The sequence below is a fragment of the Schistocerca cancellata genome, chromosome 3, assembly GCF_023864275.1.
Source record: "Schistocerca cancellata isolate TAMUIC-IGC-003103 chromosome 3, iqSchCanc2.1, whole genome shotgun sequence".
Classification (NCBI taxonomy): Eukaryota; Metazoa; Arthropoda; class Insecta; order Orthoptera; family Acrididae; genus Schistocerca; species Schistocerca cancellata.
This window is the reverse complement of record NC_064628.1, coordinates 28212297-28284385: the sequence shown is the minus strand read 5'-3', so window position 1 is coordinate 28284385 and position 72089 is coordinate 28212297.

Below are 72089 nucleotides of genomic sequence, written 5' to 3'. Positions count from 1 at the left end.
TAAACTGGAGTTTTGCGTTGGATGGGTCGGCCACTTCTACCACCATAACTTTCGGTAAAGTCTGCCGGTCAGGGCCAGAACTTTCCGTTACTACTTCAACATCTAACTCCTGCGGGACGAAACACGACGAATCTTGCTCGTGCTCCCCATTAACATCAACTGTTTCTGGTAAAGTCTGCCGGTTAGGGCCAGAACTTTCTATCACTTCACAAACAGTATCTTCCTGCGGGACGAGACGCGGCAAATCCTGCCCGCGCTCCCCATAAGCACTTCTCCCATACAGACCCCTATAATCTCTTAGTTCGTCGTATAAGCGACCGAACTGCCTTAACCAGACCTCATCCCTCTCTGCATACCCTCGCTCAATGACGGACGTTTTATCCGACATCTGATCTTCTCTCAACACTTGTGAATCATTATTAAACTCAATCTCCAGTTCTGCTGTGGGTATTACAGCTGCCACTTTATAATCGATTTCCGGAACACTACTTAAATTGTTCTCACTGACAGTGAATGTATTTTCTACTGCCGTGTATACAGCTGATCTACTTCTTGTGGGCGCACTCCTTTCTCGTAACACTGGCACACTCTCCCGCCGTTGATTATTCCATACGGAATTTTCATAACGGCGACACCTGGGTTTTCTCTTGTTATTGGGCCTCCAAAATTTCTCCACACCCGGTCGGCCCCTCACCGGCGCGGCTAATAGTTTCCCTGTCTCGTCCCAGCAGATACGCTCCCCGGATGCTGCTGAGGCGGCTGATCACACCCTCTGGCGTTATTACTATTCTGTGAAGCCCGTATCACGCTAGTATGATACTGGTTTCCGTCATTCCTGTTATTATTTGCATTGTACCGATTGTCATTACGGCCCGAACCATTATTGTTATTGCTGCCATGGTTGCGGTATGCATTATTCCCATGGTTATCGTTGTTGTGGTTGCTGTGGTACCCGTTGTTGTTACCACGGCCTCTACCACTGTCGCGATTATTGCGCCAATAGTTCTCGTCCTCAACTCATTCCAGGATATCATTGATTGTGCTGTAATTGCTTCCCACGTAGCGTTTTGTATCATCTGGAAGCTTCTTGTAGAGTTCCCAGACTATTTCGGATTCCGTGCGGCGATCACGCAAATATTCCAACTTGCGGATCCAGCCCTCACAAAACTCCTTCATCGAGCCGCGCGAATTCGCATCGGAAGGCCTCGATACGACAAATTCGCGCCAGACACTTTGCTGTTTTTGCTCTGATCAGTATTCAGCCAGAAACAAATTTTTAAACTCGTCAAAAGTCAGATTCGTAATGTTGAGGTTTAAGCCCCAACGCTTGGCATCACCAGCCAACACATCAATAACCGAATTAATTTTTCTCTCATTAGTCCATGATGTGGGTAAAACTCTTTCACAATTTTTAGTGAAATCCGTCGCGTGTATACCGCCTTTTTTCAAGGGGTCGAACCGCTGCTCTTTCGTCAACAATTCCGAACTATGTGCACAGATTGGCACATAGCTCTGTTTTTCGTCAAGTTTCTTTTCTAATTCCGACACTCTCGTAATTACTTGACAAGTGGTTGTCGCAAGCGTTTCTACTTCCCTTTTTTTCTCTTCGCAGGTATTAGCCTGCATCGTCACTTTGGCATCTACTTCGGATACTAAAGCCTTTAAAGTTTCCACCTTCTTTTGATCCTCTTTTTCCACTAATTGAATCTGTTCCGTCACCTTATTCCCGATGATCGGAGCAACTGCTTCTCCTACACTTTTCTCGATTCTGCTAATTTCGGAATAAAAACGTGTATTTATGCTCGCAATTTGCGGCTGAACGCCTATTATTTCCTGTTTAAGATTACCGATTTTGGTATTAATCACAACAATATCTTCTTTGATTTTATCAACTTTTGTGTTAACAACTCCAACATTGTTGTTAACAACATTAATAGCTTTGTTCTGACTGTCTAGCTTTCGTTCAATTTTTTCAGACTGAGCTTCTTGCTTGGCAGCCTGAGCTTCTTGCTTGGCAGACAGAGCTTTAATTTCTGCCGAATGACTCTTGACTTCGTTAATCAAAACATTCAATAAATCAGTTAAATTCCCGGAAACTACCATTTTTACTTCCGTAGCGGCTTCCTCTTTAATTGTCCCCCCGTATTCGTCATCAAGGGATTCAGATTTGATTTTCACTTCCGATTCCGAAACATTTTCTAAAGTTTGGAATTCCATTTCTGCTCTTTGTTGCGTTTCGGCGGTCGCGTCTTTCATGCTAGCCGCCTGCCCATGAACAATGGGTACCGCGGTGCGCGTTTCCCACTGTTCGACCGATTGTTCCGTATCCAAGTCTACCAAATTTTGGCAATTGTTGCCTTCACTCGTTTTAATAATTTTCAGTATAAATGCCAAATCTCAAAGTTCCTTCCACTACTTATTCTCGCTCACGTAAAGACCTGTTCGTAACAAGTACTTTGTTACGAGATTTGCACAATGCAAAATTCGTGTCCAGAACAACCTCAAATCCGAAGATTGTCCTGTCACCAGGTCGCCACGTGTAACCTCCCCCTCACTTATCGACCTTAATGACAGTGAAAAATTAAACCACTTGTACCTAATGGGAATTTGGGAAAAGCAATCGTCACCGAAGTTAATTTGTCGGTAAAGAGGGAGGAAACGGTTACATCTAAATGAAAGGAAAAATGCTAATGAAACTAGTGGAAATTAATTTTGAAAAGGGGGAAAGTTAATAAAGAAGGTAAATGTGCGGCCGTTACGTTAACAATTAACTAGCAGTAATTAGATATTTTAGATTTGGGGGAAATTACGGTCGCCAGTCCTAAGGACAATTACTATAGTAACTGAAAAAGAAAGGTTATTACACATATAATTAGCACTAGAAGCGTGGCAACTGAAGGTTGACACGTGTAGTGTGAAAACTGAAAGTTTGTCAGAACTAATAAATTTCGCTACACTCTGACTTAATTTAGCAAAAGAATTAATAAAACTGGAAAATCGAAAGTTAATTTAGTGACTGAAGTTAATAGTGAGCTTTCTTTCTGAAGCACATCGAAATTCAGTAAAACACGGTTAGTCTTGGACTACCTCAACAATCATTTCAAAAGCTGCTTGAATCTATGCAATTTAGAAATAAGAGATTTAACTTTGAAAGATGAATTAAATGATTCTGAACAATTAACAATAGTAAAATTAGGTACGTACCAAGCTGTGTTGCAGTCACAGGTAAGCTAAAATACGGTAACAAAACTCGCACTCTTAATTTGTGCTTGTGTAATCTAAATATTGTAGCCAGCTACGAATACCTTAACTGAACTTTGAAATTAAAGCAATGAAATAGAATGATGCTGGCGTTTGAATTTCAACGACACTCGGGTTCATTCCGGAAAAGGAAGGGACCCTGCTTGGTAATGCAATTGGGACAATGAGCAACAAACGTTCATGCTAAGTTGCTGTAATTTTGTGATGCAACAATTTTAAAAGTTTGAAAAGCTGATGTCTGCCATACAGTTCTAAAGCTTTACGTGCTTCCAGTCTTCCTTGTTGGTTGATTGAAGGTTTGAAGCCATCGATCGAGGAGGTGGCGACAGTCACTCATTGTCGGCCATCGCTGTTGCGGAAGCTGGATGTTGGCGCGCCTTCTTCTCGACACGGTCACCAGACGAAACGGGCTCTTGATGTGCGCCAGCTAATGCTTCTCGTCCGCGACACCATGTCAGAAACTATCATCGCAAATCGAGCGCAATTACATGCTGCCAAACCCCGAAAGCGCGGCAACTCGCGGGAGCTTCACACAACACACCTGCTCCACTGCACCACCCCAGCCAGACTCCCTCTGCCCGCGCTCCACGCGACAGAGTTAACACTACCAAAGATCCTAAACAATCTGGTTCTCCACACGACCTATCGACGTATTCGTTCGATAGCATAGTTTTCCCTAGGCAAGACCCAGCGAAAAAATACAAATAATATTTACAAAACAACCAATTATACATCTACACACACACACACACACACACACACACACACACACATATATATATATATATATATATATATATATATATACAAACAGTAAGACAATTATAATATATAAAGAGACAGAAATGTCATATCTTGAGGTAACAAAACAAGGAAAAAGAATTATAGTACAATAGATGGAAATAGGAGGATATGCATTTCCGGCGTTACAAATGGATATCATGAACTGCTATATATATTATGACTTTTGAACACTATTAAGGTAAATACTTTGTTTGCTCTCTATCAAAATCTTTCATTTGCTAACTATGCCTATCAGTAGTTGGTGCCTTCAGTAGTTTGAATCTTTTATTTAGCTGTCAGTAGTGGCGCTCGCTGTGAGGTAAGTGATTTGTGAAAGGTATAGGTTAAAGTTAGTCAGGGCCATTCTTTTGTAGGGACTTTTGAAAGTCAGATTGCGTTGCGCTAAAAATATTGTGTGTCAGTTTAGTGTTGATCAGAACAGGGAAAGAGCGAAATGTCTGAGTACGTTAAAATAACGTAAGGGGTTAACCAGCACAGTAATTCAATAATTTTGCTAAGGGGACGTCTCAGCGTTGCATCACTACTCCTAGGAAAAGGAAGTCTGCGTTAGTTACGTCGGCACCTGTTCTTGATTCGAGTTCTGGAATATTTACTATTACTTCTTCTTTGGCGAAGAAATTTTGGAAGGCCATGATTTATTATTCTGCTTTTGTAGCATTGTCATCGATAGTATTTCCAGAGAAATGAAAGAGGAGTTTATGGACAGGGAGAGGGGGGAGAAGGAGTTGGGTTGAGAGACAGAGAGGAAGACATTGACAGAGAGGGGAAGGAGGAGATGGAATTAGGACAATATGGACATGAAGGAGTAAATGGGCAGAGGTTGAAGGAACAGATGGACAGAAAGAGGGAAAGTATCTTATACACAGAAAGAGAAGCGAAGGAGATGGAGGAGCGGGGAGTGGCCGCGCGGTTTGAGGCGCCATGTCACGGTCTGCGCGACCCCTCCCGCCGGAGGTTCGAGTCCTCCCTCGGGCATGTGTGTGTGTGTTGTTCTTAGCATAAGTTAGTTTAAGTAGTGTGTAAGTCTAGGGACCGATGACCTTAGCAGTTTTGTCCTTTAGAAGTTCCACACATTTGGACATTTTTAATTTAAAGGAGATGGATACAGGGTGGGATAAGGATAGGGTGGACTAATAGGTTGATTAAATACATACCTGGGCAAAGCCTTGTAGTAGGCTAGTCCAATAATAAATTCAATTAATCTACAATCCAGTCCATAAAAGCAGCACAACTAAACATAGAAATAAACGGTACATTGAGGCAGTTATGACAGTAAGAAGGTGTCCACATAAATGTAGGACAGTATAGTAATAGATTTACAGTGTAAATATTGTGTTTCAGAAGCAATTTTGATGGTTTTAAAAAATACAGAAGCGCACATCAAGTGGACACTACCATTTGAAAACAGAAAGAGAAAATAGAGTGATCTTCCATTTAAAGGCTGCTTAGAGGCAAAGCTCTGAAAAGTGTTCCAAGGTACAACACTCTTTCCTCGTGAACTAACTCATGCTATCCGATTAAAGCCCATTCAGAAGAAATATCGCAACTCAATGCAGTAAACCGAGGCTTTGATGTTTGAAGAGAGATGTAGGTTCTAAAGAGCTTTTTTTTATGTTTGGGAAGAACATATAGGTTGGACAAGTAACTAGAATATTAGGAATACAAACCTTAAGTTGCACCGTATGTACAGTGTAGTTTTCAGAAGTCGCACGGTAGTTTGCTCAAACGTAGACAGCTGCAGAAGCAGCCTACGTTCTGCCTGCTCCAGAGTAGAGATGGAAGATCCGCTCTTGAACTAATTCATAGATTTGAATCTTTCAAAGGAGTGAACAATCAGTGATTCAGGAAAAAAGAACAGTAGCTCCAAACGTTTCCCATGGCAGAGAGAGAGAGAGAGAGAGAGAGAGAGAGAGAGACGGAGCATATCAGCAGCGCCTCTGCTGGTCACAGCACAGTGCACGCCACACAACACAGCCAGTGCCAGCCTCTGCCCTGCTTCTACCTTGGCTGCCTGCATTGTGCAGTGCCCCATTGGATTTTGTGTTTCACATATGCCGTGGCGTCTCTGTGCGTCGTCTGCCACGTGCAGTGTCTGGCGCAGCTTAACTGCACATCGCACGTCCTGCCCTCTGGGCAGTTGATGCGAGCAACAGGACAGAGAGCCATCTAGCGGATAACATAGGAACTACTTGCAACAACCTGCTCGCAACGGAATGGACGATTTGTCTTGGAGCGGGTGAGTTCACCGCTCCCCCCACCCTCGGAACTCGCCCGCTCAACGCTCACCGCACCATTCTCGACTCTAGCCAGAGCGTTGAGCAAAGCAACTCAGGTGTCTCTCTGGTCTCTGCGGTCTTAGCTCACGCAGTAATATAGCTTGTGGCTCGATCTGCTCGACTCAGTGCTTCTGCATCGGAGTTCGTCTCTACTGGATATTGTTCTTGGTAGTAATACCGCTATGTATATTACATTATTATGTTATGTATACATCATTTGTTTTTATTTTATTTTTATTTGTTTAAACTGATCAGATTAGGTTCCTGACGACTCCTCTTACTATAGGATTTTTAAATGAAAGTTCACTGTTACCAGTCACCGTTTTATTTATTTCCACGACGCGTTTCGAAGGTTTAAACCTCCATCATCGGGTGGATTTACATTAGTAAGTATTACATTTGTGTGTGTGTTGTGTTACGATTTTTTTTTTTTTTTTGGAGGAACTTGTGGCACTGCCTAGTGGAGAAACGAAACGCTATTTCAGAATATGGTTTAGGATTACTTTTGACGAAAAATTAAACTGATATCTAATGGTAAACATTGAATAAATAAACTACAGTACCTTCAGTGATCACAGGTTCCTTTTGCTGTCGTAACACATCACATGTATACTGCCACATTTGTAAACAAATATGGCGTCTGGAATCAGCTGGGTGCAAGGTTCGTATAGCAGAAGTGAAGACATAATCGCAAAGTGCAAAGAATATACATCATAACAATATTATTACAGAATAATTGCTTTAAGCATTTAGCGGTGTTTGTTTACGTGTGTGTACTTCAGGTGGTATATAAATCCAATTCTGACAACTTAAAACAGCAAACATTCGTACTCGTTTATACAATCACGTGAAATGTTAAAATGGCTTAAACTTCATACTTATTGATAACAATTAGGTGAAATGTTACAGACTATAATTACAATGATCATATTGGCTACAACAGTAAAATCATACAAACATTACACTCTTTGATTGGGGTTAATAAACAGATGTGAAGTGAGGGGCTGGAGGCAGAAGGAGAGGTAGAGAGACAGAAAAAGTGTGTGTGTGTGTGTGTGTGTGTGTGTGTGTGTGTGTGTGTGTGTGTGTGTGTGTGTGTGAGTGAAAGGGAGAGGGAGAGAGATAGGGGGAGAGAGAGGGAGGGAGGAAAGAGTGATTATATGACAGGAAACATTTACATGGCATGCAAAGAATATACATCATAACAATATTATTACAGAATAATTGCTTTAAGCATTTAGCGGTGTTTGTTTACGTGTGTACTTCAGGTGGTATATAAATCCAATTCTGACAACTTAAAACAGCAAACATTCGTACTCGTTTATACAATCACGTGAAATGTTAAAATGGCTTAAACTTCATACTTATTGATAACAATTAGGTGAAATGTTACAGACTATAATTACAATTCACCTAATTGTTATCAATAAGTATGAAGTTTAAGCCATTTTAACATTTCACGTGATTGTATAAACGAGTACGAATGTTTGCTGTTTTAAGTTGTCAGAATTGGATTTATATACCACCTGAAGTACACACACGTAAACAAACACCGCTAAATGCTTAAAGCAATTATTCTGTAATAATATTGTTATGATGTATATTCTTTGCACTTTGCGATTATGTCTTCACTTCTGCTATACGAACCTTGCACCCAGCTGATTCCAGACACCATATTTGTTTACAAATGTGGCAGTATACATGTGATGTGTTACGACAGCAAAAGGAACCTGTGATCACTGAAGGTACTGTAGTTTATTTATTCAATGTTTACCATTAGATATCAGTTTAATTTTTCGTCAAAAGTAATCCTAAACCATATTCTGAAATAGCGTTTCGTTTCTCCACTAGGCAGTGCCACAAGTTCCTCCAAAAAAAAAAAAAAATCGTAACACAACACACACACAAATGTAATACTTACTAATGTAAATCCACCCGATGATGGAGGTTTAAACCTTCGAAACGCGTCGTGGAAATAAATAAAACGGTGACTGGTAACAGTGAACTTGTTGTTTCATTTAATGTCAGTAACAGTCACGGTAAAGCCTAACCTAAAAATGTTAGCATATAGGATTTTTATTATGGACACTCGAATTTACGCTTTAATTACGAGCGAACCGATAAACGTATCGCAAAATGTGATACACCAATATTTTCCTTGTTTTACTCTGCGTAAGGCTATATGCAGCACTTTCGTTTTACAGTCAAATTTATATATTTTTTTCTTATTCTGGTATGGATTTTGCGATTTTAGGCGTCTTCGGAAGGAAATGTTCACTTTAAAAATATATGGCCTGCGATGTATTTGTATGAGGTTAATGAAATTTTAATACATTATAGCCAAATATATTGTTAATGTAAATCTCAAGTTACAACATTTTCCGATCACCCAAAAAACCGCGATAGTGCAAAATAAATCAATAATCAAAAACTTTGTCATATCATGGAAATTTCAATAAACAATACAAAATTCTTACTCATTATCTGTGTTACTTCAAAATAGGATCAAATAAGATCAAAATACAGGTATAGTACTGGAATAAACCAAGTTTAAAGGGCAATGTGCCTTCCATTTATTTTCTATTGTAAATGAGTGGTGAGTCATGAAAAAGAGCTAATTCATTTCAGGGAGTGAACAGTTCTGATCCGATCTCTGAAAAGAACAGTTTTGCCCATATCTACTCCAGAGACGGTCGGAATTCTGCAATTGCGGACGCTGGAATATTTGCATACTGCCGCTGCCGGCCGCAAACGCGGCGCCCTCCGCAAAGATTTCTATGCAGCCGCGGCAGCTGTCTCAGCACTCCCCACCCTATCCGCCGCCTGACGATATAAAGAGGCGCGGGCTAGTGGGCGGAAGGCAGCAGCGTTTGCGTCGCCATTGATTCCGGCGGACGAGTAACTGGATTAGCGGCTGAATGGGGCGCATGGCTTTCACTCCGCACCTCCGGGGTAACTGGAAACGTCACGTCTCTACGACTCTATGGCAGTCTCTGAATAGGCGCCGACGTATTGTCGTCCGGGCATCTGTCCACTAACTCTATAAAAATGTTCTCTCCTTTAACCTTTATATCAACATCTGCGTATATCCTTACATATATATATATAGAGGAGAGAGGGAAAAGTACGACCTTTACAGAATGAAACAGACATGCGGAAAAAAATTTCGTAGGTTGTTGAGAGAAAATGTCTGAGTATCGGGGACCTCTTCCCAAATCTCTTCCGTGTTATTCCCAAACTTCGTACGCGACATATACAACGATAGCGGTACTCTTCGTCGAATTTAAGTTCTCTACATTTACCCAGTAGATATCAGCAACGTTGTCTTTCTTCGAAATATTCCCATTTAAATTCCCCGAAAATATATGTTAGGTCTTGCTCTATTAAGATGTTCCTCAGTTGCGTATGTTAACGTGATCTAATATTTCATTACGTTTTCAGATACGCTGCACCAACGTATTGGTATTTTTTTTTTTTGTCATCAGTCTATTAACTAGTTTGATGCGGCCCGCCACGAATTCCTTTCCTGTGCTAACCTCTTCATCTCAGAGTAGCACTTGCAACCTACGTCCTCAATTATTCGCTTATCTGCTTGACGTATTCCAATCTCTGTCTTCCTCTACAGTTTTTGCCCTCTACAGCTCCCTCTAGTACCATGGAAGTCATTCCCTCTTGTCTTAGCAGATGTCCTATCATCCTGTCCCTTCTCCTTATCAGTGTTTTCCACATATTCCTTTCCTCTCCGATTCTGCGTAGAACCTTCTCATTCCTTACCTTATCAGTCCACCTAATTTTCAACATTCGTCTATAGCACCATATCTCAAATGCTTCGATTCTCTTCTGTTCCGGTTTTCCCACAGTCCATGTTTCACAATGCTGTACTCCAGACGTACATCCTCAGAAATTTCTTCCTCAAATTAAGGCCGGTAATTGATATTAGTAGACTTCTCTTGCCCAGAAATCACTTTTTTGCCGTAGCGAGTCTGCTTTTGATGTCCTCCTTGCTCCGTCCGTCATTGGTTATTTTACTGCCTAGGTAGCAGAATTCCTTAACTTCATTGACTTCGTGACCATCAATCCTGATGTTAAGTTTCTCGCTGTTCTCATTTCTACTACTTCTCATTACCTTCGCCTTTCTCCGAGTTACTCTCAAACCATACTGTGTACTCATTAGACTGTTCATTCCGTTCAGCAGATCATTTAATTCTTCTTCACTTTCTCTCAGGATAGCAATGTCATCAGCGAATCGTATCATTGATATCCTTTCACCTTGTATTTTAATTCCACTCCTGAACCTTTCTTTTATTTCCATCATTGCTTCCTCGATGTACAGATTGAAGAGTAGGGGCGAAAGGCTACAGCCTTGTCTTACACCCTTCTTAATACGAGCACTTCGTTCTTGATCGTCCACTCTTATTATTCCCTCTTGGTTGTTGTCCATATTGTATATGACCCGTCTCTCCCTATAGCTTACCCCTACTATTTCAGAATCTCGAACAGCTTGCACCATTTTATATTGTCGAACGCTTTTTCCAGGTCGACAAATCCTATGAAAGTGTCTTGATTTTTCTTTAGCCTTGCTCCCATTATTAGCCGTAACGTCAGAATTGCCTCTCTCGTCCCTTTACTTTTCCTAAAGCCAAACTGATCGTCACCTAGCGCATTCTCAATTTTCTTTTCCATTCTTCTGTATATAATTCTTGTAAGCAGCTTCGATGCATGAGCTGTTAAGCTGATTGTGCGATAATTCTCGGACTTGTCAGCTCTTGCCGTCTTCGGAATTGTGTGGATGATGCTTTTCCGAAAGTCAGATGGTATATCGCCAGACTCATATATTCTACACACCAACGTGAATAATCGTTTTGTTGCCACTTCCCCCAATGATTTTAGAAATTCTGATGGAATGTTATCTATCCTTTCTGGCTTATTTGACCGTAAGTCCTCCAAAGCTCTTTTAAATTCCGATTGCGGAACTAGCACTCCTGAAAGGAAGGATATTGCGGAGACATGGCTTAGCCACAGCCTGGGGGATGTTTCCAGAATGAGATGTTCACTCTGCAGCGGAGTGTGCGCTGATATGAAACTTCCTGGGATATTACGAGTTGGGATGTGGAATGTCAGAAACTAAAATGTGGCAGGGAAGCTAGAAAATCTGAAAAGGAAATGCAAAGGCTCAATTTAAATATAATAGGGTCAATAAAGTGAAAAGGATAGAGGATAAGGATTTCTGGTAAGTTGAGCACAGAGTACTATCAACAGCAGCAGAAAATGGTACAACGCGAGTAGGTTTCGTTATGAATAGAAAGGTGGGCAAAGACTAATAGTGAACTATTCTTCTTATCAGAATCGATAGAAAACCAACACCGACAACAATAGGTCATGCCGACATCGTAAGCCGAAGATGAAGTGATAGAGAAAGTATATGAGGATGTTGAAAAGGTAATGCAGTACATAAAAGGAGATGAAAATCTAATAGTCATGGGGGATTGGAATGTAGTTGTATGGGAAGGAGTAAAAGAAAAGGTTGCTGGAGAATATAGGCTTGGGATAAAGAATGGGAGAGGAGAAAGACTAATTGAGTTCACTAATAAATTTCAGATAGTAATAGCGGATTCTCTGTTCAAGACAAGAGGAGGAGGTATACTCGGAAAAGGCCAGGTGATAGGGAAGGATTTCAGCTAGATTACATCATGTTCAGACAGAGATTTCGACGTCTGTTACTGGATTGTAAGGCGTACCAAGGAGCAGATATAGACTCAGATCACAATATAGTAGTGATGAAAAGTAGGCTGAAGTTCAATAGAATTGTAAAGAAGAACCAATACGCAAATACATGGAATACGGTGGGTAATAGAAGAAATATTTAAGGTGATCCATACAAGAAGGAAGTACAAACGTGTTCAGGGAAATTCAGAAATACAGAAATACATCTCGCTGAGGAATGAAATAAATAGGAAGTGCAGGGAAGCTAAGACGAAATGGCTGCAAGAAAACTGTGAAGAAACGAAAACGAAATGATTGTCGAAAGGACTGACTCAGCACATGGGAAAGTCAAAACAACCTTCGGTGACATTAAAAACAAGGGTAGTAACATAAAGAATGCAACAAGAATTCCATTGAAGGCCTCTAGAAAGGAGTATGTTTGTCTGATGTGATAGAAGAAGAAACAGAACTCGATTTAGAAGAGATAGTAGATCCAGTATAAGAATCATAATTTAAGAGAGCTTTGGAGGACTTAAGATCAAATAAGGCAGAAGCTATAAATGAAATTCCATCAGAATTTCTAAAATCATTATGGATGTAGCAACGAATCGACTCTTGACGTTGGATGTATAATCTGTGAGTCTCGTGCCATACCATCTGACATTCGGAAAAATATCGTCCACACATTTCCGAAGACTGCAAGAACTGACAAGTGGGAGAATTATCGCACTGTCAGCTTAACAGCTCATGCATCCAAGCTGCTAACAAGGATAATATGCACAAAAATGGAAAAGAAAATTGAGAATGTGCAAAATAATGATCAGCTTGGCTTTAGAAAAGGTAAAGTCACGCGAGAGGCAATTCTTACGTTGAGGGTGATAATGGAGATGAGACTAAAGAAAAATCATGACACGTTCATAGGAATTGTCGACCTAGAAAAAACAATGTAAAATGGTGCAAGACGTTCGAAATTCTGAGAAAAATAGGGCTAAGGTATAGGGAGAGACTGGTAATCTGCAATATGTACAAGAGCCAAGAGGGATTAACAAGAGTGGACGCCTAAGGACGAAGCGCTCGCATTGAAAAGAGTCTAAGACAGGAATGTAGTCTCCCCCCCCCCCCCCCAATTCCCAACCACCCGCCGACACTACTGTTCAATCTGTACATCGATAAAGCAATGATAGAAATAAAAGAAAGGCTCAGGAATGGAATTAAAATTCAAGGTGAAAGGATATCAATGATTCGCTAATGACATTGTTATCCTCAGTGAAAGTGAAGAAGAATTACATGAACTGCTGAATGGAATGAAGAATCTAATGAGTATGGAATATGAGTTGAGAGTAAATCGAAGAAAGACGAAAGTAATGAGAAGTAGCAGAAATGAGATCTGCGGGAATCTTAATATCGGGATTGATGGTCACAAGGTTGATGAAATTAAGGTATTCTGTTATCTAGGCAGCAAAATAACCAATGACAGACGGAGCAAGGAGGACATCAAAAGCAGAAGAGCACTGGCCAAAAGGACATTCCCGGCCAAGAGAAGCCTACTTGTATCATACGTAGGCTTTAATTTGAGGAAGAAATTTCTGAAAATGTACATCTGGAACACAGCATTGTATGGTAGTAAAACATGGACTGTGGGAAAACCGGAACAGAAGAGAAACGAAGCATTTGAAATGTGTTGCTACAGGCGAATGCTGAAATTAAATGGACTAGTAAGGTAAGGAATGATGGGGTTCTGCGCAGAATTGGAGAGGAAAGGAATATGTGGAAAACACTCACAAGGAGACGGGACTGGGTGGTAGGACATCTGGTGAGACATCAGGGAATAACTTCTGTGGTGCTAGAGGGGTCTGTAGAGGGCAAAGACTGTAGAGGAAGACAGAGACTGGAATACATCCAGCAAATAATTGAGGTCGTAGGTTGCAAGTGCTACTCTGTGATGAAGAGGTTGACACAGGAGAGGTATTCTTGGCGGGTCACTTCGAACAAGTCAGAAGACTCGTGACCTCAAAAGCAAACAAAGGCCTTATCAATACACTCCTGGAAATTGAAATAAGAATTCATTGTCCCAGGAAGGGGAAACTTTATTGACACATTCCTGGGATCAGATACATCACATGATAACACTGACAGAACCACAGGTACATAGACACAGGCAACAGAGCATGCACAATGTCGGCACTAGTACAGTGTATATCCACCTTTCGTAGCAATGCAGGCTGTTATTCTCCCATGGAGACGATCGTAGAGATGCTGGATGTAGTCCTGTGGAACGGCTTGCCATGCCATTTCCACCTGGCGCCTCAGTTGGACCAGCGTTCGTGCTGGACGTGCAGACCGCGTGAGACGACGCTTCATCCAGTCCCAAACATGCTCAATGGGGGACAGATCCGGAGATCTTGCTGGCCAGGGTCTCCATTCGTCCCTCCATTCACGCCTGTCGCGACACCACTGGAGGCGGGCTGCACGATGTTGGGGCGTGAGCGAAAGACGGCCTAACGGTGTGCGGGACCGTAGCCCAGCTTCATGGAGACGGTTGCGAATGGTCCTCGCCGATACCCCAGGAGCAACAGTGTCCCTAATTTGCTGGGAAGTGGCGGTGCGGTCCCCTACGGCACTGCGTAGGATCCTACGGTCTTGGCGTGCATCCGTGCGTAGCTGCGGTCCGGTCCCAGGTCGACTGGCACGTGCACCTTCCGCCGACCACTGGCGACAACATCGATGTACTGTGGAGACCTCACGCCCCACGTGTTGAGCAATTCGGCGGTACGTCCACCCGGCGTCCCGCATGCCCACTATACGCCCTCGCTCAAAGTCCGTCAACTGCACATACGGTTCACGTCGACGCTGTCGCGGCATGCTACCAGTTTTAAAGACTGCGATGGAGCTCCGTATGCCACGGCAAACTGGCTGACACTGACGGCGGCGGTGCACAAATGCTGCGCAGCTAGCGCCATTCGACGGCCAACACCGCGGTTCCTGGTGTGTCCGCTGTGCCGTGCGTGTGATCATTGCTTGTACAGCCCTCTCGCAGTGTCCGGAGCAAGTATGGTGGGTCTGACACACCGGTGTCAATGTGTTCTTTTTTCCATTTCCCGGAGTGTATGTTCTATGTGAGATAACTTGACTACACGGTCCTCCAAAAACATATAAAATCTCACCACTTTTACTGGTGGCAGAAAATCGTGTAAAATATACGATAGTTACACAGTAAAATAATGAATGACTATTGTAGATAACAACTTGTTAAACTGTATAGTATTTATATTTAAATTATTAAAATCCTAAAATATTTCGTTAGAAGAAAGATAATTTAAGTGGCTATGCTAGGGCAAAACTGTGAGACTATAAAACGTACTGAAATAGTATCCTAGTTGGTTCTAATAGTAACTGATAAGGAACAGAGCTTTTGTCTTCCTTATTATAAAAATACAGAGAGTGTCTTCACTTATATTTTAGTAAATTATCAAACAGCTCATAGAAGCTATCTTTCCCTAAAATCAAGCTTTTCATTCAACAACTAAGTGGTCTATTTTTTAAAATGTGCATAAACTTCCATTACGCAGTAATCCCTTAGCTGCGCTATGAAGAAGCTATTGTCAGTGGAACCTTCTCAGTGCTTATTCCTCGTCAAAGGTTGACTGAATAGTACTATGTTGCCTTCCTATTTGTCCAATATATTGTCTGACACAGTCTTAGCACGATATTTTACATACATCTGAATTTAAAAACCTATTATTGCACTTGCCAATTCTGTGCCTAGTTTAGCTGGTAGATGTCAGACTGAGATTCGTTGGAAGAATCGATAGGAAATGCCCTCCGCCACACACCGTTGAGTGGCTTGCGGAGTAGAAATGTAAATGTAAATGTAAATGTAAAATGTAGTCCTTTAACACATGAAGTAGTTTACAAAACACACGTTCGACTAATACTCGAATAATGCTCGTCAGTCTGTGATTCGCACTAGTGAGGATTGATAGAGGAAATAGATAAAATCCAAATCAGAGTAGACCGGTTCGTAATTGGTTCATTTAGTGAGTGCAGAAGCGCCATGGAGATGCTTATCCAACTGCAGTGGCAGACACTTCAAGAGAGGTGTTCTGCATCACGGTGTGGCTTATTCTTAATGTTCCTAAGGCGTACGTTCCTGTAAGCATCAACCAAGATATTGCTTCCTCCTACGTATATCACGTGTCAAGGCAACGAATGTAAAACTAGGGAGATTAGAGCCTACATGGAGGGCAAGGATGGTAGCCAGGATTTTGTCAAGGGAGATGGAGGGGGCAGGGGTCCGAACAGATAAAGAGTACTCCAATAAGGCTCATGTTTCTTATTTATTCTGAAAACATATTAATTAATTTTTTAATTTTATGTTCATAATTTGCGTTCAGGAGACCGTTATTCAAATAATATTTGCAGTATTAGGTCTATAAAATGAGGCAAAAGGGATTTTCTAAAAAAAAGTATAACATTTATTCTCATTAGCATACAGACTGAGTCAACAACTATTGCCACGTAGAACAACTCCGAAAGTATGATAGTAGCTGAAAAGTCTGTGGGACAAAAGTTGCATGGGACTACAGGGGCCATAATATGACGTTGGTTTTTTTGTTGCTAGGTGGGGTCGCGTCAGAGATATGAAAGTCAATTTTGATTTTTAAATGGGATTTTATAGTCTGGTACTTATTTTCTGATAGCGGCTATCGAGACGAATCCAGTTATGTGTAATGGTAAGGTCTTTGAAGATCAACGAAGGTCAAAATGATGACATGAACGTCCATTTACATAAGGTGTTCGAAGTGATGGCCATTGGTATCAAATGCAGTGCTGCAATCTTCTTATCATGGATTGAGTGAAATTCTTTCGGCACTTATCGAAGCACACGCTCTGAAAATTCTCTCTAGGGTATCGTGCAAATAGCAATTATTCGCCGAATACGGCGTATCCATCTAACGTGCCTTTCCACAGTTTCGCAATACAACACTAATAGGAATGGTAAGGATAGTATCGTCGAATCAAGCGAATGTGAGTGATGTATTCCTTCGATGAACAAGTTGATATGCTTTTCATTTACGTAGAATGCCATCGAAACTCAGTGAGAGCTAGAGATTTATACGCTGAAAGATATCCTCAACGTACTCACCCTACACGTCGTACATTTAATTAAATATGTGTTCGATAAATTAAGAACAACTGGATCTTTAACGCATCGGAAACATATCCGGCAAAGCAAAGTTACTAAAGAGGAAACGGAAATTGGTACTCTCGCCACTGTGGTTTGAGGCCTTGTGGTAGTTCGCGTCAAGTCCCAAGGGGATCTGGCATGAGCCAGAATAGTGTTGTTCGTGTTCTGCATCGGCATAAAGATCATCCTTACCATATCAGTTTCCACCAAAAATTAACTGTTACGGATTGTATGCGTTGCACTGAATTCTGCCGATGGGCTCAACTTCAGATTCAGAGGGATGACACATTCATTAACTTGATTTTATTTACTGACGAGGCTACATTCACGATCTATGTAAACGTTAATCTGCAGAACATGCACTATTGGGCAACTGAAGATCCATGCTGGCTGCGGCAATTTGCAGACCAAAAACCGCGGTCGATGAAGATATGGTGTGGGATTCTGGAGGAAAGAATTATAGGCCCCTATTTCATCGAAGGAAATCTTAGTGGTAGGAAGTACACCACATTTCTGCAAGAAACTTTTTGTCTGTTATTGGAAGAAATACCTTTAGGGACAAGGAACAGAATGTGGTATCAACACGATGGATTTCCGACACATTTAACTGATGGCAAGAAATGAGTTGCAGAGACAGTTCCCAAATCGTTGGATTGTACGCTGAGCAGATGTATTGTGGCCGGCTCGCTCTCCAGACTTGACGCCTCTGGGTTTTTTCCTGAGTGGATTGGTAAAAGACATTGTTTATAAAGACGTTTCAACTACACCTGAAGATATGAGAGAGAGAATTGTCAGAGCATGTGCTTCGATAATTGCTCATGTGATAAATAATACCACTCAATACATGAAAGGAAGACTGTAGCACTGCACTGATACGAATGGTCATCACTTCGAACACCTTCTGTAAATGGCCGTTCATGCCACCTTTGTGACCTTCGTAGACCTTTAAAGACCTTACCGTTACACATCACTGGATTCGTCTCGATAACCGCTATTAGGAACTTGTAACAATAATGTACCTATAATAATTTTTTTCTTTATGCATTTAGATAAATGTTTCTTTCTGAATTTATGTGAAATAATGTAAATATTATTTTAGATTTTTTCTTTTCGTGTCATGTTAAAGAAACTGTACACAACTTTTGAAATGAATGTCATTACTTATGTTAGATTTTAAGCAATTTGATAACCAAAGGAAAATGTATTTAATGTTAAATACTATTGTATAATGTGAAAATTGTAATTTAAACACTTGGTCCATACGTAGGTAATGCATTAGAATATGTGTAGTAGAAAACCTGTGGTGAATACCCTACCTGTAGGGGCGCGGGAAAAGGTGGATGCAGGCGAGCGCGGGAAAACGCACACTGGCGCGGTTCGGCACAACGGGCTCAGTCTAACAGTCGGAGTTGAGCATCGGTCAGAGGAACTTGTACTGTACCGAGGAGGCTGTCTAGGAAAAGTGGATTCCATTGAGCCTCGGATGGGCCGATTCCGACGACTACTTGGCATGGCTATATTCTCAGGCACAAAACTGGAAAGATTACGACGCCAAGAAGAATGAAAGTGCCGATACTGTGAGAGCCTTAGCCATGCTTGTATGTGTGCTGTGCTGCCCGCTATCTCGCTGCCCGCCATCCGCCGCACCGACGTGCACAGGTCAAACATTTACTTCATCTTTAGAAGTGTATCTGTGTGGACCAGTGTTGAAACTGTTCTAACTGTTCAATAATAACGTGACTTTTACCAGAATTGCCTTAGACATCACTTATCCTTATCATTGACCTAGACAGGGTCCTTACCGCATATTGTGCAACCCGAGTATCCCGAACTGAAAGTTACAGTTAGTACTAAATCACCTGCAGACCAATCTATACTATAAAGACGTTCAAGGATAGGAGTGCAAATGTAAATGTTAGTAAAGAATATCGGTGTGATTAAATTGAAAGATAAAATCTGAATTGAGCTAGTAATGTTAGTTAATTGATTTGTGACTGAAATAATGATAACTAAGTAATTCAAAAATTAAGAAAAGAAAAGTAGTTATCCACAGATTGATAATTTTGAGTGTTAATGTACCTTCAGGACTTGCTAGTTTCAGTATAACATCCATAACAGTTTCAGGCCCCCCCCCCCTTCTCTTGCCTATTCTTGCACATTTTGAAGTGTACTGATCAGAATTGAACAGTAAAATTAAGTTCTATATTAAACCTAAGTTTATTAGTGTTTTTTCCGATTTTAATAGTGACATTGTTTGTGTAATTTCAAAATTGCTGATTATAGGGTAATCTATGCCCGATTTCAGTCTGATCAATATACGAAGTGCAGCTTGTAGTAATCATTGCTGTGTGGTGTTGTGTAATTTTAGCTCGTACGAATTAATACAAAAGAAGAAAACCTTAGTTCAGTAGATTCTTTCTGGTTCTAAATTTTGCTATAAAACGCAACATTACTACGTGTTGTTATGCTTGTACATGCACATACTTGTACAGGGAAAAACTCACTCAATGCCTAATTAGGCTGGCGACCGTATTATTAATCATTGCTAGTATCTACTGTGTGTACTGCTTGTCCATGCGAACGCGTAATTATACTTTACATTTGCTTGACGCATCACTGTAGTTACTGACTGAATATAAGTCCGAATTGCTTCCATTAGGTACACGCGGTCAACTTATGTACTAAATCCTTGTTTACAAGGTGAAGCCCGTGAACTTATTACAGTACAGGCTTTAGTGAGCTAACGCACGTCCGACAGGGCAGTAGTGTTACACGTGGCTTCCCGGTGACAGGACATCCAGTTGTTGTCGGTTATAAACTAAAGACCGAACAGTGGATGTTCAGTGGCACGAACAGCAATAAAGTTCAGTAAATTAAACTGCAGTGTGAGTCAAGTATAATAGTGTGGTGTGATTGGCATTCAATATGGACAGGAACGGGGACAGGGTAGATGTGCCGAGCGAAATGGAGAATGCGGCTAGCAGTAGCAGGAGTCTACTCGGCCAGATAACAGATGGCGTTAGCGGAAGACAATTGGCGTACAGACAATACCATGAACACGTCAATGAACAGCTTGAAATGTCGCGATCGCCTCGAACACAGCAAGGGACAAAACAGGAAGTAGAGGGTGACTTTGTAGATGATAGTGGGTACGTGAACGAATCCACTGACATATTTGATTCGCCACAGATAAAGAAAGAACCGAAAGAAACTTATGAAGTAGGACCGGAACACACGGATTCCGTAGAACAAAACAGTGTAAAAATTTTGAGCATGAACGATCTATTTGAACAATTAACCAAACAAATTGCAGGGCAGAATGAGCAACTTCAAAAACAAGTCGGCAATCAGGTTAAGCAGCTCAAAACACACGTTGACGAGCAGCTCAAAACACAGAACGAGCAGCTTAAAACACACGTTGATCAAATTAAAGCACAGGTCAAAGATCAAGGAATTAGAATTAGTAAACAAATAGAGCAGGTAGAACAAAAAGTGGGAAATTTAAGTTCTGTGATAAATAATATGAAATTTGAAATTGATACTATTAACAAAAATATGGATACTATGCAGGAGGAAATTGGTAACATTAACAGTAGATTTGATGTTGAAATTCTCAACATCCAAGAGAAAGTAGAACCTCTGGTTGAAACTAAGGTAGACGAAAAAGTTTTCGGTCTTAAAACTGAGATCGTAAACGAATGTCAACACGGGATATCACAGTTGAAAAAGGTAGTTCTAGACACTGGAAAAGATTTAGGTGAAATAGTAACCGGCTGTATTCAAAATTGTGAACAAAATACTACGGAAATTCAAGGCAGAATTTTCGATCTGGAGAGCAAAATAAAAGATAGGCCTGGTGTTGTCTGTAATGGCACACCGATTACGAAGCTGTTAGAAGGCGAGGAACGCTTCGATCCCGCCAAGAAACATAACGGGTGGCATCCGTTAGACTTCATCAAAAATTGCGAGAGAGTATTTCCTGAGCACTTGTCTGATCAGGAAAAGATAAATGTAGTAATTAGCGCCTTAGCAGGTGACGCTAAGCGCTGGGGAATAAATTTAAATACCGAACGAATGACGTTCGAAGAATTCAGGCAACGTTTTACGGAAGAATATTGGTCTGAACAAAAGCAGGACCGTTTATGGCGCGAATTTATCATGGCCAAACAGCATGATAACAGGGGCAGGAATTCTTTGAAAGATTTCTGCGAATATTGGTACCGAAAATTGACACATTTAAGAGGCCGGAGATCGGATTCAGAAATTATCTGGGAGCTGTATAAAAAGCTCCCAGAAGATTCAAAGAGGTATGTAGGAAGCAATCATCGCAGCTTCCAAGCATTTCTCGAAAGAGTCGAAGACGAAGACCATTGGCGCGAAAGTCTTGCCAATTATCAAAATTTTGGCAACCGTAATACCCGACACAATGACGAAAGGAATGACGGCGATGGATTTCGCGTCAATGTAATACAGAGAGGAAGAGGCAGAGGAAGTTATCCAGGTCGCGGACGAGAGTACACCGCGCAAAACAATAACGACGCGGGAAACTAATTTCCGCGAACGTTGCGGGCCAAACGGAAGCGGACAATACATACCGGCCCCGATTTAAGAACAGATACCGGACCGACCGTAATGTAATGAGACAGGTTAGAGACAGGCGTGAAACGAAGCAACGTGTTGTGGCAAGACAAGCGTCAGGTGCGAGCGAACATGAGTCATCTATGCCGCACAGAAAGCTCCAGGTTAACGGGCGAGTGGAGCATCAGAGGGCAACGGCCCAGCCTAGCGGAACATCTGTTCAGAGAGAAGCCGCTAGCAATACGGCAGCAGTAGGTACGAACGTAGCTGTAAGAGATAATGAAAATTTTACGAGTGATAATTCCGTGGCAAAGGAAACAATAAATGAAATTGTGAGTGCTCAGAGAGGTGCGGTTAGCAGTGTTCGCAATGAGGAAAAGGGCGATAATGAATTAGCAGAAGTAACTGATTGGTGTGGGCAGATCGACGATCTGTACAAGGGCCTAAAGCAATGTGAGTGGGAGGATGGTAAGAAGGAATATGAGGCGAAGAAATTAGTTAATAGAAAGGGAAATGATAGGGGCGTCAATATAGTGACGTGGCCCAAATTTGAAGAAGGGAGAATAAATAGCGCCGCGAAAAGTACGCGTGCTGCCGATAAGGGGAAGGTTAATGATAGGAAGGATTTGGAGGATGAATTCCTCAGCATTGACGAAGAAATAACTTCTGCTAACAATCCGCCAATAGTGCAAGCTGCTACCGAGAGGCACCGTGGAGAAGGGGCAGATGATTACATGAAAGTAATTAAAGTCCACGAGGATTACAATGAATATGAAGTCACAGTAGATGTAAATAAAGCTGATGATGAGGCCGTTTCGCCAAAAGAGGAGATCGAATTAAAATCTAAGCCTGACGATAATACCGAGGAGGAACTTAGTGCCTGTCTCAGAAAAGCCTTTATGTTAGAACCTGATAGCGATCCGGAATGGTCGGATTCCGACGATAGTTCAGATGATGAAATATACGTAAATACAGACAAAATTGAATATACTAGCTTTCCCTGTTGTGCAAAAGTAGCGTACTTAAGCGAATCTGATGTGAAGGAAGAGAGTAGTGATGACTCTAGTGAAGATGAATTTTTCGGGGTAAAAGAAAGTGAATATACTTTTACCGAAAGAGGATATGAAAAAATCAGTGAAATCAAAGGGGATGCAGTTAAGTACGATATTGTACCTAACAATGACGAAGTGTCAAAACAGAATCCAGATGTTGTGACCGAACAAAGAAAGAAAGAGCCGCCTGACGACTCAGTGTTTATTTTGCGAAGAGTTCAAGTGAGCAAAGACTTTGAACTCCAGAGGCCTAAGAAGCCACCAGACTTGAGTGACTGTTTTATGAACCACAAAAGGCTGCCTTGTTAATAAAGAGACGAGCAGGGGCAGGATGCTGTATTTGTAGATATTATTATTATTATGCATGACTTTATAGCTACTGTAGCTCAGTGTTATTTGAAAGTGAATTATTGTTTGTTTAATTGGAGCCTGGGGCAGATTCATATCGGATTTTGAGAATGTCATGAACATGTTACATCATGAAACTGCAGGGTTCCCACCGGAAGAAATTTTGTTAGATAAAAGTAGTAAAAGTTTAATTGAAGAAAAATTAGAGTGTCCACCTTGTACAAGTTTGGGATTGAATCAAAAGAAAGAATTGGTAATAAAAAGGGCAAAGCAAAAAGCCGAATCTAGATCTAGAAGACACGATAAAAATCTAAAAGTTTCAAAATTTAAAGTTGGAGATTATGTTCTTTTAAAAACCCACGAAAAATCTAGTGAACTAAACCATGAAATTTCAAAATTTAAATATATCTATAATGGACCATATATAATACAGAACATTCCACACGAAAATGCTTACTACCTAATCTACCCAAAATCCAAAAGACCTTTAGGTGTAAGAAATATAGTGGATCTGAAATTATATGTTCCCAGAAACGAGTAATTGTGCTGTATCTTATGCTGAACACAAATTGTTTCAAATGTAACTATTCTTTGTAAATGCCTGTATACCATTGAAAGTTTACTAATGTAGTTATGTGAGTTTCAGATTACCAATGGTACTGTAAATATAAAAATGTATGGAGGAAAGGACTGAAAGGAAAGGGTAAATGCTTTCAGCCAGATAACAGGTGGAACTGTCAAAAATGAAAATGGGCAGTGTATGAACCAGAATAGGAAGGACTGCCAAATACCAATGAGGGCAGATAAATAGTCGATGGAAAATAGTAGATGTAATCCAAAGGATGTGACAATATGAAGTGACATGGACTGCCCAAATCCACATAATAGGCAGTAAATATGTGTAGTTAATTTTCTGAAAATTTGGTGTGTGTGTTTTGTTTAGTAAATTAAGAACTGGACTGCTATTCAAAGCAAGCAGCGACAAATTATCTTATAGTATATAAGGAATATGCATTTGTTTTTGTAGTTAAATATTTGCATTCCAGAATTTTAAATTGTTTCTTTAAGAAATTTGGGAAAAAATGATTAAATTGCTATTTTAGTAATGTTTAAATGGGAAGTTGGACTGTGCAAAAGGCACTTAAGTAAATAACAAGATATTGGTCTTAATATATTAAAATAGTGTGAACCTATATACAGTGAGTGGAAGGAAATATGTAGTGTAAATCTTCTTGAACTTTTACGTAAAGATTCAGAACCAGTGTATCATTGTTAAATTTAGTGTTCCCATAAAATTTGGACTTAAGAAAATTTTCTGGAAACAGGGGCATGTGTAACAATAATGTACCTATAATAATTTTTTTCTTTATGCATTTAGATAAATGTTTCTTTCTGAATTTATGTGAAATAATGTAAATATTATTTTAGATTTTTTCTTTTCGTGTCATGTTAAAGAAACTGTACACAACTTTTGAAATGAATGTCATTACTTATGTTAGATTTTAAGCAATTTCATAACCAAAGGAAAATGTATTTAATGTTAAATACTATTGTATAATGTGAAAATTGTAATTTAAACACTTGGTCCATACGTAGGTAATGCATTAGAATATGTGTAGTAGAAAACCTGTGGTGAATACCCTACCTGTAGGGGCGCGGGAAAAGGTGGATGCAGGCGAGCGCGGGAAAACGCACACTGGCGCGGTTCGGCACAACGGGCTCAGTCTAACAGTCGGAGTTGAGCATCGGTCAGAGGAACTTGTACTGTACCGAGGAGGCTGTCTAGGAAAAGTGGATTCCATTGAGCCTCGGATGGGCCGATTCCGACGACTACTTGGCATGGCTATATTCTCAGGCACAAAACTGGAAAGATTACGACGCCAAGAAGAATGAAAGTGCCGATACTGTGAGAGCCTTAGCCGTGCTTGTATGTGTGCTGTGCTGCCCGCTATCTCGCTGCCCGCCATCCGCCGCACCGACGTGCACAGGCCAAACATTTACTTCATCTTTAGAAGTGTATCTGTGTGAACCAGTGTTGAAACTGTTCTAACTGTTCAATAATAACTTGACTTTTACCAGAATTGCCTTAGACATCACTTATCCTTATCATTGACCTAGACAGGGTCCTTACCGCATATTGTGCAACCCGAGTATCCCGAACTGAAAGTTACAGTTAGTACTAAATCACCTGCAGACCAATCTATACTATAAAGACGTTCAAGGATAGGAGTGCAAATGTAAATGTTAGTAAAGAATATCGGTGTGATTAAATTGAAAGATAAAATCTGAATTGAGCTAGTAATGTTAGTTAATTGATTTGTGACTGAAATAATGATAACTAAGTAATTCAAAAATTAAGAAAAGAAAAGTAGTTATCCACAGATTGATAATTTTGAGTGTTAATGTACCTTCAGGACTTGCTAGTTTCAGTATAACATCCATAACAGTTTCAGGCCCCCCCCCCTTCTCTTGCCTATTCTTGCACATTTTGAAGTGTACTGATCAGAATTGAACAGTAAAATTAAGTTCTATATTAAACCTAAGTTTATTAGTGTTTTTTCCGATTTTAATAGTGACATTGTTTGTGTAATTTCAAAATTGCTGATTATAGGGTAATCTATGCCCGATTTCAGTCTGATCAATATACGAAGTGCAGCTTGTAGTAATCATTGCTGTGTGGTGTTGTGTAATTTTAGCTCGTACGAATTAATACAAAAGAAGAAAACCTTAGTTCAGTAGATTCTTTCTGGTTCTAAATTTTGCTATAAAACGCAACATTACTACGTGTTGTTATGCTTGTACATGCACATACTTGTACAGGGAAAAACTCACTCAATGCCTAATTAGGCTGGCGACCGTATTATTAATCATTGGTAGTATCTACTGTGTGTACTGCTTGTCCATGCGAACGCGTAATTATACTTTACATTTGCTTGACGCATCACTGTAGTTACTGACTGAATATAAGTCCGAATTGCTTCCATTAGGTACACGCGGTCAACTTATGTACTAAATCCTTGTTTACAAGGTGAAGCCCGTGAACTTATTACAGTACAGGCTTTATTGAGCTAACGCACGTCCGACAGGGTGGGAGTGTTGCAAACTCAGCCCCAAACTATAGCATCCCATTTAAGAAAACAAAGTTGACCTTCATATCTCTGAAGCGACCCCATCTAGCAATAAAAAACCAACGTCATATTATGGCCCCGTTGTCCATGTAACTTTTGTCCCACGAAAATTTCCGCTCCTATCATACTTTCGGAGTCATTCTTGGCGGCAATAGTTAGTGATTAACCCTGTATATGAGAAATATCTAAAAGCACAGTTAAATATTTCTTTAGTTGACAACCCAATAACTTCACTTTATCGCCAAACGAATTAAAATTCTAATGCATTCTCTCTTTGCTAACAAAATACAATTCAGTCTGTTAAAATAAAGTTCACCATCGCAGAGCAAAAGAATACTAAGATTGTTCTGAATAACTTAGAAAGTTAAATGGATTCAAACCTCTATTGACAATAGCTATCTTGCTCCTGCTACGATCTTGTATTTAAGTTTACGATTTCTTTGAAACAAAGTAAGATTTCCTTCAGTAAATCCTAGCATCATATGTTTCTCAATTCAGCCTCAGACCTTAGAAAGTTAGATACAATAAAATTTTTCGATTTCATTAAGTAATCAAAAACATTTTAAATTGTTATTCCAACAATCAACTTGAAATTTTATTTAGAAAGCAAAACGGAAAACATATATTACGAGCTGCAGTTTTGAGATCTTGACTCGGATCCAAGCACTGATTTCAACTTGACTTCTAATGTATGCACCCTCGTAAATGAACCAGTATTTATCCAAGATAATATGTTTATACACTCTTTGATGCTAATAAACTCATCTATGGTATACAACATACGTTGTCGTTTCTATGACTTTTATGTCAAATACCTTAGAGTTTTGATGGTTCGACTCACTGTTCCGAAGATATTACGAATAAGACATTTCAAAGTATAGCATCGTTCTTGTAGCAGAACTTGAAGACAAAAATCGCCGTTCCACAAGAGAGTCATTTCTATGCACAGAGTTCCCGGGTTCGATTCCCGCGGCGTCAGGGATTTTCTCTGCCTCGTGATGACTGGGTGTTGTGTGATGTCCTTAGGTTAGTTAGGTTTAAGTAGTTCTAAGTTCTCGGGGACTGATGACTATAGCTGTTAAGTCCCATAGTGCTCAGAGCCATTTTCTATGCACAGATATATAGTACAAATTAACGATCGCTACCCGCCTTCCAACGTAAATATAGCGTAACTAGGTATACTGACGAAACAATACGCAGACCGACATTACTGTCTCAGCGATAAATAAATAACTATTCCAAAAATCGAGATAAGCACTAGTACAAAAATAACGAAATAATTATTATTATATGTCTATTTCTACAATTTAAAATATTATACTTCGGACATAATCATACAAGATCTGAAAAAGCTTGAGTTATTGTAGTACTACAAGAAAGTTAATGGATTCAGGACGAAAAGGTGGGAGGGCGGGAGGGGGTTGGGTGGGTATGCAGGGTGAAGTCGACACGGACGAATTCAAGCAGACTCTGAAAAAATCTCTTAGATACGAACGGACTATAGAATGCGCTGTCATTACATACCCCTTTCGTTCTCTAGAAACCCCACCCCATCGTACCCTGTTGGAACTGGTTTTCATAACTGATTACTATCTGGGTGAGCAGACTGGGCAATATTTTGCCATTTGGGCTAGTAATGATAGAATTTGCAGAATTTTTTTTTTAAAGAAATGCAGCTGTCGTCGTTTGGGCGACATTTTGTTGATCAACGCGATTTTTGGGCGATACAGGTAATTCAAGTGTATTTTTATGAACTGAATTTAATTTGATGTTATTTGCAATGATGTTTACCTGTTCACTGACTCGTAAAATAATGAATATTGCATATACAAAGTTCTAAAAGTCCTCGTATCACTAGCAGTCGAGATGACAGGCATCTTATCCGCATGACTGTAACGAATCGTGCAGCCATGTCTCGATCCCTTAGTCAAAAGATGGGGACGTTTGCAAGACAACAACCATCTGCACGAACAGTTCGTAGACGTTTGCAGCAGCATGGACTATCAGCTCGGAGACCATGGATGCGGTTACCCTTGACGCTGCATCACAGACAGGAGCGCCTGCGATGGTGTACTCAACGACGAACCTGGGTGCACCAATGGCAAAACGTCATTTTTTTGGACGAATCCAGGTTCTGTTTACAGCATCATGATGGTCGCATCCGTGTTTCGCGACATCGCGGTGAGCACACATTGGAAGCATGTATTCGTCATCGCCATACTGGCGTATTATCCGGCGTGATGGTATGGGGTGCCATTGGTTTCACGTCTCGGGCACCTTTTATTCGCACTGACGGCACTTTGAACAGTGGACGTTACATTTCAGATTTGTTACGACCCGTGGCTCTACCCTTCATTCGATCCCTCCGAAACCCTATATTTCAGCAGTATAATGCGCGACCGCATGTTGCAGGTCCGGTACGGGCCTTTCTGGATACAGAAAATGTTCGACTGGGGCCCTGGCCAGCACATTCTCCAGATCTCTCACCAAATGAAAACGTCTGGTCAATGATGGCCGAGCAACTGGTTCATCACAATACGCCAGTCAGCACTGGTGATGGACTGTGGTATCGTTTTGAAGCTGCATGGGCAGCTCTACCTGTACACGCCTTCCAAGCTCTGTTTGACTCAATGCCCAGGCGTATCAAGGCCGTTATTACGGCCAGCGGTGGTTGTTCTGGGTACTGATTTCTTAAGATCTATGCATCCAAATTGCGGGAAAATGTAATCACATGTCTGTTCTAGTATAATATGGTTCAAATGGCTCTGAACACTATGGGACTCAACATCTTAGGTCATAAGTCCCCTAGAACTTAGAACTACTTAAACCCAACTAACCTAAGGACATCACACACACCCATGCCCGAGGCAAGATTCGAACCTGCGACCGTAGCAGTCCCGCGGTTCCGGACTGCAGCGCCAGAACCGCACGGCCACCGCAGCCGGCTCTAGTATAATATATTTGTCCAATGAATACCCGTTTATCATCTGCATTTTTTCTTGGTGTAGCAATTTTAATGGCCAGTAGTGTATTTTTGACTTAATACTCGTGGACGAATCAGAAGCGTTTTTCATATACTTTCCTGTTAGAAAGTTTTCGACAATCACAAGTTGTTAGAACAGCACACAGCGCAAACGGCAATAAACTTCGGTACATACATTAAATTCAACAGCAGGTAAGGGCGGAGTGATTGAAGAAAGCACATCTGAGCTCAAATAAAGCTAAGGATGTACGATGGTTGGTTTTGGCTAGTTTAAATCTATCGATGGGCTTTTTTACTATCGATTATATGTAATTCTTTTTCGTCGTGTGATTGAAAATCAAGTGTCTTGCAATTTCATTACACGGCAGCTAGGACGTCTGTAACTTCATTTAGGTGACAGGGGAGGTCTGGAGCCCCGAAACTTCCCCTTTGGCTGTATCCTTACGGATTCGCAACTTCAACAGGAAAAGCGGAAGGAACACTGATACGCAAAGGAACCTCAGCTACCCACCGTAAGGTGACTTGCGGAGTAAAGGAGCATATGTAGGTATGATTGAAGTGGTTGTGATCGGTCTTTGATTAACAAAAAGAGCGGAGAATTCAACAGGATGGCGTTACACCTATTCTATCCTTTTATAGACTGGAACGGTCTGTGTCAGTCATTGTACAAGCCTAACTGTTGCAGCGCCCCATCGTACAGTGACGATGGAACAGTTTCCATCATACGCCTACTCCTAAGGGGAAGTCGCGACGTATGGATCACGGACTTATTTCAAAAAATTGTTCAAGTACCTCGGAGCACTGTGCGACTTAACTTCTTAGGTCATCAGTCCCCTAGAACTTAGAACTACTTAAACCTAACTAACCTAAGGACATCACACACATCCTTGCCCGAGGCAGGATTCGAACCTGCGACCGTAGCGGTCGCGCGCTTCCAGACTGTAGCGCCTAGAACCGCTCGGCGACCCCGGCCGGCACTTACTTCAAACTCTGTACACTTTTTTAACAGTCTACTAAGACAACGTAATCTGCAAATAACAAAGTTTACTACTTAAGCGATTTCGAGACAGTCACAATAGAAATTTCTTACACGTCTGTGATGTGTTGGTGCGTTGCAACACTGAGAATGAGGTGGCGGAGTTAAGTATTCAAGCTCCTTAATCAGCGGATCACTCAATCGAGTCCCGCTCATATTTTGAAATTATTATTTTTAATATTAGTCATATTATTTCACATATAATATGTTTGAATGGTAATGTAATGAAAAGACACGTGTTCTTGCATGACCCCTTATTGAATTGATAATGTTATTTGGCTGTTTACCAGTTTTTATTACTGCGAGAAATACTGCCCGACTTTTATTTTTGTTGGCAAGTTAAAAACTTTATCAAGCGCCTTCAAACATCTTCATATTTGATTGACAACGAACGAAAAATTGTCTCTCGTGAGAACCTTATTAAAATACAATCTATTGTACATCGTCAGTTTTTAGCACAGGTATTTACAAAACTGTTGCGCTACGCATGGTTTGCATCCAAATAGTCAGGAGAAAGTGATATTTTTAAAAATTACAACGAGCTTTGTTTTTCCCTAGAAACTCTGAACATCCCTTGTGTATCCGGGAAAACTGCATTTGTTCGACGTAGTATGCTGTTTTAATTTCTCTCTTCCACGTCTGTACGAAAAATATCATCCCCCAGTTTGTAACTTCGAAAGCGCATCCGACTATTAATCGTACATTAACTTCGTATTCTGGCATATTATGACTCATTGTACTACTGAATGAAGTTACTTGCATCTTTATTTATCGATGTTTGACTTCGGCTTTCCAAACCTGTCCTTCGTCCTTAAAACCAGAGTCTGCAGATCGAAGCGTCCAGATCAAAAGCAGTAATCGGTACCTTACCCAATTGCAGCTATAAGGGATTTCGCAAATCACGACAGGCACGCCGTAAATTTCTGGGAAAACTTGATGGAATTGGTCGTTTACTTCTCGATAGTTATAAATTCAATATTAGTTATGATATGAGGTTAGCAACCAACTAAGTAACATTGGAAATTCAATAAAAGTTCATGCAAATATACATGTCTTTTCATCATATCACCTTTCTATTATAATACAGGGTGATTCAAAAAGAATACCACAACTTTAAAAATGTGTATTGAATGAAAGAAACATAATATAAATTTCTGTTATACATCATTACAAAGAGTATTTAAAAAGGTTTTTTTCACTCAAAAACAAGTTCAGAGATGTTCAATATGGCCCCCTCCAGACACTCGAGCAATATCAACCCGATACTCCAACTCGTTCCACACTCTCTGTAGCATATCAGGCGTAACAGTTTGGATAGCTGATGTTATTTCTCGTTTCAAATCATCAATGGTGGCTGGGAGAGGTGGCCGAAACACCATATCCTTAACATACCCCCATAAGAAAAAATCGCAGGGGGTAAGATCAGGGCTACTTGGAGGCCAGTGATGAAGTGCTCTGTCACGGGCTGCCTGGCGGCCGATCCATCGCCTCGGGTAGTTGACGTTCAGGTAGTTATGGACAGATAAGTGCCAATGTGGTGGCGCTCCATCCTGCTGAAATATGAATTATTGTGATTCTTGTTCGAGCTGAGGGAACAGCCAGTTCTCTAACATCTCCAGATACTGTAGTCCAGTTACAGTAGCACCTTCGAAGAAAAAGTGACCAAAAACTTTATTGGCTGAAATGGCACAGAAAACGTTCATCTTAGGCGAGTCACGTTCATACTGAGTTGTTTCCCGTGGATTCTCAGTGCCCCATATACAGACATTGTGACGGTTGACTTTCCCGTTAGTGTGGAAAGTTGCTTCATCACAAAACACAATCTTTGAAACGAAAGATTCATCTGTTTCCATTTGAGCAAGGATAAAATCACAGAAATCGATTCTTTTAATCTTATTAGCTGCAGACAGTGCTTGAACTAATTTCAGACGATAAGGTTTCATAACTAACCTTTTTCGTAGGACTCTCCATACAGTTGATTGTGGAATTTGCAGCTCTCTGCTAGCTCTGCGAGTCGATTTTCCTGGGCTGCGAACAAATGCTTGCTGGATGTGTGCTATATTTCCATCACTCGTTCTCGGCCGTCCAGAACTTTTCCCTTTGCACAAACCCCCATTCTCTGTAAACTGTTTATATCAACTTTTAGTACACCACCTATCAGGAGGTTTAACACCATACTTCGTTCGAAATGCACGCTGAACAACTGTCGTCGATTCGCTTCTGCCGTACTCAATAACACAAAAAGCTTTCTGTTGAGCAGTCGCCATCTTAGCATCAACTGACGCTGACGCCTAGTCAACAGCGCCTCAAGCGAACAAATGTACAACTAAATGAAACTTTATAGCTCCCTTAATTCACCGACAGATAGTGCTTAGCTCTGCATTTTGTCATTGCAGAGTTTTAAATTCCTAAAGTTGTGGTATTCTTTTTGAATCACCCTGTATATATGAACTAATATGACTATTGTTGACAACAATATTAATATTAAAAAAATGTACGTAACTCGAACCATCGATCCACCGATTACGGAGCCTGTTCGCCGCCATCTTGTGGTATTTGGTCGCATCGCACCGGTACATCATTGAAGCGTAAAACTCACCTTGCGTTTTTCTCGAAATCGTCTAAGTAGTACACGCCTTTCTACTTGTACTTTATGGACTACTAAGTGTACAAAGCTTGAAGCAAATCCGTGATCCAAATGTCTTCGCCTACCTCTGTCAGTATGTAATATAACTGTACCAAACGATTTGAACTGTTGGAATGGCAAAGACTCATCACATTTAAATAAATACGTTTGTTCGATTCGGCCTCTGGGCTTCATTTTTTATTTAATTTTGTTTCGCACGGGAGTGTGTGTACTGCGGCGCTGCGATGGAAATGAAAACACACGCCGTCAGCGATAATGAGCGAGTACAGCAAGTGTACACCAGACGGGTTTTAATGGAAAGCGGCCACCATTTTGCAGAGCACACGCTTGTAAACACTGGCTGATAAACAGCATGGCTGCCGCCTACTGCGAGACGCGTAAGCGGGTAAATAATTGACAGTGGCCCGTAATTTATGGCACCACTTCGTAAATAGAGGAAACGTGACCCTTGTCACGCCTTGACGTCAGCAGCACGACCTGGGCGCCATCGCTGACGTCTTTCCGCGCCTACTCGTATATTTTTATTACTCGCCGCGAAAACCCATGAGAGGCAAATAATTCGTGCGGCGAGCAAACACAATTTGCGGCACGGCTCGCCCTCTATTTGGCGGCATCGCCCCCGACGGGCGCTACAATAACACCGCGTGCGTTCGTTCGTAAAATTGCGGCGCAAACAAACGGATGCAATCCGCGGCACTAACAAGTGCAACACAAACCGGAATGGAGGGCCGGAATGTGTGCAACATGATCACGGCTGTGGGAGCGATGAAAACAACACGCGCCTGCCGAAAGCGGATTTAAAAATGGAGCCAGTGCGATTGTGATTCTTCCGTTCACGGTAATTACCCATAATGAAAACTCACGCTCCGATCGTAATAGTTTTTGTTTTTATTCTTCTCACTATACGGAGTGCAATGATAGGGTAAATTCGAGATAGTAACTCACACTGAAGCCACATGCATTCGAGACACAATTTTCTACGAGGGCAGTTCAATAAGTAATGCAACACATTTTTTTTCTCGTCCAATTTTGGTTGAAAAAACCGGAAATTTCTTGTGGAATATTTTAAAACATTCCCGCTTCGTCTCGTATAGTTTCATTGACTTCCGACAGGTGGCAGCGCTGTACGGAGCTGTTAAAATGGCGTCTGTAACGGACGTGCGTTGCAAACAACGGGCAGTGATCGAGTTTCTTTTGCGGAAAACCAGGGCATCTCAGATATTCATAGGCGCTTGCAGAATGTCTACGGTGATCTGGCAGTGGACAAAAGCGCGGTGAGTCGTTGGGCAAAGCGTGTGTCATCATCGCCGCAAGGTCAAGCAAGACTGTCTGATCTCCCGCGTGCGGGCCGGCCGTGCACAGCTGTGACTCCTGCAATGGCGGAGCGTGCGAACACACTCGTTCGAGATGATCGACAGATCACCATCAAACAACTTAGTGCTCAACTTGACATCTCTGTTGGTAGTGCTGTCACAAATTTTCACCAGTTGGGATATTCAAAGGTTTGTTCCCGCTGGGTCCCTCGTTGTCTAACCGAACACCATAAAGAGCAAAGGAGAACCAATTGCTTGCTCGTCATGTGGCTGAGGGTGACAATTTCTTGTCAAAGATTGTTACAGGCGATGAAACATGGGTTCATCACTTCGAACCTGAAACAAAACGGCAATCAATGGAGTGGCGCCACACCCACTCCCCTACCAAGAAAAAGTTTAAAGCCATACCCTCAGCCGGTAAAGTCACGGTTACAGTCTTCTGGGACGCTGAAGGGGTTATTCTGTTCGATGTCCTTCCCCATGGTCAAACGATCAACTCTGAAGTGTATTGTGCTACTCTTCAGAAATTGAAGAAACGACTTCAGCGTGTTCGTAGGCACAAAAATCTGAACGAACTTCTCCTTATTCATGACAACGCAAGACCTCACACAAGTCTTCGCACCCGAGAGGAGCTCACAAAACTTCAGTGGACTGTTCTTCCTCATGCACCCTACAGCCCCGATCTCGCACCGTCGGATTTCCATATGTTTGGCCCAATGAAGGACGCAATCCGTGGGAGGCACTACGCGGATGATGAAGAAGTTATTGATGCAGTACGACGTTGGCTCCGACATCGACCAGTGGAATGGTACCGTGCAGGCATACAGGCCCTCATTTCAAGGTGGCGTAAGGCCATAGCATTGAATGGAGATTACGTTGAAAAATAGTGTTGTGTAGCTAAAAGATTGGAAATAACCTGGTGTATTTCAATGCTGAATAAAACAACCCCTGTTTCAGAAAAAAAAGTGTTGCATTACTTATTGAACTGCCCTCGTATCTTTTAATTATATAAATTTTCAGTAATTGTTTTGAAGTACCTTAAAATACAGGGTGTTTCAAAAAGAACTTTACAACTTTGAAAGTTCATATAAATTTACTGAAAGAAGGTATAGAGCTGGGCTTAGTGTTATTTTGTAGGGAAACACATCAAGTTTTTTTTTTCTACCTTAAAATGAAGATGTATGCGGCTTCCGTTGGTTATCCTGCACACATCCCATCGGAAGTCAATTTCATCCCAAACTCGCTGTAGCACTGCAGGTGTAACTTCCTTATCAGCGGGGTAAATTCTTGCTCAAAATGCAGGTAGAGAAGCCGGCACAGGAGCTGCAAACACGATATCCTTCATCAGTCCCCATAAAATAAGAAACCGAGTGGTGTTATGTCTGGGGAACGTGGGGGCCATGCAATTGACGCATCACAGCCAATCCTTTGACCTGGAAAGCGGTCGCTGAGAAACTCCCTGATGTCATCCAGGTAGTGGGGTGGTGCACCATCTTGCACGAAGTAAACATTTCGTTCTTGGTCATCCTCATCGATCTGCGCCATCAAAAATTGTGGTGACATATCCAGGTATACTATCCCGTTGATGGTTCTCTCACGGAAAGAAAAGAGCGATACACTTTGTTCTTGCTCAATGCACAAAAAAAGTTCAGTTTAGGGCTATCACGAACATGTTGCGATGTCTGATGTGGATTTTCACTGCCCGAAATCTTACGGTTATTTGTGTTAACCTTTGCACTTAAGTGAAAATTCGACTCGACAGAAAAAAATGAATGTTCATCCTCATGTAATCGAAGTTCATAGTACCTACAGAGGTATCAATTTGTGGGGAAATACATCAAGTTTTGTCTCGTGTAGCTCGCTAGTGTCGCATCGCACCGTAAGGAGCGCTGGCGGCAGTATCGTTAAAGATGGCTGCTTTCACTGGACCTGAGCGTACTACCTGTATATTTTGGTTTGAAGCTTTTGCGAGCAGTTTGTCAGTGTCCTTTATTGCTTGTACAATAGTCAGTCTGTATGGCTTGAAATGCAAACGGTTTCTCAACACACGCCAAACAGTCGTATGTGGGATTTGCAGTTCGCGAGATACACGGCGGGTCGATTTCGTAGGGCTGTTGACAAAACGTTGTCTCACTCGCTCAACGACGTCGTCATATTTTCGTGGGCGGTCTGATCATTTCCCATGTCTGTTCCTACAAAACATTTATGCCACTCATATATTGTAGGCCTACTGGGAGGATCTTTAGTATACTTGGTACGGAAATTACGCCGAAATGTTGTCGCCGACTTCGATTCTTCAAACAAAAATACACAGTTAGCACGCTCAGGTCCAACGAAAGCAGCCATCTTTAACGATACTGCCGCCAGCGCTCCTTACGGTGCGATTCGACACTAGCGAGCTACACGAGACAAAACTTGATGTTGTGATTCTTGAGTTTCTCCCGGCGTATTTGATAATCTAAATATCCACGGGTGTGCTGCCGGTCTATAGTGTCCAACGGGCACAATATTTCGGCGATCATACATGTCGCCATCATCAGGTGAACTGACGGACTGAGCTCCTGTGAACGTGCCGGCACGGAGATCCGTACGCTATGGCTGCTCAGAGGGAACTGGGTTCTGTCGCGGTGGCGGCCGATTTAAATACCCTCCGCCCGCGGCACGATCCCTCCGCCGTCCGCGCCCCGCGCCACGGTCGCGCGGTGGAACAGATTGCGACGGCGTCTGAGATGACGTTGGTGTGATGGCTCTGCCCGCCGTGGTCGTCACAACTATACGTTTGCTAGATTTACTCTTGATTAACCCAATCGCTGGTTCCCAAGCCTTGCTAAGATTATAGCCACAGTCACGGTTTATGAGGTCGTCGTTGCTGCGAATTTCGATGGCCTCTCTAACAACGCTGTCCCAGTATCTCGACGTCTGTACGAGAATCCTCGTGCGGTCATACTCCATGGCGTGATTTTCCGACAAACAATGTTCAGCGACCGCCAACTTGCTCGGATACATCAGTCGAGTGTGCCTCTGGTGTTCACGGCATCGATCCTCGACGGTACGCATCGTCTGACCAACTTCTGAGGGTATTTAAGTCGGCCGCCACCGCGACCGAACCCAGTTCCCTCTGAGCAGCCATAGCGTACGGATCTCCGTGCCGGCACGTTCACAGGAGCTCAGTCCGTCAGTTCACCTGCTGATGGCGACATGTATGATCGCCGAAATATTGTGCCCGTTGGACACTATAGACCGGCAGCACACCCGTGGATATTTTGAAAACTTGATGTATTTCCCAACAAATTGATACCTCTGTGGGTACTATGAATTAATTTACAGGAATTTTCATAGTTGTACAGTCCTTTTTGAAACACCTTGTAGATACAGCAGTGTTCTACACTGACGGAAAAGAAATCGGAGCACCAAGATAAATTTTTGTGACTTAAAAGTAAATTTGTAGGTGTCTTTCTACATCTGAAAGATGATGTCTACTCACATTTCGTGCCAGTCGCATAAGAGTGGCGCTACTTGTGACACTACAGAGATGCAAACCAAGTTTCCTTTATATATGCGCTGTAAAAGTCGCTAGCGTTAGTTACCTTTGAGATTGTACGTCATCAGTTGATGTTAGTTGAGAACGCCTTTAAGGCAACAAAGACGCCATTATCAGCACCTCACTGAGTTTGAACGAGGTTGTGTAATAGCGTTGTCAGAAGCTGGATGTTCCTTCTGCGATACTGAACAAAGAATTGGCAGGAATGTAGCCATTGTACATGATTCCTGGCAGCGGTGTTCACCAGAACGTACGGTCACAAGATGACCGGGCTCTGGCGTTACCGAGGGAAAATACCATCGTGTTCAGCGTAAGGCTCTGGCGCGTTGTACTGCATCTGAAGTAGCGATTTGAACAGAGTTGGCATCACAGTAATGCAACGAATTATAAGAAATCGATTACTTCAAGAACAGTTCCGAGCGTGTAGCACACATTCCACTGACCCAAAACTACCGCCATTTTCGACTACAATGGTGTCAAGCAAGATCTGATTGGAGGGCAGGGTGGTGCTCTATTGTGTTTTTTAATGAAAACGGATCCTGCCTCGGTGCCAGTTATGGCTGTACGTTTGTTAGCAGGGCAGCTGAGGCCCCACAACCAACCCATCTGCGTGCTAGACCAACTAGCCCTGAACCTGGAGTACAATTTCGTATGACAGCAGAAGCGCTCTCGTCGTTATCCCACGCACCCTGACTGCAAAATTGTACATCATTCTTGGTGACTCGACTTGTCATGCTGCCGTTCATGAATAGCATTCAAACAGGTGCTTTCCAACAGGATAACGCTCGCCCACATACCTCTGTTGTAACCCAACATGCTCTACAGAGTGTCGACGTGTTGCCTTGGCCTTCTCGATCACCAGATCCGTCGCCAACTGTGCACAAGTGGGACATGATCAGACGACAACTACAGCGTCACCGACAAACAGCATTAACCGTCCCTCTATTGACTGACCAAGTGCAGTAGGCAATCCGTACCACAAACTGACATCTAACTCCTGCACAATTCAATGTATTTACGCTTGCATCCTTGCAATCAACAGTCTGGGGGTTACACCGGTTATTAATGTACCAGCATTTTACGTTTCCAATGTCTTTCCAGGCGCTGATATTAACCTGTGACATTGCTATGTTACCTAGACAAATGTATTACCGAAATTTCATTAATTCATATCAATAATTTTTTGGTGTTGCGATTTTTTTCCGTCAGCGAGTGCGTTCTATAAACAGAATAATTAGGTCCACGTGAGGAGCTATTTATGCAAATGATTCTACTTTGTACGTCCAAAGTTGTAATTTTATTACTTATTATATTGTAATATTTTTGGTAATATTAAATAATATCCAAACATTAGAATATGTAATATAAAATAAAATAAATGCCGTCCGGCCACACCACAGTGCTGTCGTGAGCATAGTATCGCGAAGTGGCCGGCGACAGCACCTTAGTATCTTTCCCATTATCTTGGTGTTCTGTTTAGGTAACAATAAGCTACACACGACAACAAGAGTTTTGTTTTTATAAGTATTTGTGCCCTTTGATCATGGTGGACGAAAGAGCCAATAGGATTATTTACGATAAATGCGCGGACGTCTTGTCTGACGTTCCGGACTACTTGGCCGATTGGGAAGAAGACACTGGATATAAAAAAAATGAAAGTGAATCAGAATCGTAGGAAGATAGTGAAATACGTCCAAGAAGAATTCGGCGAATGCTACGGTTGCCAACTGATTCGGCAGAATCAGACGCAGAAGACAGTGCACGGTTGTCAGACTTTGATTTACGGAATACCAATAATAAAACTGAAGGATCCCCGGGTCCAAACATATTCGCCAAGGATAAACAGAGCGTCGAGGATATCGTACAATTATATATTGGGAACGATCTATTTGAATATATTAGCAACGAAACTAACAAGTACTACAGTCAAAATTGCAATAGATGGAAACTGTATTTAAAGAATGCCAAATTTGTCGACGTTACTGCACCCGAACTGAGAAAAAGGTTTGCGCTTGCCATCCTTATGGGAAATCTAAAATAAGCTATGATCGATAATTATTGGTCAACGAATCCGTTGACAGACACACCGATATCTCCCAAAACGATGTCCCGCAAGCGATTCAGACAAATATTATCATTTTTACATTTCTCCGACAGCAACGATAAACGGGATAATGCCGACCGGCTTGTCAAAGAGCAATTCGTAATTGATTATTTTTAAAAAATTTAAAGAAACCTTTAATTTAAGTTAAAACACCTCAATTGATGAGGGAATGTTATCGTGGCGTGGACGGTTAAATTTTGAAGTTCACAATCCGTCGAAAATTTCGAAATACGGCATATTCATACGGATGCTGCGTGGTTCGAGTACGGGATACATTTCCTCATTCAAGATATATTCCGGCGCTGGACAGCCTTTAGCAAAAGCAATGACGGAACTACTGACACCTTCTGATGGAATGTGCCATCACCTCTGCATGGATAATTATTATAACAGTGTAGAACTTGCAGAGAAGTTAATTGAAAAGAAAATTCGAGTTTGTGGAACGATACGGCAAAATAGAGGATTTCCGGAAAATTAAAGGGCGCAAAAGTCAGATTAGATTAGATTAGATTAGATTAGATTAATAATGTGTTTGAAGCTTGTCATCAACGTAAAGGTGACAAGCGGCCGGCGACAAGCCAAGTAATCCGACTTCGCGCTGCCGGCGCCAAGCGAATAAATTTGTACGAGACGTGTGGACGGCAGTGTTAAGTGAATATTGTTGTTAACGTTTGGCGGAGAACTGCACTGGATAGGCCAAAGACATTATTTGTCGCTGGAAGAGGCGAGCCGTTGCAGTCTGTTGCTGGCAGTAGGAAAGTCTGTGCCTTGGATGTAACTGTGTGTTCTTGCGGTGTCTGGAGGAACACATGTGGCTTAATTTGTGTGTAGTGTCGATGTGTTAAAGCGACGGAAGAATATATTGACTGCCATGGATTATTTAACGTAAGATCGCCACGGAGTCACTTTGTGAGAGAGAAAGATGACAGTCTGGGTACTAAAGTCATGACATCAATTTCAGCAATGTGTCTATATTTTAGATAATCGAACTATTAAATTTGTTAAGCGCACCTGTCAAGAATTTCGTTTGGAACTTTTTTCACTTTTACTAATTAAAAATGATTTACGCAAAGTTTCCCTTTCTTAATAATTTTTAAACCCATCGAAGTGAAACAATATTAGCTATCAATTCGAAACGGAAATATGAATTTGCTTCAGTAATGTCAGTAATGCTTAAAGCAATAAAGGAGTTTTGCCATTTGGGGAGCAAAATAACTGATGATGGTCGAAGTAGAGAGGATATAAAATGTAGACTGGCAAGGGCAAGGAAAGCGTTTCTGAAGAAGAAAAATTTGTTAACATCAGGTATAGATTTAAATGTCAGGAAGTCGTTTCTGAAAGTATTTGTATGGAGTGTAGCCATGTATGGAAGTGAAACGTGGACGATAAACAGTTTAGACAAGATGAGAATAGAAGCTTTCGAAATGTGGTGCTACAGAAGAATGCTGATGATCAGATGGGTAGATCACATAACTAATGAGGAGGTATTGAATAGAATTGGGAAGAAGAAGAGCTTGTGGCACAACGTGACTAGAAGAAGGGATCGGTTGGTAGGACATGTTCTGAGACATCGAGGGATCACCTATTTAGTATTGGCGGGCAGCGTGGAGGGTAAAAATCGTAGAGGGAGAGCAAGAGATGAATACACTAAGCAGATTGAGAAGGATGTAGGCTGCAGTAGGTACTGCGAGATGAAGAAGCTTGCACAGGATAGAGTAGCATGGAGAGCTGCATCAAACCAGTCCCAGGACTGAAGACCACAACAACAACAACAAGATGGTATTTGACATTACATATTGATTTACTTCGCTTCGAGAATTCTTCCTAACAGTAATTAATACTTAAATGTCATTGCAGTAAATTCAAAGAATATTACTATATCCTCAGTACCCACTGGCGTGTGAAACAATGATAAAAGTAATTTTGGCATAATGTGTCAACATCAAGTGACATAGCTGGACGAAGCATAGAGCATGCGTTGAAAGAGCCACTACAGTATAGTACGGACGATAACTGCGAGACATACGAAATGGGACTAGCAGATATGACAATTTTAATCAAAGAACTTAATTACACTCAAGTCACCGCGCTTTATGATGGTCCCCTAGACATTAAAAACGGCAGGACATGGCTATTAAGAGGACGTTTCATCACGGCGGACGTCAGTGCGTGCTCTGGAACGAGCTCCGACGCTGGACACGAAGTTTTTATGCGGTCCTTGTGGTGGGCCGTTCCATCCCTCCACCAGAGTGGTTGACAGCGGCTGGAGAGTCGTTGGTGCGTGCGAACGTGCTGCAGAACGTCTCCCCCATGTTTCCCACTTGCGCCCCATGGAATTTAAATCGAGCAGACGAGCAGGCTAGTCCATTCGTCGAATATCATCCCTTTCCAAGAGCTCTTCCACATGCACTCCATAAAAATAAAGTCCGAATGCACCCCTAGGACGGCAAACGGGCCGACGTGGAGCGGCGAACGCTACGGCTGCCAACTGTTTCGGCTGAATCCGACGAAGAAGACAGTGCACACTGGTCAGACTTTGATTTACCACAGGACCACAGGACATTTTAATTTCTACTGTCTATACTTTTACAAATAAATTCATAAAACTTTGTCACCATGACCAGGAAGGATTGAAGTCTCAAACTTCTCGCAGTGGAACTTCAAAAATGTAGGAAAACACCTTTTTATACACGTTAAATTGCATCATTTTTTCGCTTATTACTGGCTGCATTTGTTGCTATAGGTACATTTTTCTTCCTAAGTGAGAGAGATTCTTCGATGAATTTTTCATAGCATACAAACAGTAGTTACAGGTGTATGAAACTATAATTTTCCAAATCTATTAAAAAACTGTGGAAAAAATTAAGATAACTAACTGTAAAACTTGAGTTTTTGCTAAACATGAGGTTTAAAATGTAACAGTTCATTCATTTTTTCATTAATAACTCATAGAGTGTCATACACCTGAAACTATGGTTTGTATGCTGTGCAAAAGTCATCGAAGAATCTCTCTTACTTAGGAAGAAAAGTGTACCTTTAGCAACAAATGCAGCCAGTAATAAGTGAAAAAATGATGAAATTTCACGTGTAAAAAAATGTGTTATGTAACGTTTTTGAGCTTCCATTGCTATGAGTACGAATCCTGAATCCTTCCTGGTCATATTGTTAAAGTTATATGAATTTATTTGTAAAAGTATAGACAGTGGAAATTAAAATGTCCTGTGGTGCCTCTCCTGCTCCAAGTCGGCCCGTTTGACGTCCTACCCCCTTAAAAAGACAGTGTCACGATAATCTTGATCGGTAAGTGTATTGTTTTCAGAGATCTGAAAGCCAGTACACCAATGTAAAATTATACCTCCTCATGTAAGATGGCAGAATAAATCAAGGTCAGATTCGCAACTTACATGAGAGCTTTATACACCGCAATAGGAAGGTGAATATGGTAGCTAACTTAATTCGGCAGCAATGAGCAAATTTGCCTAGCAGTATGTAATGCAGAAAGGGATGACACTCATTCGACAGCAATTAACACACCGTTCCTATAATGCATGTTTGAGCGGAAGGAGCAACAAGTAGTGAGAGGCATTTTAGTTTGGAATTTCAGAGGGGCGAACAGAGGCAAGGGTGCACTACAGGGGGTACCACAGTAACCACTTACAGGGGAGTCCCAGGTGGAAGGTCAACGAAATGGCTCAAATGGCTCTGAGCACTATGGGACTTAACTTCTGAGTTTATCAGTCCCCTAGAACTTAGAACTACTTAAACCTGACTAACCTAAGGACACACGTATCCATGCCCGAGGGAGGATTCGAACTTGCAACCGTGGCGGAAAGTCAACGACCGACCAGGACACTCACACGGGCAGAGCGAGTATGACAGCCCATCTGAGAGAGGACAGGAAAGAAAGTTTTTAAAAACTGTGTTTCGGAAATCCAAAGGAATATGAACAAAACCAGTGACGCATTTTCGATCACGTGTCCAGCGAGTGCTACTCTGTAACGCCGGAAATGCAATCCTCCTATTTCCATCTATTGCAGTATAATTTTTTTTCCTTATTTTATCACTTGAAGATATGACATTTCTGTCTCTTTATATATTGTAATTGTTTTACTGTTTGCATATATATATATATATATATATATATATATATATATATATATATATATATATATATATATGCATTTATGTTGATTTGGTTTGTGAATATTATTTGTATTTATACGCTGGGTCTGGCCTAGGGAAAACTATGCTATCGAACGAATACATCGATAGGTCGTGTGGAGAACCAAAATGTTTAGGATCTTTGGTAGTGTTAACTCTGTCGCGTGGAGCACGGGCAGAGGGGGAGTCTGGCTGGGGTAGTGCAGTGGAGCAAGTGTGTTGTGTGAAGCTCCCGCGAGTTGCCGCGCTTTCGGGGTTTGGCAGCAGGTAATGGCGCTCGACTTGCGGTGATAGTTTCTGACACGGTGTCGCGGACGGGAAGCATTAGCTGGCGCACATAAAGAGCCAGTTTCGTCTGGTGACCGTGTCGAGAAGAAGGCGCGCCAACATCCACCTTCTGCAACAGCGATGGCCGACAATGAGTGACTGTCGCCACCTCCTCGACCGACGGCTTCAAACCTTCAATCAACCGACGAGGAAGACTGGACGCACGTAAAGTTTTAGAACTGTATGGCAGACGTCAGCTTTTCCAACTTTTAAAATTGTTGCATCACAAAATTACAGCTACTTAGCATGAACCTTTGTTGCTCATTGTCCCAATTGCATTACCAAGCAGGGTCCCTTCCTTTTCCGGAATGAACCCGAGTGTCGTTGAAATTCAAACGCCAGCAAACAAATTAAGAGTGCTAGTTTTGTTAACATATTTTAGCTTACCTGTGACTGCAGCTCAGCTTGGTACATACTAAATTTTACTATTGTTAATTGTCGAGAATCATTTAATTCAAGTTCAAAGTTAAATCTCTTATTTCTAAATTGCATTAATTCAAGTAGCTTTTGAGATGATTGTTGAGGTAGCCCAAGACTAACCTTATTTTACTGAATTTCGTAGTGCTTCAGAAACAAATCTAACTATTAATTTCAGTCACTAAATTAACTTTCAATTTTCCGCTTTTATTAATTCTTTAGCTAAATAGAGTGTAGCGAAGTTTATTACTTCTGACAAACTTTCAGTTTTCACACTACACGTGTCAACTTTGAGTTGCCATGCTTCTAGTGCTAATTATATGTGTAACAACCTTTCTCTTTCAGTTACTATAGTAATTGTCCTTAGGACTGGCGACCGTAATTTCCCCCAAATCTCAAATATATAATTACCGGTAGTTAACTGTTAACGTAACGGCTGCACATTTACTTTCTTTATTAACTTTACCCCTATTTCAAAATTAATTTCCACCTGTTTCATTAGCATTGTTCCTTTCATTGAGATGTAACCCTTTCCTCCCTCTTTCCGACAGATTAACTTCGGTGACGATTGCTTTTCCCAAATTTTCATTAGGTACACGCGGTTTAATTTTTCACTGTCATTAAGGTCGATAAGTGAGGGGGAGGTTACAACACCTGTGAGAGTCAATGTACGCATCTAGGCGTTTGGAACGGCCACAAATCGTTCGATTAGCGAAAACTCGCTAGGAAGGAGAAAAGAGCCACAGTTTCGACGCAATTTAGTGTTAGGGACCTTGCTATTGATAGAGACATTTTCCACAATATAACAGGAACGCTCCTATTGATCGAGAAGAGCCGTGACGTGAAGAACGAATGAACCCAGATAGGGAGACAGTTCGGCTGTGAGTAAGATACGACGGAAATTTCAGGGGACTCCTCTCTGAACTGGCGTCAAGTGCAGAACGGAGCGCATAGTGCTCTGACCGATGCAGAGAAGAAATTTGGGTGAACACTGTGTTCACAGCGGCTGACATACAGCTAGAAATTATCTGTAGCACCGTTTAGCTCCAACTGTGTAGAAATGAACCAGCCAATTAGTTAATTGTTCTTGCGGGAATTGAGAGGGCATTATAATATGCACGCTGCTCCTGCCATGCACGTGTATGTCGTCACTTTCTACGGCTGGGGATGAGTACATGTTTTCCGCATAACGAGAAACATAGCGAAAATTTCTGCTGGGAAATTCAGGAAAGGTTTAATTTGTTTTATAGAAATATCTGTGGAAGAGAGCGGCCTAGCAGACTACAGCTCATCGCAGCTTAAGATTAATACCAGGTGCATAGGCGTAAAACTGTTGGTTCACTAGCTTGGGTCCACTGTAAACTCGAGCAACCTTGGGTAATCTTTTGCCGAATTTGTTACGTCACTAACCATTCACCGTAGACCTGATTGTCATCCTAAAAATAGTGCTGAACTTTGAACCGGAATCGGACGATTTTCGTAGTGCTGACCAACATCATAACGTAAGCGTAGGAAAAATTTTGTAAAGAAACTTCTAGTTAAATTTTAATATTGTTGTGTTTAGAATTACTTAACTTTTTGAGGGGTTATATTTTACTTTTGCCGGCCGCGGTGGTCTAGCGGTTCTAGGCGCTCAGTCCGGAGCCGCGCCGGTGCTACGGTCGCAGGTTCGAATCCTGCCTCGGGCATGGATGTGTGTGATGTCCTTCGGTTAGTTAGGTTTAAGTAGTTCTAAATTCTGGGGGACTGATGACCATAGATGTTAAGTCCCATAGTGCTCAGAGCCATTTAGTAATATTTAATATTGTTGTGTTTAACATTATTTCACCTTTTGATGTTGACGAGATGCGTTATCCTAACAACTGTTTTTTTTTTTTTTGTTGTTGTCACATTGAAAACTGTGTAAAACCGTGTATTTTTGTGCTAATATTGACACATTTAACGTGTCATTTCAACTTACAAAGTTGTCTTCAATCCAAGAATAAGTAAACCACAAAATATTGCAAGTTACACTCACACCGTAACACCTGGACCACCAAAAGGATATTGTTCGACAATGTTCCTGGCTGTTTTGCGTGTTCCCATTTCTCGCCATGTGAGGGTATGTACAGAATCACTGCTGAGACAATCTGCTCTCATGCGAGGAAACCACGCGACGCTACCTCTCGTTGTAAAAGGCGTACGCTCGTGGAACCATAGCAAATGGTGCCGCCGCTGCGCCAGCACCAGCGGAGCATAACGTGCTGGTCGTCTGGTACAGAGACCGCACCCGTGCAGCAGCCGTGCGACTGCGGTGCGTGAGTCTGCGTGCCTTCTATCCCTGTTGCACGTGATTGCACCTGCTGTTCGACATGGGTTTCTTCTTGCCAGCCTCACAATGTAGGGGCCACATGCAGCCTTGGTTGACCACGTTCGACCACCTCTTCTTAGGGCAGCCGGTGGTTGTGGAACGGAACGCTCCCCACCCATGTGAAACTACGCTGTGAGCAATACTGAACTTCTCGGCTACGCACCTAACTCTTCATCCTTTTCTCAGTTACCCGATGATTCTTCCCCGTGTGTGAAGTCATCCAAATGATGTCTCCGGTCCATAATGTAATGAAGACAACACAGCGCGCTTTAACTGCTCGGTAACTGACACACACACACACACACACATTTTTCACATTCCCTCAACTGCCTAGTGTTATGGGCCATCCCAGTTTTACAGTATAGTCACACTCACCTCACGCCATTTAACGTCCAGTTTCCGGTGCTCGACCGCGAGCCCCCTAGCAATATGCTCTCGCACTTTCATTTATTTCCACCACGTTGTTAATATGTTATGTTACCTTATTCTACTTCGTAGTTAAGGGGCTCCGGAAAGGCTCAAAATCATGAAAAGTTCAATTTTTACTTTTTTGCGTTTTCTGAATATGCAGACTGTTACCTTTTAATAGATATATAATTTATTCAATTCCTAAGACTACAACTATTTTTAAATTTGTTTTGAAATGTGTTCTACATGGGCGTGACCCACTGTGGCGCTGTTAAACTGCTGTCAAATGGTGTTATTATTAACGTCCGTGTTCATCAGGTACATTTTAGTGATGTGAGATAAAGTATGTGTTGCGGCTAACCTGTGATGGTTCAATATATATCGCTGGTGTGATTGTCGATTGTTTCATGTTTATTTACTCTGTCGTTATCTCGAAAAAAAATGGTTCAAATGGCTCTGAGCACTATGGGACTTAACATCTATGGTCATCAGTCCCCTAGAACTTAGAACTACTTAAACCTAACTAACCTAAGGACAGCACACAACACCCAGCCATCACGAGGCAGGGAAAATCCCTGACCCCGCCGGGAATCGAACCCGGGAACCCGGGCGTGGGAAGCGAGAACGCTACCGTACGACCACAAGATGCGGGCCGGTATCTCGAAAATATTCGTAATTAATTCTGTTTCTTGAGTCTCTGTTTTGTTGAAGTATAATAATGAGTAAAAGTAAAGTTATTAGAAATCCTCTTAAGGCTTTTAAGAAAAGGAGAAATGTTGGAAAGCCAAACGTATGTGTTATTACTGTAAATAATAACATTCTAACATGCTACGAGCGATGCTTGCTTTAGACAAGGAACGCCTTCGGGCTGCAGACAGGACTGTAAAGAGTCTAGAAATAGAAGCAAGAGTAAATAGGAGGAGGAACAAGAGGAAGCTGGAGGAGGAGTTTGCAGAGGATGAAGATAATCCATCCTATGGACCTGGAATGCACTAAAAAGTTAATCCAATCTTTGTCGCTCGATTCCCAAAACTTTTATTTTCTCATACTAATTACATGTTTTCTAAGGATCTTCCAAACATATTTGTTTCGAACTTTCAGTAAATGTTACACAGTACCTTCTGCATAATTTAACACAGCCTTTTTCCAAAAAACTGTATATTTTTGAATATATATAAGTAAAAAATTGCAATAAAAGTTGTGAATTTTCTTTACAATTGAAAAAAAAATCATCTTTAATAACTGAACTAAAATTTTGTAAACTCCCTGTGTTAAGTTGTAGCCCATTTTCCAATAAATAATCTATAAAAAGTTCAACTTCCTACCTCAAATACTTTGTGAGGAAAGATGTAATTTATAAGCGTTATTGTAACATTGCTAGTATAGGGCGTTCCGGATCCCCTTAAGTTTTGAATGGCAATGTATTTTAATATTACTTTCAGTGTAATTTTTGTGCCTGATTAATAACGTAACGCGTATGAATTTGACTATGAATGACTATGATATGACAAGTTTTTATTCCGTAGATGAAATACCTGGAGGATACTGAATCTTCGACCATAACTACGTCAGCCTTCCGAAACAGTACGAAAAAAATACTTCTTTTTCCAATTTCAGTATCAAAATTACGAATAACTAAACGTGGAAGGCACACATAGCAAATGTCGCGGGGAAGGCTAACCAAAGACTGCGTTTTACTGGCAGGACACTTAGAGAATGTAACAGATCTTCTAAGTAGATGCCTACACTTACGCTTGTCCGTCCTCTTTTAGAATACTGCTGCACGGTGTGGGATTCTTACCAGAGAGGAGTCACGGAGTACATGGAGAAAGTTCAAAGAAATGCAGCACGTCTTGTATTATCGTGAAATATGGGAGAGGGTGTCTTAGAAATGATACAGTATTTGGGCTGGACATCATTAGAAGAAAGGCGGTTTTCGTTGAGTCGGAATCTTCTCACGAACTTCCAATCACTATATTTCTCCTCTGAATGCGTCCACCCCGATAGCTGAGTGGCTGCCGGCACGGTAGCTCAGCGTGTTCGGTCAGAGGATTTAGTTGCCCTCTGTAGAAAAAAATCATCATCATCATCATTTAAGACTGTTTATGCCTTTCAGCGTTCAGTCTGGAGCATAGCCCCCCTTATACAGTTCCTCCATGATCCCCTATTCAGTGCTAACATTGGTGCCTCTTCTGATGTTAAACCTATTACTTCAAAATCATTCTTAACCGAATCCAGGTACCTTCTCCTCGGTCTGCCCCGACTCCTCCTACCCTCTACTGCTGAATCCTTGAGTCTCTTGGGTAACCTTGCTTCTCCCATGCGTGTAACATAACCCCACCATCTAAGCCTGTTCGCCCTGACTGCTACATCTATAGAGTTCATTCCCAGTTTTTCTTTGATTTCCTCATTGTGGACACCCTCCTGCCATTGTTCCCATCTACTAGTACCTGCCATCATCCTAGCTACTTTCATATCCGTAACCTCAATTTTGTTGATAAGGTAACCTGAATCCACCCAGCTTTCGCTCCCATACAACAAAGTTGGTCGAAAGATTGAACGATGCACAGATAACTTAGTCTTGGTACTGACTTCCTTCTTGCAGAAGAGAGTAGATCGTAGCTGAGCGCTCACTGCATTAGCTTTCCTACACCTCGCTTCCAGTTCTTTCACTATGTTGCCATCCTGTGAGAATATGCATCCTAAGTACTTGAAACCGTCCACGTGTTCTAACTTTGTTCCTCCTATTTGGCACTCAATCCGTTTATATTTCTTTCCCACTGACATTACTTTCGTTTTGGAGATGCTAATCTTCATACCATAGTCCTTACATTTCTGATCTAGCTCTGAAATATTACTTTGCAAACTTTCAATCGAATCAGCCATCACAACTAAGTCATCCGCATATGCAAGACTGCTTATTTTGTGTTCACATATCTTAATCTCACCCAGCCAGTCTATTGCTTTCAACATATGATCCATGAATAATGTGAACATCAATGGAGACAGGTTGCAGCCTTGTCTTACCCCTGAAACTACTCTGAACCATGAACTCAATTTACCATCAACTCTAACTGCTGTCTGACTATTCATGTAAAGACATTCAATTGCTTGCAAAAGTTTGCCTCCTATTCCATAATCTCGTAGAACAGACAATAACTTCCTCCTAGGAACCCGGTCATATGCCTTTTCTAGATCTATAAAGCATAGATACAATTCCCTGTTCCACTCATAACACTTCTCCATTATTTGCCGTAAGCTAAAGATCTGGTCCTGACAACCTCTAAGAGGCCTAAACCCACACTGATTTTCATCCAATTGGTTCTCAACTAATACTCGCACTTTCCTTTCAACAATACCTGAGAAGATTTTACCCACAACGCTGATTAAAGAGATACCTCTGTAGTTGTTACAATCTTTTCTGTTTCCATGTAGAAAAAAAAACAGAGTGAACGGATCAACGAACAACCTGAATGAGTGCCATCGGACATCCGCCACGAAGAAAGTCAACAGACAATAGAGAACAAAATTTGATAAAAGAAAGTGGTCAGCGTGACGGATTGCCGTCCTACGGGCCCGGGTTCGATTCCCGGCTGGGTCGGGGATTTTGCCCCCTCAGGGACTGGGTGTTGTGCTGTCTTCATCACAATTTCATCCCCTTACGGCGCGCAGGTCGCCAATTGTGGCGTTGAATGTAATAAGACCTGCACCGCAAGGGGCGTCCCGGCCAATGACGCAAAACGCTCATTTCCATTTTCCTCTGAATGCGAAAATATTTTGTTGACACCGGTCTACTTAGGGGGAAACGATCACCACGGTAAAATAAGGGGAATCAGAGCTCTTACGGAAAGATACAGGTGTTCGTTCTTTCCGAGCGCTATACGAGATTGGAATAGTAAAGAATTGTGAAGGTGTAAGTAGGCTGTTTATGTTTTCTTTATGTAAGTAGGCTGTTTATGTTTTCTTATTGGCAACGGTACGTAGCGCTCTATATGAAAATCACTGGCTGTGCTGTGTGCAGTCTGTGGCTAGTTTGCATTGTTGTCTGCCATTGTAGTGTTGGGCAGCAGCAGCTGGATGTGAACAGCGCGTAGCGTTGCGCAGTTAGAGGTGAGCTGCCAGCAGTGGTGGATGTGTGGAAGGAAATGGCGGAGTTTTGAAATTACATATATTATGACTTTTGATGATATTAAGGTAAATACAGTGTTTGTTCTCTATTAGAGTCTTTCATTTGCTAACTATCCCTATCAGTAGTTAGTGCCTTCAGTAGTTTGAATCTTTTATTTAGCTGGCAGTAGTGGCGCTCGCTGTATTGCAGTAGTTCCAGTAACGAAGATTTTTGTGAGGTAAGTGATTTGTGAAAGGTATAGGTTAATGTTAGTCAGGGCCATTCTTTTGTAGGGATTTTTGAAAGTCAGATTGCGTTGCGCTAAATAATATTGTGTGTCAGGTTAAGCACAGTCGTGTATAAATTGTTCTAAGAGAAACGCAGCAGTGCTACATCCGCCTCCTGGCTACAGCATCTGTACCCACAGGGCCAGTCAGTCACCATGGCACCCAATTTCAATCGGAAGCTGCTGAAGAAACCAGTGTACTAATGACACTGCCTGATCCCCCAGGCTCTCGGTCGCTCCACACACTGCTGTCACTGGAGGTCTATTCAGCGGAGTCCAGTCGCATTCACACGGTCTGTGTCCCAAACGAAGGTCATCCAGCCTCCGTGCTACTGGGGTCCGACGTTGCCATACCCCTGCAGGTCTATTCAGCGGAGTCCAGTCGCATTCACACGGTCTGTGTCCCAGACGAAGGTCATCCAGCCTCCGTGCTACTGGGGTCCGACGTTGCCATACCCCTGCAGGTCTATTCAGCGGAGTCCAGTCGCATTCACACGGTCTGTGTCCCAGACGAAGGTCATCCAGCCTCCGTACTACTGGGGTCCGACGTTGCCATACCCCTGCAGGTCTATTCAGCGGAGTCCAGTCGCATTAACACGGTCTGTGTCTCAGACGAAGGTCATCCAACCTCCGTGCTACTGGGGTCCAACGTTGCCATACCCCTGCAGGTCTATTCAGCGGAGACCAGTCCCATTCACACGGTCTGTGTCCCAAACGAAGGTCATCCAGCCTCCGTGCTACTGGGGTCCGACGTTGCCATACCCCTGCAGGTCTATTCTGCGGAGTCCAGTCGCATTCACACGGTCTGTGTCCCAAACGAAGGTCATCCAGCCTCCGTGCTACTGGCGTGCGACGTTGCCATACCCCTGCAGGTCTATTCAGCGGAGTCCAGTCGCATTCACACGGTCTGTGTCCCAAACGAAGGTCATCCAGCCTCCGTGCTACTGGGGTCCGACGTTGCCATACCCCTGCAGGTCTATTCAGCGGAGTCCAGTCGCATTCACACGGTCTGTGTCCCAAACGAAGGTCATCCAGCCTCCGTGCTACTGGGGTCCGACGTTGCCATACCCCTGCAGGTCTATTCAGCGGAGTCCAGTCGCATTCACACGGTCTGTGTCCCAAACGAAGGTCATCCAGCCTCCGTGCTACTGGGGTCCGACGTTGCCATACCCCTGCAGGTCTATTCAGCGGAGTCCAGTCGCATTCACACGGTCTGTGTCCCAAACGAAGGTCATCCAGCCTCCGTGCTACTGGGGTCCGACGTTGCCATACCCCTGCAGGTCTATTCAGCGGAGTCCAGTCGCATTCACACGGTCTGTGTCTCAGACGAAGGTCATCCAACCTCCGTGCCACTGGGGTCCAACGTTGCCATACCCCTGCAGGTCTATTCAGCGGAGTCCAGTCCCATTCACACGGTCTGTGTCCCAGACGAAGGTCATCCAGCCTCCGTGCTACTGGGGTCCGACGTTGCCATACCCCTGCAGGTCTATTCAGCGGAGTCCAGTCGCATTCACACGGTCTGTGTCCCAAACGAAGGTCATCCAGCCTCCGTGCTACTGGGGTCCGACGTTGCCATACCCCTGCAGGTCTATTCAGCGGAGTCCAGTCGCATTCACACGGTCTGTGTCTCAGACGAAGGTCATCCAGCCTCCGTGCTACTGGGGTCCGACGTTGCCATACCCCTGCAGGTCTATTCAGCGGAGTCCAGTCGCATTCACACGGTCTGTGTCCCAAACGAAGGTCATCCAGCCTCCGTGCTACTGGCGTGCGACGTTGCCATACCCCTGCAGGTCTATTCAGCGGAGTCCAGTCGCATTCACACGGTCTGTGTCCCAAACGAAGGTCATCCAGCCTCCGTGCTACTGGGGTCCGACGTTGCCATACCCCTGCAGGTCTATTCAGCGGAGTCCAGTCGCATTCACACGGTCTGTGTCCCAAACGAAGGTCATCCAGCCTCCGTGCTACTGGGGTCCGACGTTGCCATACCCCCGCAGGTCTATTCAGCGGAGTCCAGTCGCATTCACACGGTCTGTGTCCCAAACGAAGGTCATCCAGCCTCCGTGCTACTGGGGTCCGACGTTGCCATACCCCTGCAGGTCTATTCAGCGGAGTCCAGTCGCATTCACACGGTCTGTGTCTCAGACGAAGGTCATCCAGCCTCCGTGCTACTGGGGTCCAACGTTGCCATACCCCTGCAGGTCTATTCAGCGGAGACCAGTCCCATTCACACGGTCTGTGTCCCAAACGAAGGTCATCCAGCCTCCGTGCTACTGGGGTCCGACGTTGCCATACCCCTGCAGGTCTATTCAGCGGAGTCCAGTCGCATTCACACGGTCTGTGTCCCAAACGAAGGTCATCCAGCCTCCGTGCTACTGGGGTCCGACGTTGCCATACCCCTGCAGGTCTATTCAGCGGAGTCCAGTCGCATTCACACGGTCTGTGTCCCAAACGAAGGTCATCCAGCCTCCGTGCTACTGGGGTCCGACGTTGCCATACCCCTGCAGGTCTATTCAGCGGAGTCCAGTCGCATTCACACGGTCTGTGTCCCAGACGAAGGTCATCCAGCCTCCGTGCTACTGGGGTCCGACGTTGCCATACCCCTGCAGGTCTATTCAGCGGAGTCCAGTCGCATTCACACGGTCTGTGTCCCAGACGAAGGTCATCCAGCTTCCGTGCTACTGGGGTTCGACGTTGCCATACCCCTGCAGGTCTATTCAGCGGAGTTCAGTCGCATTAACACGGTCTGTGTCTCAGACGAAGGTCATCCAACCTCCGTGCTACTGGGGTCCAACGTTGCCATACCCCTGCAGGTCTATTCAGCGGAGACCAGTCCCATTCACACGGTCTGTGTCCCAAACGAAGGTCATCCAGCCTCCGTGCTCCTGGGGTCCGACGTTTCCATACCCCTGCAGGTCTATTCAGCAGAGTCCAGTCCCATTCACACGGTCTGTGTCCCAAACGAAGGTCATCCAGCCTCCGTGCTACTGGCGTGCGACGTTGCCATACCCCTGCACAGCAGCCAGTGGTTCAGGGTACCTCTTCCCGATCAACATTTCCATCTGCCACGTCACTGGAATACTAGGCCACTAAGCTTCCAAACTTCGCTTGGCGGCGTCTTGTCCGCTGGCCGAACTGTACGCTGTGACAGCTGCCACATCCGTGAGTCGGCATTTCCCGAGTATGCTCATTGCCTCAAAGCTGTGTGCAAAACCCGCAGAGCTGTCCGCCGCACTTACTGTACTGATACGACACGTAGCAGGTTGACGCCAGGACATGCCCATAGTGGGGACACGCACATGTCGTTGTAACACTTTAAACAGAGCCTAAAATGTACGAAAATTATAAAATTTATCTAACCACAAAAGTCGATACACATATATTCGCCAAACAGATAACTTTCAGTTCTCCAGTACCACCTAAATGAAGGTGTGTAAATAACTGTTTGTCAATAGCTGATATGTGATATACGAAATTATGCAATAAAGAACGGTTGCAGTTGCAATATTACTTTCCTTCATTACTTGATGACTAGTTTGGAATCTAAGTTCATTATAATATCATCGAAAAAACAGAAACCAAATCGTAAGTACTTTTTTCATTACAAAACAATGCCACAACATAAAGATAACTTTTTTTAAATGAACACACCGCCCTTTCACTGTATTGTTGTTTATTTAATTATGACCCGGGTCTCGGCCTTTAATGCGATTTTCAAGTGATTGAGTTTCCGTCATTAACGTATAACGCAGGACATCAAGCTCAGTGTTAATGACATAAGCTCCATCTCTTGAAAACGGCATAAAAGTCCGAAATCTGCGTCGTAATTAAATAAAAAACAAACAGTCAAATGGCGGTGTGTTCATTTCAAAATAATTCTGTGACTGTTGCTCAGCAACATCAAAAACTGTTTACGAGGATAACTGTTGACTGTTGGTACACACTAATAAGCTATGCAGTAGCATACATTACGACAGCCAAATTACTTTTAATTCTAGTTAAAAGCATCTTGTAAAGTAATGCACACCTCAGCTTCATTAACCTAATTAAGACACCGAGTTGCTGAAGCTATCAGAAAGAACAGGGTAGGAGCCGCTTTTCGGTAATTTGATGTGTAGCAACAACTTTGTTTCACATATATTTTTCTCTTTTTTCAGTATTTTGTAAAGTGGTTAACCTTACTTGCGGTAACAAGAATTACAAAATACATGTTTCAAATATGAGCAATTACAAGAAGATATTACACTTGCAATTTGCAACGGTAACAAAAATAAGTCTGTTCGTCATCATGTCAGCGTCATACTCGGCAAATCGATGAAACAAATTTCGAAAACCTCGACAACGCTAGTAATACGAAAACAAATTTTCTGAACGCCGACAGATACCTCCATAGACAAACTTTTACAGATAGCTTTGTACGACATGGCAAGATACGCATATTGAGGTATGAAACGATTACCTGAAGTCAGACATAAAGTGGTGGTAAAACTACACTGACAAGTATACAACCAAAACATAGAATCGGACAAAAATTAAGGTACACTTGCTTTTGAAAGTATGATGACAAAGCCCTGTACTCACAACAAAAAGTATACATTCGTAAACGTTGTAAATTATCGTGCGTAAACGTAAGGCTTTTTTCGCAATGTGGAACTCCGTTATTTTGCCTCTCAAAGAATGAGTATAAAGCAGATATTAATGGAACAACATATTTCTAACAAAACTTTAAAATAGTGCTTCACTCTTAAAAAGGTGATTCATGGGTATATCCGCAGCTCGTGGTCTAGTGACTAGCGTTGCTGCCTGTGGAACATAGAGTGCCGGGTTGGATTCCCGGCCGAGTTGGGGTTTCTCTCTGCCCAGGGACTGAGTGTTTGTGTTTTTCCTCATCATCCCATCAGAAGTGGCTAGATTGGACTATGTAAAGATCGGGAATTTGTACTGGCGCTGATGACCCCGCATTTGAGCGCTCCACAAACCAAACAACACCATCTTCATGTATATAAAAATTGGACACAAAATACACCAGAGTCACATTAGTTACCTAGCTTCAGAAAAAAAAACTCATAATTTTCTTTGTGTCAAGCCTAACATGGGTAAATTAAGACTACTAACCAAATTACTTGATCACAGGAGCAGATACGTATTACATTAATGAACCCAATGAAGATTACTACTGTAGAGTGCAACACCAATCTGTCAGAATATGCGCCATACAGGAATGTACAGAAAGTTGGGGAGGGGGGGATGGTGTTAGGATGGAAAGGGAAGGAAGATATTCGGGGGAGGGTGGAGGGGGAGAATCGACTTTAAAGCCGAGGTTGTGAATGCAGTGATAGCTTCAAGAATAAGCGAAAGCAACCAGTACATTGGCCCACAGAAACGATGAGCCCATCATAACTAACTACATTCACTTGATCAGCTAATATAATTTTCAGAGCAATCAGACTCATGTAATTCACCTCTGTACGATTATTATAAATGTTCACTATAAAAATGACTGTAATATTCTTAGGGTCAATAATCACGTCTTATCATTTTGGAACACTACGTACATAAGACAGGGACTCACTACGGGCTTTACATCCACTTGTTTGCATAGCCTTGGAGCGCCGTGTAGTTACCAGATTTAGAAAGGTTGGGAGTCGAAAATAGGTTAGCAGTGTGCACGGACTTGGAAATATGTCATGTCCGAAGAGGAGAATTTTAGTAGTCCTATATTGTGTGGGAATTAGTGAAGTTTGGTGGCAGGAGGAACAAGACTTTTGGTCAGGTGAATGCAAGGTTATAAATACAAAATGAAATAGGGGTAATGCAGGGGTAGGTTTAAAAATGAATAAAAAAACAGGAGTGCGGGTAAGCTACTACCAACACCATAGTGAACGCATTATTGTGGCCAAGATAGACACAAAGCCATCCCTACTACAGTAGTACAAGTTTATATGCCAACTAGCTCTGCAGATGATGAAGAAATTGATGAAATGTATGATGAAATAAAATAAATTATTCAGATAGTGAAGGGAGACGAAAATTTAATAGTCATGGGTGACTGGAATTCGAGAGTAGGAAAAGGGAGAGAAGGAAACATACTCGGTGAATATGGATTGGGGGAAAGGAATGAAAGAGGAAGCCGTCTGGTAGAATTTTGCACAGGGCACAACTTAATCATAGCTAACACTTGGTTCAAGAATCATAAAAGAAGGTTGTATACATGGAAGAATCCTGGAGATACTAGAAGGCATCAGATAGATTATATAATGGTAAGACAGAGATTTAGGAACCAGATTTTAAATTGTAAGACATTTCCAGGGGCAGATGTGGACTCTGACCACGGTCTATTGGTTATGAACTGTAGATTAAAACTGAAGAAACTGCAAAAAGGTGGGAATTTAAGGAGTTGGGACCTGGATAAACTGAAAGAACCAGAGGCTGTACAGAGTTTCAGGGAGAGCATAAGGGAACAATTGACAGGAATGGGGGAAAGAAATACAGTAGAAGAAGAATGGGTAGCTCTGAAGGCAGCAGAGGATCAAAGAGGTAAAAAGACGAGTGCTAGTAGAAATCCTTGGGTAACAGAAGAAATATTGAATATAATTGATGAAAGGAGAAAATACAAAAACGCAGTAAATGAAGCAGGCAAAAGGGAATACAAACGTCTCAAAAATGATATCGACAGGAAGTGCAAAATGGCTAAGCAGCGATGGCTAGACGACAAATGTAAGGATGTAGAGGCTTATCTCACTAGGGGTAAGATAGATACTGCCTACAGGAAAATTAGAGAAACCTTTGGAGAAAACAGAGCCACATGTATGAATATCAAGAGCTCAGATGGAAACCCAGTTCTAAGCAAAGAAGGGAAAACGGAAAGGTGGAAGGAGTATATAGAGGGTCTATACAAGGGCGATGTACTTGAGGCCAATATTATGGAAATGGAAGAGGATGTAGATGAAGATGAAATGGGAGATACGATACTGCGTGGGGAGTTTGACAGAGCACTGAAGGCCTGAGTCGAAACAAGGCCCCGGGAGTAGACAACATTCCATTGGAACTACTGACGGTCTTGGGAGAGCGAGTTCTGACCAAATTCTACCGTCTGGTGAGCAAGATGTATGAGACAGGCGAAATACCCTCAGACATCAAGAAGAGTATAATAATTCCAATCCCAAAGAAAGCAGGTGTTGACAGATATGAAAATTACCGAACTATCAGTTTAATAAGTCACAGCTGCAAAATACTAACGCGTATTCTTTACAGACGAATGGAAAAACTGGTAGAAGCCGACCTCGGCGATGATCAGTTTGGATTCCGCAGAAATGTTGGAACACGTGAGGCAATACTGACCCTACGACTTATATTGGAAAATAGATTAAAGAAAGGCAAACCTACATTTCCAGCATTTGTAGACTTAAAGAAAGCTTTTGACAATGTTGACTGGAATACTCTCTTTCAAATTCTGAAGGTGGCAGGGGTAAAATATAGGGAGCGAAAGGCTATTTACAATTTGTACAGAAACCAGATGGCAGTTATAAGAGTCGAGGGGCATGAAAGGGAAGCAGCGGTTGTTAAGGGAGTGAGACAGGATTGTAGCCTGTCCCCGATGTTATTCAATCTGTATATTAAGCAAGCAGTAAAGGAAACAAAAGAAAAATTCGTAGTAAGTATTAAAGTCCATGGAGAAGAAATAAAAACGTTGAGGTTCGTCGATGACATTTTAATTCTGTCAGAGACAGCAAAGGACTTGGAAGAGCAGTTGAACGGAATGGACAGTGTCTTGAAAGGAGGATATAAGATGAACATCAACAAAAGCAAAACGAGGATAGTTGAATGTACTCCAATTAAGTCGGGTATGCTGAGGGAATTAGGTTAGGAAATGAGACACTTAATGTAGTAAAGGAATTTTGCTATTTGGGGAGCAAAATAACTGATGATGGTCGAAGTAGAGAGGATATAAAATTTAAACTGGCAATGGCAAGGAAAGCGTTTCTGAAGAAGAGAAATATGTTAATATCGAGTATAGATTTAAGTATCAGGAAGTAGTTTCTGAAAGTATTTGTATGGAGTGTAGCCATGTATGGAAGTGAAACATGGACGATAAGTAGTTTGGACAAGAAGAGAATAGAAGCTTTCGGAATGTGGTGCTACAGAAGAATGCTGAAGATTAGATGGGTAGATCACATAACTAATGAGGAGGTATTGAATAGAATTGTTGAGAAGAGGAGTTTGTGGCACAAATTGACAAGAAGAATGGACCGGTTGGTAGGACATGTTCTGAGGCATCAAGGGGTCACCTATTTAGTACTGGAGGCTTGCACAGGATAGAGTAGCGTGGAGAGCTGCATCAAACCAGGCTCAGGACTGAAGACAACAACAACAACAACAACTACATATTGTGTGGGCCAACATTTCATTTCGTGTGGCTGTTGCACTTATGGTACAAAGTCGTCTCTCAATGTAATTGGTTGCGGAGTGCAGGATTGTACGGTCATATACTAAGTTGGAATTTTGAGCCAGGACAACACCTCCTGCAGGCAACGTTAATACGTCAGCTTTGAGATGTGTAGACCTTGACAAATTACCAGCCGCCAGAAATCTGCGACCGCACTGGAACGTCTTCAACAATTAAGGCAATAACGTATTCATAAGTTTAATTGTGTGTAGTACTGTTTAGAATATTACAGTCACGTAGCAATGTGCATTTTTTTTGTAAAACATCTTAAATTCATTTTCCCAGTGTCACTTACGTAATCCTGTTTCCTGAAGCTAAATTTAGTAAGCGTTTTTGTGTAAAGTTGTATGATTTAAAACATCTTAGTGTACAGCTACATCCACATTACTACTCTGCACTTCACACTGAAGTGCGTGGCAGAGAGCTCTATTTCTCTGCCTTTCCACTCTCTAACAGCGAGTAGGAAAAACGAATACTTAAACATTTCCGTACGAGTTCTAATTTCTGTTATTTTATTACGATGAAAATTTCTCCCTAATTAGATTCTCTACAGTGAAATATTTTCAAATTCAGTGGAGAAGGTTGGTCATTGAAATTTAGTGGAAAGATCTAGGCACAACGATAAGCGGCTTTGTTTTAACGAATGTCATTCCAACTCGATTATCATATCCGTGGCACTTTCCCTCGTACTTCACACAAATGCAAAACATGTTGCCCGTCTCTGAATTTTTACGTTGTCCACCATCAATCCTATGAGGCACATCAATAATCTAGCAGAGCACAGACAGGTATAGCGTAGGCCGTCTGTTCAGTAGACCTGGTGCATTTTCTAAGTGCACTGCTAATAAAAGGTAGTCTTGGTTTGCCTTCCCCACAATATTGTCTAAATGATCGTTTTAATTTCAATCGCCCGTAATTGTAATTCTTGGGTATTCAATCGATTACGCAGCGTTTGAATTTTTCTGTTTCATCGTGTAACCGAAATGTAACGGACTCCTTTTCGTACTCATGAGGATGACCTTACACTTTTCGTTATTTAGGATCAATTGCAAGTTTTCGCACAGAACAGATATCATGTCAAAGACATTTTGCAATTAATTTTCCTCTTCCGATAACTTTACTGGATTTTAAATGTCAGTATCATCTACAAACAATCCCAGACGGCTGCTTCGATTATCTCCAAAATGTTTATGTAGATTAGGAACAGCAGAATGGCAGTAACACTTCCTTGGGGAAAGTCGCTTTTCACTTGTGTTTTACTCGATGATTTTCAATCAGTTACTTCTTACTATGACATTTCCGGCAAGAAATCACGAATACAGTCGCACAACTGAAGTGATACTCCATCGGGGCGCCATTTGATTAGAAGTCTCTTGTGAAGAACGGGTCAAAAGCCTTCTGTAAATGTAGAAGTATGGAATCAGTTTGATCCCCTGTCGATAGCACTCATTGCTTCATGCGAATAAAGAAATAGTTATGTTTGACAACAACGATATTTTTTGAATCCGTAGTGAATGTATGTCAATAAGCCATTACTTTCGAGTTAATTCACAATGTTCGAACACAGTATATGATCCAAAATCCTACTGCAAATCGACATTACTGATATTGGTTTGTAATTCAGCGGGGTAGTCGTATTAAGTTTCTTGAGTACTGTTATGAGCTGGCAAGAATCCCGTCTTTTGGTTCGGAGCTTTCGTCGAGCGAACAGTTGTGTATGATTGATAAATTATTGTATCAGTGTACTTTGAAGGGTATTCTATCTGGACCAGAAAACTTGCCTTCATTAAGCGCTTTAAGCTGCTTCGCTACACCCAGGATACGTACTACTAAGATTCTCATGTTGCCAGTTAATCTGTAAAGCTTCGATCGACGAAGAGAGCCAACAGTAATAGAATATTCTTTTACAACACTCTGAAGTATTTAACAGTGTACTGGGAACCATGTCTAGTTTTCTTTATGAATTCGAAGTAAAACTGCGTGATACATTTAAGGCAAAACATTATTCCATTCCATTCATCTATAGAGATCACTTCAAGGAAGAAGTTCAGCCTATTTTCGACCAAGGCATCATTGAATCAGCCCTCATCACATTTTTAACAAGAAAGACGGCTCACTTCATCTTGTGTTGGCTTCACGTCAGATCAACGATATTATTATTACTGAAACCGATCGTCCGCAAACGCTGCAAGAGCTCTTGCAAAAAATTCACGGAATGTTAGTCTATTCTACTCTGGACCTAAAAGTTGGAGTGTGGCAAATTCAACTGTATCCGAGTTGCAGAAAATACACTCCTGGAAATGGAAAAAAGAACACATTGACACCGGTGTGTCAGACCCACCATACTTGCTCCGGACACTGCGAGAGGGCTGTACAAGCAATGATCACACGCACGGCACAGCGGACACACCAGGAACCGCGGTGTTGCCCGTCGAATGGCGCTAGCTGCGCGGCATTTGTGCACCGCCGCCGTCAGTGTCAGCCAGTTTGCCGTGGCATACGGAGCTCCATCGCAGTCTTTAACACTGGTAGCATGCCGCGACAGCGTGGACGTGAACCGTATGTGCAGTTGACGGACTTTGAGCGAGGGCGTATAGTGGGCATGCGGGAGGCCGGGTGGACGTACCGCCGAATTGCTCAACACGTGGGGCGTGAGGTCTCCACAGTACATCGATGTTGTCGCCAGTGGTCGGCGGAAGGTGCACGTGCCCGTCGACCTGGGACCGGACCGCAGCGACGCACGGATGCACGCCAAGACCGTAGGATCCTACGCAGTGCCGTAGGGGACCGCACCGCCACTTCCCAGCAAATTAGGGACACTGTTGCTCCTGGGGTATCGGCGAGGACCATTCGCAACCGTCTCCATGAAGCTGGGCTACGGTCCCGCACACCGTTAGGCCGTCTTCCGCTCACGCCCCAACATCGTGCAGCCCGCCTCCAGTGGTGTCGCGACAGGCGCGAATGGAGGGACGAATGGAGACGTGTCGTCTTCAGCGATGAGAGTCGCTTCTGCCTTGGTGCCAGTGATGGTCGTATGCGTGTTTGGCGCCGTGCAGGTGAGCGCCACAATCAGGACTGCATACGACCGAGGCACACAGGGCCAACACCCGGCATCATGGTGTGGGGAGCGATCTCCTACACTGGCTGTACACCACTGGTGATCGTCGAGGGGACACTGAATAGTGCACGGTACATCCAAACCGTCATCGAACCCATCGTTCTACCATTCCTAGACCGGCAAGGGAACTTGCTGTTCCAACAGGACAATGCACGTCCGCATGTATCCCGTGCCACCCAACGTGCTCTAGAAGGTGTAAGTCAACTACCCTGGCCAGCAAGATCTCCGGATCTGTCCCCCATTGAGCATGTTTGGGACTGGATGAAGCGTCGTCTCACGAGGTCTGCACGTCCAGCACGAACGCTGGTCCAAGTGAGGCGCCAGGTGGAAATGGCATGGCAAGCCGTTCCACAGGACTACATCCAGCATCTCTACGATCGTCTCCATGGGAGAATAGCAGCCTGCATTGCTGCGAAAGGTGGATATACACTGTACTAGTGCCGACATTGTGCATGATCTGTTGCCTGTGTCTATGTGCCTGTGGTTCTGTCAGTGTGATCATGTGATGTATCTGACCCCAGGAATGTGTCAATAAAGTTTCCCCTTCCTGGGACAATGAATTCACGGTGTTCTTATTTCAATTTCCAGGAGTGTACACTGTTTTCGTTTGTTTAGGTAACTGCTATCAGTTTTGTAAATTGCCATTTCGTTTAACAATTAACTCCACTGCTTTCATTCCTGCGACGAATACTTTTCTTCCAAAAGAATTAAAAGACAGAAGCACCACAAACATTGACGACATTCTAATTGCAGAACCTTCTTGGTTGGAATATAATCTTGCTCTTCGCATGCTATTACAAAGTTTTCTTATAGAAGGTGTTGCCTTGGACCTTAGTACATCTCACTTTGGCAAGACTTCCATTAAATTTCGTCATCCGGCATTACGCCCGATCCAGAGAAACTGCACGCCATCCGTGACATTACAATTCCGTCTACCAATAAACGCCTTCTAAGATTCCTGAGTTTAATCAATTCTTTCGCCGTTTCATACGCCACTCTGCACTAGTTACTGCAAGATTCTGTCGTCTTATTGGTAAAAACACCATCTGGTCCTGGGAAGACCATGCACAGTCTCAGTTTCTCAGTCTGAAAAGGGCTTTACATAACGCTCCACTTCTGTCACATCCTGACTCGATAAAGAAATTTTCGATTGCTACAGACAGCTCCAACACTGCTCTTGGTGTCCATTTATTTAAGGAAATAGAGGAAAATGGGACAACTGTTACGAACATCGTTTTGCTAGTCGCATCCCCACATCAGCTGAAAGAAATTATCGGCTGAACTCGTGCCGGCCACACTGTTCGAGCGGTTCTAGGTTCTTGAGTCCGGAACCGCGTGACCGCTACGGTCGCAGGTACGAATCCTGCCTTGGGCATGGATGTTGTTGTTATCCTTAGGTTAGGTTTAAGTAGTTCTAAGTCTATGAGACTGATGATCTCAGATGTTAAGTCCCATAATGCTTAGAGCCATTTGCACCATTTAAACTGAACTCAAAACATTATTTGTCGTTTGGGCTTTCACTAAATTTCGTCACATTCTATATGGCAGACTGAAAACAGTATACACAGATCATAGAGCTATTCAGTTTCTTTTATCAGCTAAATTCACATATGCCAGACTTAGTAGTTCGAAACCTTATTTGAAGGGATTTGATTTTACGATTGTCCACATCCCAGGAACCCAAAATACTATAGCAGGTGCGATTTCTCGCTCACTGTTCAGTAACCAGCAAGTAATCACTGCTAATGTCTGTCGAACTAATTTCAGCATTCTCTGCATTAAACAGGTAGCCTTTGAAAATTTTATTTCAGCATCATTAAAAGACATCACGAGAGAGCAGAGCAAAGACGACGTCTGGAAAGAGATCAATCTTCTGTGGCGTGACACCAACCAGACAACAGTCAGAACTTAGCCTACTACACCGTGCACAATAATATTCTGTTTCGCCGCGCTCGCCCAGACAGCGAATATTCGACTCTCTGCATACCTCAAGAACTTGTCAATAAATTAATCTGGTATACACACCTGAGCTACTCCCTTATGGTGTTCGTAAATGCTTTTACATACTACGACAGGACCGTTACTTCACAAATATGGCGTATTCAACGAGTCGTGACGACTTGCAAAATTTATCAAAAAGCTAAATCTTCTACAGTATTTCATATTGCCCCTCTGTTCCGCATTGTAACCATAAAATTAAGACCTATGGCAGCTGTTGATCTATTTGGATCCAATCCAAGAACTAACAAAGGCTTCTGTTACATATTCGTTGCTGTAGAACTAACTTCGAAATTTGTATCTTTCACTCCGTTACGAAACGCCACTGCTAGAACTGTTTGTAATGCTTTTACTAAAATAATTTTGCCTCATGTTGGACATGTTCAGAAGGCAATCTCCGACAATGGACCACAATTTCCATCTGTGTTATGGAAACGCACACTGCAAGCTTGAAATATTACACCCATTTTTACCTCCAGCTACCATGCTTCGTCCAGCACATCAGAACGCATCATCAAAGAGCTTGGAAAACTTTGTCGTATCAGTGTAACAAAAATCATATTGATAGGGACAAGCACATTTCAAATTTTCGGGACGTTATCAATTCAATACCAAACGACAGCACCATGCTTTCGCCGTGTGTTGTGCTGCAAAATATAGATGTATCTAACAAAATTTGTGAAATTGTTTCTTTTCCTACAACAAGAAGATTGCGTCACCATCAAATTATAGACATCGCACTTAACAATATAAAGGGTGAAACACAAATGTCCACAAAAGCAGGTGAGTAACCTCCAGCAAATTCGCATAGGACAAAAAGTGTTAATACGCACTCATTACCTGTCCAGCAGAGGACAACGTCGATGCAGTAAATTTGAACTTTATTCTGGTCCTTTTAGGATATGTGATATACCCCATCCCAATGTGTTTCATTATGAAACTTTTACAGACAAGAAAATCGCGAGGCAGTCATCGCATCAGCAACGTCAAGCACTTCATAGAATAACTTTTGCTTTGGTCCATTTCACATTGTAACGTCCCTTTAAAAATAATTATATATAGACTATGCTGGTGAACCTATTGCGTTATTTGATTTTCGAACAGCTGAGCAAAACTGAACGTACTCAGACGTTTCTCTCTTTACTTATTCTGTTCAAATGGTTCAAATGGCTCTGAGCACTATGGGACTCAACTGCTGAGGTCATTAGTCCCCTAGAACTTAGAACTAGTTAAACGTAACTAACCTAAGAACATCACAAACCTCCAGGCCCGAGGCAGGATTCGAACCTGCGACCGTAACGGTCTTGCGGTTCCAGACTGCAGCGCCTTTAACCGCACGGCCCTTATTCTGTTCATCACTAAACTGACACACAATATTTATTTAGCGCAACACAATCTGATTTTCAATAATCCCTACAAAAGAATGGCCCTGACTAACAATAACCTATTATACCTTTCATGAATTACTTACCTCACAAAAATCTTCATACTCGAACCACTGCAATACAGTGAGGGCCAATACTGCCAGCTAAATAAAAGATTCTGACTACTGAAGCCACTATGTACTGATAGGCAAAGTTAGAAGATGCAAGATTTTGATAGAGAACAAACAATTTATTTACCTTAATAATGTTCAAAAGTCATTATATATACAGGGTGTTACAAAAAGGTACGGCCAAACTTTCAGGAAACATTCCTCACACACAAATAAAGAAAATATGTTAAGTGGACATGTGTCCGGAAACGCATACTTTCCATGTTAGAGCTCATTTTATTACTTCTTTTCAAATCACATTAATCATGGAATGGAAACACACAGCAACAGAACGTACCAGCGTGACTTCAAACACTTTGTTACAGGAAATGTTCAAAATGTCCTCCGTTAGCGAGGATACATGCATCCACCCTCCGTCGCATGGAATCCCTGATGCGCTGATGCAGCCCTGGAGAATGGCGTATTGTATCACAGCCGTCCACAATACGAGCACGAAGAGTCTCTACATTTGGTACCGGGGTTGCGTAGACAAGAGCTTTCAAATGCCCCCATAAATGAAAGTCTAGAGGGTTGAGGTCAGGAGAGCGTGGAGGCCATGGAATTGGTCCGCCTCTACCAATCCATCGGTCACCGAATCTGTTGTTGAGAAGCGTACGAACACTTCGACTGAAATGTGCAGGAGCTCCATCGTGCATGAACCACATGTTGCGTCGTACTTGTAAAGGCACATGTTCTAGCAGCACAGGTAGAGTATCCCGTATGAAATCATGATAACGTGCTAGATTGAGCGTAGGTGGAAGAACATGGGGCCCAATCACGACATCACCAACAATACCTGCCCAAACGTTCGCAGAATATCTGTGTTGATGACGTGATTGCACAATTGCGTGCAGATTCTCGTCAGCCCACACATTTTGATTGTGAAAATTTACAATTTGATCACGTCGGAATGAAGCCTCATCCGTAAAGAGAACAATTGCACTGAAATGAGGATTGACACATTGTTGGATGAACCATTCGCAGAAGTGTACCCGTGCAGGCCAATCAGCTGCTGATAGTGCTGGCACACGCTGTACATGGTACGGAAACATCTGGTTCTCCCGTAGCACTCTCCATACAGTGACGTGGTCAACGAAACCTTGTACAGCAGCAACTTCTCTGACGCTGACATTAGGGTTATCGTCAACTGCACGAAGAATTGCCTCGTCCATTGCAGGTGTCCTCATCGTTCTAGGTCTTCCCCAGTCGCGAGACATAGGCTGGAATGTTCCGTGCTCCCTAAGACGCCGATCAATTGCTTCGAACGTCTTCCTGTCGGGACACCTTCGTTCTGGAAATCTGTCTCGATACAAACGTACCGCACCACGGCTATTGCCCCGTGCTAATCCATGCATCAAATGGGCATCTGCCAACTCCGCATTTGTAAACATTGCACTGACTGCAAAACCACGTTCACGATGAACACTAACCTGTTGATGCTACGTACTGATGTGCTTGATGCTAGTACTGTAGAGCAATGAGTCGCATGTCAACACAAGCACCGTAGTCAACTTCACCTTCCTTCAATTGGGCCAACTGGTGGTAAATCGAGGAAGTACGGTACATACTGACGAAACTAAAATGAGCTCTAACATGTAAATTAAGCCTTTCCTGACACATGTCCACATAACATCTTTTCTTTATTTGTGTGTGAGGAATGTTTCCTGAAAGTTGGGCCGTACCTTTTTGTAACACCCTGTATACATATGTATACAGGGTGAGTCACCTAACATTACCGCTGGATATATTTCGTAAACCACATCAAATACTGACGAATCGATTCCACAGACCGAACGAAATGAGAGGGGCTAGTGTAATTGGTTAATACAAACCATAACAAATGTACGGAAGTATGTTTTTTTATCACAAACCTACGTGTTTTTAAATGGAACCCCGTTAGTTTTGTTAGCACATGTGAACATATAAACAAATACGTAACCAGTGCCGTTTGTTGCATTGTAAAATGTTAAGTACATCCGGAGATATTGTAACCTAAAGTTGATGCTTGAGTACCACTCCTCCGCTATTTGATCATGTGTATCTTTTTTTTCTTTTTTTTTTTTTTAAAAAATGGCTTTGAGCACCATGGGACTTAACATCTGTGGTCATCAGTCCCCTAGAACTTAGAACTACTTAAACATAACTAACCTAAGGACATCACACACATCCATGCCCGAGGCAGGATTCGAACCTGCGACCGCAGCAGCCGCGCGGTTCCGGACTGCGCGCCTAGAACCGCTAGACCACCGCGGCCGGCTTCATGTGTATCGGAGAGCACCGAATGACGTAGGGATCCAAAGGGAACGGTGATGCACCTTAGGTACAGAAGAGACTAGAACAGCACATTACGTCCACATGCTAACACTTTTTTATTGGTGTTTTTCACTGACGCACATGTACATTACCATGAGGGGTGAGGTACACATACACACGTGGTATCCGTTTTCAATTACGGAGTTGAATAGTGTGTGTCCCGACATGTCAGGCCAATAGATGTTCAATGTGATGGCCATCATTTGCTGCACACAATTGCAATCTCTGGCGTAATGAATGTCGTACACGCCGCAGTACATCTGGTGTAACGTCGCCGCAGGCTGCCACAATACGTTGTTTCATATCCTCTGGGGTTGTAGGCACATCACGGTACACATTCTCCTTTAACGTACCCCACAGAAAGAAGTCGAGAGGTGTAAGATCAGGAGAACGGGCTGGCCAATGTATGCGTCCTCCACGTCCTATGAAACGTCCGTCGAACATCCTGTCAAGGGTCAGCCTAGTGTTAATTGCGGAATGTGCAGGGCACCATCATGCTGATACCACATACGTCGACGCGTTTCCAGTGGGACATTTTCGAGAAACGTTGGCAGATCATTCTGTAGAAACGCGATGTATGTTCCAGCTGTTTGGGCCCCTGCAATGAAGTGAGGACCAATGAGGTGGTCGCCAATGATTCCGCACCATACATTTACAGTCCACGGTCGCTGTCGCTCTACCTATTCGAGCCAGCGAGGATTGTCCACGGACCAGTAATGCATGTTCCGTAGATTCACTGCCCCGTGGTTTGTGAAACCCGCTTCATCGGTAAACAGGTAGAACTGCAACGCATTCTCTGTTAATGCCCATTGTCATAATTGCACTCGATGATTAAAGTCATCACCATGTAATTGCTGATGTAGCGACACGTGAAACGGGTGAAAGCGGTGACGATGCAGTATGCGCATGACTACTTTGACTCAGTCCACCGGCTCTCGCAATGTCCCGTGTACTCATGTGTGGGTTCATGGCAACAGCTGCTAACACACCAACCGCACCCGCTTCTCCTGTGACGGGCCTGTTACGGACCCGTTTGCGTGCTACGACCATACCTGTTGCATACAGTTGGCGGTAGATGTTTTACAATGTGCGGCACGCTGGATGCTCTATGACCGGGTACCGTTCTGCATACACCCTGCAGGCTTCAGCTGCATTTCGTCGACACTCGCCATAGATGAGTATCATCTCCACCTTTCAGAGTTCGAATACACCAAGGTCACAGTTCCTACAACACTACACTATCACATACGTCTGGTAACACGGTGTACTACAGGTGGTCTGCGTGCGGAGACGAATGCAGAATAACAATAGCAGCAAGCGATACATGCGGACACTGCGTCAGCTAGACCAAACCACAACAGTACACTACAGCCACACTCGTAAACACGGTCGTCATCGTAAACATGTCCCTGCAGATGCTGCTCGCCGACCGTGGCACGTGTTTGTTACAACACGCAACTGAACGTCGGCGGTTTCAAGCGTCAACGTTAGGTTACAATATCTCCGGATGTAATTAACATTTTACAATGCAACAAACGGCACTGATTACGTATTTGTTTACATGTTCAGATGTGCTAACAAAACTAACGTGGTTCCATTTAAAAAAAACGTAGGTTTATGTTAAAAAACATACATCCGTGCATTTTTGTATGGTTTGTATTAAACAGTTACACTAGCCCCTCTCCTCACGTTCGGTCTGTGGAATCGGTTCGTCAGTATTTGACGTGGTTTACGAAATATATCCAGTGGTAACGTTAGCTGAATCACCCTGTATATATATAATTGGAAATTTGATATATATATATATATATATATATATATATATATATATATATATATATATATATATATATATACTCCTGGAAATTGAAATAAGAACACCGTGAATTCATTGTCCCAGGAAGGGGAAACTTTATTGACACATTCCTGGGGTCAGATACATCACATGATCACACTGACAGAACCACAGGCACATAGACACAGGCAACAGAGTATGCACAATGTCGGCACTAGTACAGTGTATATCCACCTGTCGCAGCAATGCAGGCTGCTATTCTCCCATGGAGACGATCGTAGAGATGCTGGATGTAGTCCTGTGGAACAGCTTGCCTTGCCATTTCCACCTGGCGCCTCAGTTGGACCAGCGTTCGTGCTGGACGTGCAGACCGCGTGAGACGACGCTTCATACAGTCCCAAACATGCTCAATTGGGGGACAGATCCGGAGATCTTGCTGGCCAGGGTAGTTGACTTACACCTTCTAGAGCACGTTGGGTGGCACGGGATACATGCGGACGTGCATTGTCCTGTTGGAACAGCAAGTTCCCTTGCCGGATTTAGGAATGGTAGAACGATGGGTTCGATGACGGTTTGGATGTACCGTGCACTATTCAGTGTCCCCTCGACGATCACCAGTGGTGTACGGCCAGTGTAGGAGATCGCTCCCCACACCATGATGCCGGGTGTTGGCCCTGTGTGCCTCGGTCGTATGCAGTCCTGATTGTGGCGCTCACCTGCACGGCGCCAAACACGCATACGACCATCATTGGTACCAAGGCAGAAGCGACTCTCATCGCTGAAGACGACACGTCTCCATTCGTCCCTCCATTCACGCCTGTCGCGACACCACTGGAGGCGGGCTGCACGATGTTGGGGCGTGAGCGGAA